The 72089-nt window shown below is 34.5% G+C and overlaps 3 protein-coding genes across 7 annotated transcripts in view; 2 read left to right on the top strand and 1 right to left on the bottom strand.

Annotated features, from left to right (window-relative positions):
- Positions 1-10542: 10542 nt before the first annotated feature.
- On the bottom strand, positions 10543-13011 carry LOC7484757 (protein NRT1/ PTR FAMILY 2.11). The gene is made up of 4 exons (XM_002317957.4): positions 12828-13011; positions 12534-12751; positions 11773-12338; positions 10543-11680 (listed from the first exon to the last, which is right to left on the bottom strand). The coding sequence occupies exons 1-4, from the start codon at positions 12895-12897 to the stop codon at positions 10783-10785; spliced, it is 1752 nt and encodes a 583-aa protein (XP_002317993.3). The 5' UTR covers positions 12898-13011; the 3' UTR covers positions 10543-10782.
- Positions 13012-24293: 11282 nt separating this feature from the next.
- LOC7484756 (ent-kaurenoic acid oxidase 1) lies at positions 24294-54685 on the top strand. Of its 4 annotated transcripts, none has more exons than XM_052445798.1 (9): positions 24294-24599; positions 24853-25177; positions 25634-25783; positions 25971-26228; positions 26312-26395; positions 26502-26580; positions 53973-54079; positions 54167-54285; positions 54489-54685. In XM_052445798.1, the coding sequence occupies exons 1-9, from the start codon at positions 24355-24357 to the stop codon at positions 54577-54579; spliced, it is 1458 nt and encodes a 485-aa protein (XP_052301758.1). In that variant the 5' UTR covers positions 24294-24354; the 3' UTR covers positions 54580-54685. The 4 variants fall into 4 exon arrangements, 3 of the variants coding, with proteins under 3 accessions (XP_052301758.1, XP_024437985.1, XP_006376822.2); XM_024582217.2 differs by lacking the exons at positions 53973-54079; positions 54167-54285 and adding exons at positions 26685-26791; positions 26879-26997; XM_006376760.3 differs by lacking the exons at positions 53973-54079; positions 54167-54285; positions 54489-54685 and adding exons at positions 26685-26791; positions 26879-26997; positions 27201-27366.
- A 17150-nt stretch (positions 54686-71835) lies between these two features.
- The window catches only part of LOC7484755 (LRR receptor-like serine/threonine-protein kinase FEI 2), a 7191-nt gene continuing 6937 nt past the window's right edge, over positions 71836-72089 (top strand). Inside the window, exon 1 of one of the 2 annotated variants that reach the window (XM_024581953.2) lies at positions 71836-71989. The gene's annotated coding sequence lies outside the window, so the exon portion shown is untranslated. Of the gene's footprint in view, positions 71990-72020 lie in introns of those variants that run through there. The other variant, XM_024581954.2, reaches the window with a different exon arrangement.

Below are 72089 nucleotides of genomic sequence, written 5' to 3'. Positions count from 1 at the left end.
AAAACAAGTAAAATGAGATAAATGAAGAATGAATTAAAATTTGGGTTAAGGGCAACATGATTAGAAGTTTTGGGGTTTAATTAAACTTTGAAATTAATCTAATTAAGCTTGGAATTAATTTAATTAATCCAATTAAAGGTTTAATTGGAGAATTGATAAGTTTTGAGACTTAATTGAGCTTGGAATTAATTTAATTAATCCAATCAAGGGTTTAATTGGAGAATTGATAAATTTTTAGACTTAATTAAGCTTGGATTAATTTAATTAATCCAATTAGGGGCTTAATTGGAGAATTGATAAGTTTTAGACTTAATTGGACTTTGGATTTAATTAAATTAATGAAATCAGGGACTTAATTGAAGAAATAGCAAAGTTTGGGGTTAATTGGGGACACGATTGCAGCAGATTAAAAACCAAGGACCAATGTGTAAATGGCGCTGAGATGCAGGGGTTCAATTACAATTTATCCAAGGACTGGACTGCAAAAATTCAAAATGTGAAGGATCAAAACACAAAAAAAGGGTGCCGTTTCTCAACACTGTTCATCTTCTTGGGCGCCTCAGCTGCCCACCGCCACCATTACTCCTGCAATAACAGTTGATTTATTACCTGGTAACGGTGGAATTCTGTGGCTATAAAGCCAGAGAAAACAAAGAACGCGGGGGAGAAAAGGAAGAAAAACTGGAAAAAAAAGGGGAAAGAAAAACTGGGGGGACAGGAGGAAAAAGGAAGACCCGAACCGACAGACGCAAGGGCAACCAAGGGAACACAGAGAAGAGGAGATAATAAAAAAGCAAGAACAGAGAGACTATAGGGACCAGAGCTTTTCTTTCTTTCTTTGAGAACAGAGGCAGAGAGGAGGAACGAAACAGAAGTCACCCTCATCACAATCATCTTCGGAAACCAGTGACGAGCGAACAGAGGAAAGAACCAGAGAAGATGGAGGAGAGCAAGAGCTAGGGTGCTATGCTTCATCTTCGTCCCTAGAGTGCAAGCAAATAAAAACAGAGGAGCTGCTGGCGTTGATCAGTTCAGCCGCTCGTCTCCAGCTTCACCACACCAAGTCAGTAGCAGCCAAAGAAGCAAGGCCAGAAGAACAGAAGGGAAGTTTGAAACGGGTCCTTTGCTAAGTACCGCCCAATCACTCAGGAGGAACATCCCCATCGTCTTCATCGCCTCCAGCAACGTCTGCGGATCAAGTAAGTTTGTTTTTGTTCCTTTTACTGTGCAGCTTGGATTTAATTAACTTTGGCACGCACGCATGGTGCGTGCCTTTGCCCAGCCGGGTCACTGGCTTGGGCCAGTGACCAGGCTGGGCCGGCTGGGTCCAGCCCAGCCCATGTGGGCTGAGCTGGACCCAGCCCCAAAAATAATAAAAAATAGAAAAAATATAAAAGGCAAAAAAAATATAGAAAAAATAAAAAACAGAAAAATAAAAAAAGGGTAGAAAAAATAAAAAATGTGTATGCATGAATAAAAATAATGTAAATTTATTGGTTTATTCACTGACGCCAGAGTCGGGAATAAAAATACCGGTTTAAATTTATATTATTTTTATTCGTTGTATTTTATTTTATTTAGCTAGAAAAAATAAAAAATATGTGCATGCGTAAAAATAAATTTATTTTATTTGTTTATTCATTGACGCCAGAGTTAGAAATAAAAATATTGATCCAAATTTATTTTATAGCTACGTAATATTTACCAACGCCAGAGTTGGAATTATTCGTAGTTGAATATTCACTGGCGCCAGAGTCAGGAATATTGCAAGTAAACCATCAGAGCACAAACCAATAAATATTTAGCAATTTAACACAAAACCAACAATGCAGTCTGCCTCAGGCAGAACGTTTAAGGGGTGATAATATCTTCCCTTTTACGTAACCAATCCCGAGTCATAGAATCTTTGTTGACCAGTTAAGGTTTCTAGTGACCATAATACTAGGTGACGACTCCTCAAACAAGACCTTTTCCCCTAAAAGAACAAGATACCAGAAATCTGTTTTTTTTTCCCATAATTCAAGATATTTTTTAGGGCCGCCGCGATGTCGGGTGCGACAGGATGGCGACTCCGCTGGGGACCTTAGGATTAAGCTTTGTCTTTTGTCTTATAATTGCTATTTTATTTGTTGTGTTTATTTGTTTATTTTTCCTGCATTTACTGCTTTAGCATGCATCCTTATTTATGTTGTCATGCATTACCTTGCAAGCACACACTTTACATCCTAAGATAAGTGGGGGAGTAACGGTACCCCAATGGCTTTAGCCTGGGTAAGATTCGTGAAACCATCCAACTCTCGCTTGGTTGTTTACTTGGAAGTGGTTGATATGCCAAACTGATATTACTCAGGGCCTCTATTTTCACACTACTTGTAAGCCTCATATTGACCTTTCATGGACGATCACTGAGCATGCGAGAGACCCTTTGAAACTAGATAATGACCAACCCCTTGATGCACTCAACAATTAGGATCTTCCTACTAGGTTGTCACCCCATGAAGGGTAAGTTTGCATTTCATACACATTTTTTTATTATCATTTTTTTTGCATAAATTGCATGATTTACATTTAGCAGGTTGAAATATAGGTTCCCCATTGAAACCCATCTATAACACTCGTTCGAGAAAAAGACAAATCTTAAAGAAGAAGTCGCAAGGCTTACTAGTCTACTCGAGCAGGGCTTGAAAGATAAATCCAAAAAAGCAACACTTATAGCTCACCCTGAAGATATGCATGTAACTCATTTCGATCCACAGAATCTGGGGGCAAATAGGGTGTCATCTGAATTTCAACAAGCTATGCATTTCCAGCCAGCATACCCCATGAGAATGCCGTTTACCATTGATTCTACCAAGAAAGAATCTCAAAAGGGCAAGATAGTGAAAGAAGAGGGTTTGGAAAAATGGATTGCCTTAGAAGAGAGGATAAGGGCAGTTGAAGGAAACCATTTGTGTGACCTAGTGAAAGCTGTCAATATGTGTTTGTTACCTAACATAGTTATTCCTAAGAAGTTTAGGGTGCCAGAATTCATTAAATATACAGGAACCCAATGCCCTATAACTCATCTCAAGGCATACTGCAACAAAATGGCTGAGGTGGTTGGCGATGATAAATTATTGATTCATTTCTTTCAAGACAGCTTAAGTGGCGCTGCCCTTACTTGGTATATGCGGTTGGACAATACCAAGGTTAAAAAATGGAAGGATTTAGTTAATGCCTTCATGAGGCAATATAAGTTCAATATAGACGTGGGCCCTGATCGGTTAAGCTTGCAAGCTATGGAGAAGGACAACAAGGAGTCTATAAGGGAATACGCTAGAAGATGGAGTGAGGTAGCTACGCAAAATTAACCCTCCCATGTTGGAAAAAGAGATGATCAGTTTATTTTCCAACACCTTTAAAGCTCCATACTTTGAATACATGGTTAGAAGCTCTGCACAACATTTCACTTACCTAGTTGTTATAGCTGAAAGGATTGAACAAGCCATTGGGTTAGGTAAAATTGCTGATCCGACTGAAAAGAACAGCTTCACCGAAAAAAGAAAGGACACTGAAGGGGGTTGCCAAGGCACTTACCATTCCTATAGTTAATTTCTTCGCACCGACTCCCAGATATCAACTGTTTTGGAGATAAAACTATGGTGATAGTAGGTCGAGAATGGTTTGCATGTGACTGCAACTAAGTGTTGAAAAGATGCCTTTATCGAGGAGAATGAATGATTGAAAGATTTCAAAAATTCCAATGAATGATCATTAAATGTTTAGCCCTTTCTGTGTTATCATGTCAGTATTCATGTTGGCATAAGTTCTTTGTTGTTAAACTTCTTTTCTAAAGTTTCAATGAAATAATGAGTTTCTCATTCAATCGTGTTTACGACCAAGCATTATTCATCTTCTTAAGAGAGTTTTCTTATAAGAACTCACGAATACACCTTTGAAGCCTCGCGTGATCTCATAGATGCAATTCATCTCTTGTACCAAAATCCATTTCCCTATTGGAGTTCTGAAAAATTGATCTGGCATTTTGATTTCAAAAATAATTTGATGTTCATTCAAAAATGATATTTTTGACATTCTACTTGTAGAATGACAAGTGAATCAAGTAACTCCATCATTGAGGTGACTAAATTATGGATAAAAAAAAAGAAGAAAAAAGAAAAAAAAGAAATGAATAAACACCCTTACCCCATGACTCTCGAATCATTTGTTTTTAAATGTATGAATAATGGTATGTAGTGAACTCGTTGCTCATGATCCATGAAATGCATCTTTGCAAAGAGCAAACCATCATATTGGATAAGGTCAAAGTTTATTGATCTTAACTGCTTGCACTTGAAATGAGGAAAGGCCATATTTGTTATTCCTTTCACGTTCTGAAATAAGTACATCCATTGAGATCCCTTTTTGAGCCTGAATAATTTTTCTTTCATGAAAAAAAAATCCCGACTAGGATCACACCCCACACCGGGGGGCAAGTGAAATTTCAATGATCAAGAAAGATGATAAAGCCGTGAGAAAGCCAAAAGGCAAAAGAGCCCAAGAAACTCAAATGCTAGGGGGCATGCCCAAATCACAAGAAAAAAGTGATAACCAAGATAAAGTGAGTATGCTCTAGCAAAGCAATGAAAAAGAAAAAAAGAAAAGAAAAAAGGGCAAATCAAAGAAGAGCGGCAAAAGAAAATATGAATGACGTCAAGAGTCAAACTGTTGATCGTGATCTTCAGTCTTTAAAACCCTGAAACACTCTTTGAGCTTTATGAATCCTTTTCTTTCATAGCCAAAAACCACAGCCTACGTTACGTGCCTGTAGAAGTCTTTTCTAATCAAGCAAGCAAGCAACCTAGAACAATAAACAATGCTCTCAAAATGCAAAGAATACTTTTTTCATAAGATTCATGACATCAAGAATAAACTACTCATTATTATTCATGCTGATAAAAATGAATGTTCAAAAAGAGACAAGTTTTTCTCAAAACCTCGAGCTTTTTCTCGAGCCCTTCACTTTGAAACAAAAGGTCATCTCATGATGTATTTTCATCGAAGACCTCATTGCCAAACACAAGAGCAAAAATCTCTTTTCCAAGAAATAAAATAACCAAGGAGTTGCAAGATTTCAAAAGCAAATTGTTTTAGGATCACATCGAAACAATTTTTGTTTTCAAAATGCAAGATCAAGATTTCAAGCTTTATTCTCGACCCATATCCTTCACCAAACTGAAAAGGAGAGAAATGAGAGAAGAGCCTCTTAAAACCATTATTTTTCTAAGTAGCTGACAGAGCATACTTGGGGGTAATGACCAGTATAAGGGGGCAATATTGTGTTTAGAAGAAGAATCGATCCCTTCTAGGAAAAAGAGAGGAGCATTTCCTACAACAAGACAAGGGGGTATCTTGGTTTACAAAAGACAGCTTGATCCTTTCAGCAAGTGACACCGAATGTTTCCAGCAGTGAAACGAGGAGTAATGAGTGGTCCCCTCAAATTATTTGACGAGTCAGAAAATCTTTAGCAAGCAAGTGGGTCATGATGGGCACCACAAAAGCTGAGTTGTGCAAACAAATCTGAAAATAGACTTACATGGGCCAACTCGAGTGGGCTAGAAGCCAAATGACAAAGATGACCCAAATCAGAGGTAGCAAGTCCTCATCAGTCAAGCAACAAGAAGACTAAGAAGAAATGGGGGCCTATATTTCAAATCAGGTAAAGATGCATGCATATCATCTAAACTTTAAGACATTGGACTATGAGTTTTGCAAATTTCAGATGAGAAAATTCCAACGGAATCCATCAAGTGGAAGGCCAACTTGAAATGGCCAAAGATCGAAATTGCTGTTGAAAATTTTTCATTTTTGAGAATTTTTTTAATCTGGGCAGGCCGCCCCCGAGAATTAGGCCATCTGAAAAATCTCTATGTTTTTCCACCTCCTTAAAATGCGCCTTCGAGCCTTTGATCATCATTTTTAGGGTGCTTTCAAGTCCTTATCTCCTTTCAAGTGCGCCTTCGAGCCCTTGACCATCCAAGGTATTGCGTTTCTTAACCCTACCTCACTTTTCGAGAACACCTTCGAGCCTTACCTCCCTTCAAATGCGCCCTCGAGCCTTTGATCATCATTTTTCGGACTTTCAAGCCCTCATTTCCTCTTCGAGCACCTTTGAGCCCTTGGTTTCCTCTTCGAGCACCTTTGAGCCCTCGCTTCCCTTCGAGCGTGCCTTTGAGCCCTTGCTTTCTCCCTTTGAGCGTGCCTTTGAGCCCTCGCTTTCCTCTTCGAGTGCCTTTGAGCACTTGCTTTCCTCTTCGAGTGCCTTTGAGCACTTCCTTTTCTCTTCGAGCGCACCTTTGAGCCCTCGCTTCCCTTCGAACGCGCCTTTGAGCCCTCGCTTTCTCCTTTTGAGCGCGCCTTTGAGCCCTCGCTTTCTCTTCGAACGCGCCTTTGAGCCCTCGCTTCTCTTTGAGCGCGTCTTTGAGCCCTCGCTTTCCTCTTCGAGCGCGCCTTTGAGCCCTCGCTTTTCCCTTCGAGCGCTCCTTTGAGCCCTCGCTTTCCTCTTCAAGTGCCTTTGAGCACTTGCTTTCCTCTTCAAGCGCGCCTTTGAGCCCTCGCTTTCCTCTTCGAGTGCCTTTGAGCACTTGCTTTCCTCTTTGAGTGCCTTTGAGCACTTCCCTTTCTCCTCGAGCGCGCCTTTGAGCCCTCGCTTCCCTTCGAGCGCGCCTTTGAGCCCTCGCTTTCTCCCTTCGAGCGCGCCTTTGAGCCCTCGCTTCCCTTCGAGCGCGCCTTTGAGCCCTCGCTTTCTCCCTTCGAGCGCGCCTTTGAGCCCTCGCTTCCCTTCGAGCGTGCCTTTGAGCCCTCGCTTTCTTCCTCGAGCGTCTTTGAGCCCTTGCTTCCTCTTCGAGCGCCTTTGAGCCCTCCCTTTCTTCTTCGAGCGCCTTTGAGCCCTTACATTCTTTCGAGCGCGCCTTCGAGCCCTCATTTTCGTTTCCTTTTTTACTTGGGTAGGTCACCCATCACAATGAGACCACTTCTAAAAAGAAAACAAAAAAAAAAGTGGGTCGTCTTCCAAATGCCTTGTTTCTTGATTTCTACATCTCTCTGTAAAGGTCGTGTGTTAACCTACTATTTTCAAAGTTTTCAAGGCTAAAAAAAAAACAACAAACAAAAAAAGTGGGTCGTCTTCCAAATGACTTGTTTCTTGATTTCTACATCTCTCTGTAAAGGTCGTGTGTCAATCTACTGTTTTCAAAGTTTTCAAGACTAAAAAAAAAAGATGTTCTTTCTGTATCTACTTTTCTTTATAAATTTACTACACAAAGCTTAATTAAGTCTAAAAATTTATCATTATTCACTGACGCTAATGATGTTAGCCAAGTTGGTTAACAATGGCATGACCAGTACATGAGAGGAGGAATATAGAACTTGATTAAATATTCAGGTTCAGAATAGTTAATGATATCGGTGGGTGATGTCGATATCGACAAAATTTATGGGACTTGATTAGCTAATGATGTCAAGAATCCTTGACATCGGCATACCCGAGGACCTCTCAAGGTAACATGGAATATTGATTAACTATTTCAGCCTAAAAATAGTTAATGATACCAACGATCGCGTTAGTGTCAGCATTTTCATGAATTTGATTAGTTGACCCCATGACAGGCAATTAAAGACACTAATGAGGGTCATTAGTGTCGACAGTAGTCTTCCCAATGTGGGAAGAAGTGGCAGGGTGGATACACTCGATCAGAGCTTGGATTACAAAAAAAAAGGGATATAGTTAAAGGAAACAAATTTGCGAATCCTTAAAAGGGGCTAGTTGTGGTGTATAGAACTGCATATGACTTAAGTAGGTAGATGTGTTGTATGATTTTTCTTCCATGAAATTGTTTGTATTTTATTTTATTTTTAATTGTATGAAAAATTTATGTTTTGTAGGTCCCTCCCATTCACGTCAGGAATAGAATTTTAGTTCTTTTGATATCTTTTTGTATAACTTAGGAACTTAGAGATTATTTATGTAATTATGTTATGTAGTAAACATGTAACCTGAATATAATAGTATACTCCTTGTATTATTTTGTGTTTGGAATATTAAATGTATCAATATGTGCTTGGGATATTTTAATGTACTAGCTTATGTTTAGAATGATAAACTGTGTTGTGTTTATATATGAAATTTTAGTGCTTGGATGGTTCTTTTAATTACTAATTTATGCATGTGATATGAGATGGAGATTGAGTATGAAGATTTGTCCTGAGTATATTCTCGAATGAATTAAATGGTTGAATGGGACCAATTATGGATGTGTTTATGGGTTGGATGCGATTATAAATGCATGCAGGGTAAATTGTCGATAACTTGGGACTTCTCGGTATAGGGGAGACTCTGCCAAAATTTCGTTAGGAATTTTGGCGAACTCAATGTAAAGATAAAAAATTATGCTCCATTTACCCTTTATGTGGAAGTTAAATGGATAAACTAATCTAACTATCGGGTTGTTACACCCCCTCTCATTTTGAATTGAAAAGAGGTAAAATAAATCTTAAATGGATTAAAGAGACATTTACCGTACCACCAGAAAATGTTAACAACGAGGTCTTGTGAAGGTATCCATTAAATTGTTATTGAATATGTTGATTATTTGTTAAGTATATATGAATTAGTATGTTAATTTTAATGTGTTATATAGATATTCCAGAGCAAATAAACTGCATCTGTTTGACGGTGTATTATTCATAGATCTCATGAGGAGATATGCGCCTTTAATTTATATGATGCTTTTGAATGATTTTGATGTCATCCTCATATATAGCTGGGGATATGCTGTATTGGCATGCCTGTACAGACATTTATGTCTTGCATGCATGAAGATCGCCGAACATTTTAGAAGATGATTGCTACTTTTATATGTATGAATAAAAGAATTTTAAAATAATATTTACATTTTAAATGTTTGTTGTTAACACAAAATCAAAAAACATGTTTTTTATTTATTTAATAACAATTATGGTATTGGGAACATCTTCATGTAGGTCAGCTTCAAATGCCTAAATTGCCGATTATAACTGTCCAAACTGTGAGGGTTACACTTCAGCTTCCACTAGGATACATGTATTGCAATGATATTTTGCAATTATATTCATTTATATTTTCTGATTTTAGCTTTTAAAATATAATTAAATTGACATATTTGTAATGCTAGGTGATGTGCTAGTAGAATATTTGATAATAATCCAACACATGTGTTGTCATTTTATTAGAGCGAGCTAGATATGTAGTAGCCTATCCAAGTAATTTTTGAACTATTTGTCAAAGAAAAAAATTTAACTTCACCAAATTACTGTTGTTTAATATTTCAGAAGCTTATCTTATACATGTCATGTGGATGTCTTATGAGGATGAAATATTGACAGTTGCTATGGTTATTTGCACCAATGGGATAAATATGTGAACATTAGTGGTCATGTTGATATTTTTTAAGATGGTTGAGCTATATTGTCTGAATTGGGTAATGCAATAATTTGACTACAAATAACACATTTCAATCAACACGATACGAGTGATGCATTGCATGCCATAAATTATTAGGGTAAAAATGATGATTATAACTAGTTAAGCTGACATAGAGCTTATGTATCAAATGCGATTTATAGAAGAATGAGATATTTACAGAGTATATCCTGTTGTTATAGAGTAAGAGTATATCACATGTCGAGTCATTACACTAGATCCAAAGCAAGTTCCTCCACCTACATACATGCAATATAAGCAAGCCTAATTGATTCAAAATACCATATGTAATCAAATTTTTTTAGAGTTAATATATGTTAATGAATGCATTTTATTTATCGTTATGTTATGTTAATTTAACATTAATATTTTATTAATATTAGGTTGGCTTGTTGCTACGAAAGGCCGCAACTGTGCTTAGTAATATTAACGAAGAACACGAAGGATGCACCTATGTGTCTCAGTGGTTCAATGTTTGCTACAATAGACTTAATAACTTTGGAGAGAAGTTAACTTTTAAGGATGCAATAGCAAAGAATGACGCCAGTTATGCAGGAGTAGAAGCAAGATGTAGTCGTGCTATTGATGAGTCCGGATTATCCAATATACGATGTAGACATAGCTAGATAGATAGATAGATTATGTTGATATATTTTGGGATTTCAACTTGCATTCTTGAGGCTATTTGTGATTATAAAATGTGAGATTTTGTTGTGTTTGCTTATTGTAATTTTTTGCAGGTATTTTTAAACGAGATGAAATTTTGGATATAGTTCCTAGATAGAAAAAACTCTACCCAATTTTTTTTAAAATTGAAATTTTTTTTACTCTCTAAAATCATTAGCTAAATTAAATGGAAGATTAAAAAAATAAATAATAAATCTCATAAGAACCATTTTTGTTAGATTTTAGATGTAGGAGAATTTTGTTACAGGATTTTTGTGAAATTGTTGCTGAATTTTCATGAAATAATTGGGAGGCTACTAAAATTTAATTGATGTCATAATATATTAATTAATAATAATGATTTAGAAACACAATATCAATTAAATATTGCAGTTTAAAAACAGTTAAATTGCATAATATGTCTCGTAAACCTGTTCAATTGTTTCAGTAGAGTAGTAGTAAGTTATTCGCCTCTGGCTAAAAATCAAAACATACCTAATTTCTATCAAAACAACAGGGCACCTAATTATTATTTTTTCTTATTACAAAGAAGATGCTCAAATACGAGACTTTTTGAGAGGAGCTACTACGAGTTGATCTTCATGGTCATTGGGAACTAATTTCTTTTAAACATGAGGTTTTCGCCAATTTCAAGAGTATTGCTAGTACCATCATTTCCTTTGTACTTGTACCACTTTGCACAAACTATAAAGTAGCCCATATTTATGACTCCGAGAGCAGCAACCAGGTAATAGAAGAGGTCCAATCTTCCCTTGTTAAGATCTTCAGGCAACCAATCCCCACAAGCACTCTTTTTAGTTATTTGGTGAACCATGGATATCAAGAATGCACTGAGGTAACTAGATACTGCAACACCAACAAACGATAAAGACCCACCGATGCTTCTCATGTTTTCTGGGAATTGCTTGTAATACAACTCGATTTGTGCTATAATTGTAAATGCCTCAGAAATTCCTATGAGTATCAGCTGAGGTGCCAACCACAATGCTGACAGAGAGGATACATTGACATTACTTCTCGAGTCTACCCCTATCGGGCTACTGATTGCCAAAGCTCTTCTTCTCTCTTCCACTATGCCAGATATAAGCATTGTGACTATGCCTAGAGCCATGCCAACACCCATCTTTTGGAGGATTGTGATCCCACCTTCTTTCTTGGTGTGCTTGGCGAGCCATGGAACTATTAGGCGATCGTATATAGGTATCCAAATGGTTAGACCAAGCATGGAGAAGATAGCATACGAAGCTGCTGGAATCTTGAAATTAGTATTGCCAAGGCCTCTATTGGATTGAAGGGCCTGGAAGACTACATAGGTTTGCTGCTGAATTAGACCAATATAATATAAGAGAGCTGAAGCCCATATGGGAATCACTCGCAACAAGCATTTTACTTCCTCTACTTGTTGCAAGCTGCAAAGTCTCCATGGAGTGGCTGTTGACCCATTTGGCATAATTTGGTCTTCAGTGGTCAAGATTGCAGCTTTGTCGAGAAATCTGACAAGCATACATCATCATTTTGCTATAGTAACAATAAAGAGTTATTAATTAGATAGCATATAGAAATCAATATTTTGTTAATTAATTACCTGAATTGATCAGTATAGGGAAGGTTGGAGTTGATGGAACGGGCTGGGATATGGTTAAAAAGGGAGAGCCATGGTTGCTCCGGTAGCTCGAGTTTCCTCTTCTTGATTGCAGCCACTATTACCTGCACCACGCTTGTTAAGGGGCTTCCATCTGGTTTAACTTTGACATAAATCCTTGAACCAGCGAAGAAGAGCACACATGAAAAGAACATCAAAAATGCAGGGATTGCTAGCCCCCAAGCCCAGTTGATATCTGACTGTACATACACTACGATTGTCAAGGATATCATCATGGCAAAAGTGAAGGTGAAGTAGTACCAATTAAAAAAGCTGGTGATTCCCTTCCTTCCTGATTCGGTTTGGGGATTAAATTGGTCGGCACCAAAAGCCAAGTTACATGGCCTAATGCCGCCACCTCCAATTACAAGTAGTCCCAGGCCACTTAATAGAAAAGTCATTTGCCATGGCGTTAGTGCAGGGCATGCAGCAGTATCTTGTGTTCCACTTGCACATTGGGGTGGGTGTAGCTTTGAGATTGCAGCTGTTAGTGTTATTACCACCATCCCCTTCAAAATACAACAGAAAAACTTTGATCTCTATCAAACTAGTTGCACAAGAATGAGATTAAGACTAACACCATCGATGCTTTATGCTCTTACTTTGTAAATAAACTCTATCAAATGTCATATGAATGTATGCTTGATTCTATATGTTTGAGAAGCTCCTCAATAACAATAATAGTAGTGTTAATTGATTTATACCAGAAAAGAGGCTATGGAAGCAAATGCCAGTGTCTTGTAACGACCAAAGTAAGTGTCACAGAGGAAGGCTCCTAATAATGTAGCAATATTGGTGGTACCATTGAAGATATTTATAAGAGTTGTAGCTGTAATGCTTTTCATGTGGAAAACGGTAGTAAGATAGACCAGTAAGTTGGACAAGGTTCCTGTACTCCCCAGCTTCTCAAATGTCTCATTTCCTGCATTTGTTATATGTTACTCCATCTAGGTGAAAAATCCAACTAAGAAATGAAGAAAAACACCCCTAGGACTTACCTATAACAAAAGGCATGGCTTTTACCCCTCTGTAGTTCTCACGATGCTCTTCTGCAGGCTGCTCCATCATGCTATCCGTCCTTGATCCACTGGATTTTCTCTCCTTACCGTGTTTATAATACTAGCTATCTAGCAGAAGATACGTGGAGAGTTGCTTTTCTTTTGGTAAATAATTGTGGGGTGCTTAATGTGATGATATTATTGATTTCCAATTTGCAAAGGGCCAGCAATGTTGACCAAATTTGCACAGACAAACAAGGTGTCAACATCTTCACTTAATGCATGTTCCAGATGTGTGACTGCAAATTAAACAAAAGAATAAATAAGCAAATAATTTTCTTTATGAGTTGTAAAGAGTCTCGAGGTGCAGAATAACGATGTTAATTCTTTATTATTATAATTCAATGGAAGAAATTGCCGTTAAACTTCATTTATGTAAAGAAAATATACAAACTTTAGACTAAACTACTTGTCTAAGGAATAAATAATCGATCATATCACTCTCTGATATCACTGAGACTGCTGTGTTTTTCAACGAGGAAAATATCAGAATGGTTGAAGTTACAAGGTATGCATGTTTCAATAAAAAAAATGAATGGTCGGAGATTCGAAAATTTTGCTTCTATAAATATCTTGGAAAGGCGGGAGGATTTGAGGACATCACTACTGTCTTTTTTTTTTTTTTTAATTCGAAGATACATCTCTCATGTTTAATACTAGTACACCAAGAGCATATTTGGTATTGTGATAGTAGTTGTTTTTCAAAATACTTTATTTGAAAATGCATCTAAATAATATATTTTTTATTTTTTTTTAAAATTCATTTTTGATATCAACACATCAAAATGATCAAAAAACATACAAAAATTAATTAATTTAAAGCAAAAAAAATCAAAAAATTTTGGAAACGGGCGGTCAGTCGCGTTCCCAAACACGTTCTAACATAGAGACAACTAGTAAGTCGGTCGCGGAGAAAGTTTTTGGTAATGATATTTGTTCCTACCTATTTTAACCAAAAATAAAGGGAAAAAAAAGTAAAAATATATAAAAAAATATACATGAAGTAAGCCTAAAAAGAATTGCTCAAGTTTAATGCTAGAAGACTTAAACACCAAGTGAAAGCTGATAGAAAAAAATGTCCAAATTAGCAACCCAAGATCTTGATTGACAAAAGGGTCCATTAGTAAAAATGCTTCAGTCATCATGCTGTTTGAGTAGACACTTTTAAACTTTTGAATGTGGAGTTACAGACCTTCAAATCAAATAAGAATGGATCTAATTGAAAGATATGCACCCTTTCTACCAAATCCAGGTGGTCTCAGGCAACATTGATGTCGGAGTTGCTTCGATGAAGCCATGAAAGTGACCAACCCAGTCAGCCTTGACAAAGACACCTATTTGGAGAAAACCATCGAATTTTTTCGTGTGCTCCAATTTAAAAACCCCCAGAAGGTTCCTATCAAGGGTTTAAAACCTTTCTCTCTATATCTAAAGGCAGGAAACACCTCACTTTGGTCTCCAAGTTTCCTACAAAATCACCTAAACCCAAAACCATTGGTTCTATGGCAAAACCAGCTAGGTTTTAGTCCGTTAGAACCCTAACAAACCCATCTAGAAGACCTGAATCCGCCTATAAAAAGAAGGGATCCAGGAGCAGAAAAGAGGAGGGAAAAAAGGAAGGGAAAAAGGAGCAAAAGAGAGAAGAAAAGAGGAACTTTGGCTAAAAGGAAAGTAATTCGATCCAGAAGAACTTGGAAGCTGCAACCTTGTCTGGGGATGTCTGAAGATAAAGAAGGAGGGCAATATCAAAAAAATCAATTCAGGTTTGAAGTTTCTAAACTAAAAGGGTATATACTTTCAAACCTTGAAGGTGGCATGAGGCCTACTGGATTGATCTTTTGTATTCAATGCAAAGTTTTGAATATTTTGATATGTTATTGATTGGTTTTACATATTTTATTATATGTTTGTTTTGATTTTATGAATGCCAAAATGGCAGCAAAGAGGATGCTCATTTTCTGTTGATAGAGAGTTGGTTGTGTTTTTCTGGGTTGCTTGTTATGTCCTTAGAGATGAAAAAGATGGATTTTGAAGCTCGGATTGTTTAAGCATGCCTTTTGCTTTGAGTTGACACTTTTTAGGATTGAAAATCAATGTATTTTTTAGTTTTGTTTATGTTCTTGTTTTTTTTTCTCTCACAAATATATTCATTATTAATAATGTGGTCTATGGGAATAAGGGAGGCATGCTTTAGAAGCTTAAAATGGCCATTCTGGGTTTGCTTTAGTTTTCTGGGTTTTCTGGTCTGTTAGTGTAGAGAGAGAAATTCATCATTGACGACGATTCCAACCATAAAAATAAACAATTTTGATGTCAAGGAGTTCCATTTCATGAGAGGAGTATAACCTAGGTGTTTTTTTTTCCTTCCCCTTACCTAAGAATGTAGATATGGCCATAAGAATAATTCTGATTTTAGGTTAATTTTGGTTTTTTGAGCTGTTTTTTGGGTTTTTTTTTAATGGTCATGATAGGTTTATTAAGGTGTTTTGAGTAAACAATGGGTTGGAAATAGGTTTTAAATTGAAAAAAACTAAACCCCCAATTTTATGGTGACCCCTGGATGCTGGAATCTACAGAATGTCGACGACATGTCGTTCACTATGTTTTTTTTTTAAAAAAGAAATGGGGCGGATGACCTTTAAGAAAAGAAAAGAAAAGACAGACCAAGGGCTTGGCTGGAAGGCTTAAGCGCCTAGGCTGTTTTTTTTTTAATGTCCGAGCCCACGTTAGGCTGTTTTTTTATTCTTCCTATTTTATATTTGGTTTTAAAAAAATGATAAAACAAATCATTGAACTCAATTGAGTCCATTATTATGGTAGCAGGTTTAATGAGTTAATTCATGATATTTGAGCTATTATTTGTTTTTTTTAATGCTTTTTCTGTCCTTTAATTTTTTTTAAATACAATTTTCTCCTTTATTATCGATGATCTATTTCCTTATTTAACTCAAACCTAAAAGAATATAATTTCACCATTTGTTGTCAACGATCTACCTTTGTTATCTCGAACCCACATGCTTATCACAATATTTTTACTTTTAAAAAATATGTTGTTTTATACAAAACAAATATCATGCGCTTTATTGTTGTATAAGTAAATGAGAAATAATCTTTGGGATAAAAACATTATTGAATCATATGACGTGCGTAAATTTCATTGTGAATTTGCTTGGTTGACTCGAGTTCACTCAATTTTTTTAATCAAATGCTGGTTTTCACCGATTTCATCCTTCAACATTAAGTTAGTTCAAGATTGAGCTTTCCAATTTGTTTTTTTTTCAAGATTATCTTTACAAGTTGTACAAGTCACCCAATTTAATCCAAGTGGATCAAATTTTTTTTTCATTTTATTCTTAGATCGAAATATCTTTCAATTCAATGTTAAAATCTATTTTTTAAAGACACGTTACCAATGACTAGATATTATTTTTTGAGCTCAAAATGTTTTTTACTACGATCCACGATGTAGCGCGACCCGATGTGCTAGTAGTTACTATAACATGTATCCAATAATAAAAGTAAAGAAAAAAAATGCATACTTTATAAACCCAAATTTAAAAGGCCCAAAAAAAACCTCCCAAAAGACCCCAAAAAAATCATCATAGGCTCGGGCAACCATGCCCAAGCCATTTTGTTTTCAAAGGGATGGGCCCAGGCTGTTTGCTTGGGCCCTGGCCCATACTAGGTGTACGCCAGCCCAAGTTGCATGGGCTCGGGCGTGGTAGTCCAGAACCCAAATAAGCTCAAGCTACCACACTCGTTGAGCCCAACGTGCTGGGGTCTGGCAACGTGTGTTGACTCATTTTTCACCTCTAATGGGATCATGCACCTTGCAAGAGCCCAACACTTCCTTGAAAATTTTCAAGACCGCATACGAGTCCTTTAATATTTTATATTGATTCAATACATATTATTTTAAGTAGAATACCACTTAAAATATCACAAGGGTAAAATTACACTTCGGCTCCTTCTCTTCACATAACGACAATACTCATATACCATGAATCCTTCGAACTCTAGGTGGATAATCTCTTCATTCTCAATATTTTTTTGCATATTTTCAAAATCTATCTCTAAAATATCTTTGCACTTTATTTTCATAAAAATATACTTACTTGAGCATCCGAGAGTCTCCAAATCTACAAAATAGGACCTAGGTATCAACCACTTTGACTGGAGAAAATGAATCAAATTGATAGAACTAAGAAATTAACCGATTATCCAACACATAAACCTTGATCCTAAAATACTTAAATTTTTTTCTCGACCCCTAGCAACACAACAGTAGCGTGAAATTGATCATCGTGGTTCGAAATTTTGAAATATAGGTAGAAACAACTTGTAGAGTGAAATAAATAAATAAATAAATAAATAAAATAGTAGAAAAACATACACAAATTTCATTGGTAAGGAACGTTTTAGTTAATGATCTTAATCCTATAAATTAAAAACATAAATCTCCACCATCAATCATTCGAACTCTAGGTGGATAGTCTCTTCATTCTTAATAGTTTTTGCATATTTTTAGAGTCTATCTTTCTAAAATATCTTTGCACTGACAATCTCTTCATTCTCAATATTTTTAGTATATTTTCATAGTTCATCTCTCTAAAATATCATTGCACTTTATCTCAATAAAAAGATATTTACTTAAGCACTTGGGAGTCTTCAAATCTACAAAATGGGACCTAGGCGTTAACCACTTTGACTAGAGAAAAAAAATTAGATTTGATAGAACTAAGAGATTAGCTGATTATTCAACACATAAACATTACTCCTAGTTGAATTTTTTTTCTCATCAATACCTTTTTTTTTTCAATAGAATCCGTAGCACCAAAAGCAATTCTTAGAAAAGCTATGTTTTGTCTGCAAGTTGAGAATAATAGAATGTGTTAGGTTGTGCCTTAGCCAACCTTCCTATTTATATATATGCGGCAGAACACTGCAGTAACTGTAGAGATTACAACATTGAAATAATCCTATATTAATTTCCTATTCTGATATATACATGTTATACATTCTATAATATGCCCCCTCAAGCTGAGGGTGGGGGATTAACCCGAAGCTTGAACCGAAAAGCAGTAAAGGATGCAACAGGAAGCGGTTTAGTGAAGACATCGGCAAGTTGATCCCGAGAGGGAACAAAATGAATCTGAATCTCTTTCTTGGCAACGCGGTCATGGAAAAAGTGATAATCCACTTCAACATGCTTAGTACGAGCATGGAAGATAGGATTGGCTGAGAGATAGGTAGCACCAAGATTATCACACCAAATGGTAGGAGCAGAGACTAAGGGAACCTGCAAATCTGTTAACAAGTATTGAAGCCAAATGACTTCAGCGGTACCATCAGCAAGGGCTTTATATTCAGCCTCAGTAGAGGAGCGAGCAACTGTGTGTTGCTTGCCAGATTTCCAAGAAATCAATGTCTGACCAAAAAAGACAAGATAGCCACCCGTAGACTTGCGATCATCAATACTACCAGCCTAATCTGCATCTGTAAAGCCATGTAGAGCAAAAGAGGAGCCTCGAGTGATATGAAAACCATAAGATGTCGTACCTTTAAGATAACGTAGAATACGCTTAACAGCGGCCCAATGAGAATCTGTAGGAGCATGCATAAACTGACAGACTCTGTTAACAGCAAAACATATATCTGGACGAGTGAAGGTAAGATATTGAAGAGCCCCCATGATTTGATGAAATCGTGTAGGATTAGAGAATGAGTGATCCGGTAATAAAGTGACTTTCGAGGGGGAGATTGGAGTATCAATGGGTTTGCAGGAAGTCATACCAGCTCGGGTGAGGATGTCAAGAATATATTTATGTTGACATAGAATTAAACCCATACCGGTAGACGGAACTTCAATACCCAAAAAGTAGTGAACAACACCTAAGTCACGAAGCTTGAACTCAGAGCTGAGTAACTGTATAAGGTGATGAAGCATAGCAGAGTTGCTACCCGTAAGTAGAATATCATCAACATACACCAGGAGATAAAAGATATTAGTACCATCAGATAATATAAACAGGGAGGTGTCAACCTTGGAAGCTCGGAAACCGATGGAGAGCAAAAAATCACTTAGACGAGTGTACCATGCTCTCGGTGCCTGTTTCAAACCATACAATGATTTGTGCAATCTGCACACATGAGATGGAAGAGAAGAGTCAACGAAACCTGGAGGCTGTTTCATGTAGACCTCTTCAGTAAGAACACCATTGAGAAAGGCATTATGAATATCAAGCTAATGAATCTTCCAATTTTGCGAAACCGCGATAGAGAAAACCAATCGGACAATGGCCTGCTTAATAACTGGACTGAATGTTTCAGAATAATCAATACCTTCCTGCTGGGTAAAACCTCTAGCAACAAGGCGCGCTTTATAGCGCTCAATACTACCATCAACACGATGTTTGATCCGATATACCCATCTATTGCCAACAACGTTCATCGAAGGATGAAATGGAACCAAAGACCAAGTGCGATTTGTGCGCAAAGCGGCGATCTCATCACACATAGCATTATGCCAAACTGCATACCAGTCAGCATCAGAAAATGCAAAAGGCTCAGAAAAGGGAGAATGCAGTACCCGTGTGGAGGTAGAGGTGGCGGCAGCGGAAACAACCAAATTTGCTGTCTTCGGCTGCTGCGGTCTAAGAGTCATAGGATGTCTGCTGCGTGCTGGTGGAGACGCAGGGGAAGATGGTGGCAATGAGGAGACATGTGGCAGCTAATAAGAAGATAAATCAACCATAAGTTGCAGACTTGCGGGAAAGGATGATGAAGAAGCAGCCTCAAACACAAGGCTGTCAGTAGAGGAGGGGCTGTAGGCAGAGACCGAATCTGCAGGAATTCTTGCCATGGTGGGCGAAGTAGAGGAGGGACTAGAGAGCGCCCCAAGGCCATGAGGAGATGAGACCAATTGACGAACTAAACCTGCATCATAAAGGTTAAATAAACAAGCAAGGGATGATGGCCAAGGGATGGTTGGGGGCTGTGGTCGGGTGGCTGTTTGGAGTGGCAGAGCTGAGTGCTGTGGGCTGTTTGGGTGGCTGGTGGAAGTGGGTGGTGGTGGGTGGTTTAACAAAACTGGGAAGGTGACAGTAGCGGGTGGGATGGGGGTTGTGGTGGAGACCTTTGCAATCTGTTCAGAATTATCAAATGGAAACACATGTTCATGGAAGCGGACATGACGAGAAATATAAATACGGTGAGATGCAATGTCAAGGCATCGATAACCAAGATGCGAGGAACTATATCCAAAAAACACACATGGAGAGGAATGAAAATTCAATTTATGATTATTATATGGACGCAGAAAAGGAAAACAGAGACACCCAAAAGTACGCAAAAAATGATAATTAGGAGACCGTTGAAATAAACAATCAAACGGAGAGCGATGGGCAAGAACAGGAGTAGGCATGCAATTTATAAGATAAACAAAGGTTTCAAAAGAATAATTCCAAAATCAAAAAGGTGCTTTACATTGCCCTAAAAGAGTAAGACCTGTTTCCACAATATGCCTATGACGACGCTCTACTGTGCCATTTTGTTCATGAGTGTGGGGACAAATCAGACGATGATGAATACCAATGGTCTGAAAAAATGTCGATAATTTTTGGTATTCACCGCCCCAATCAGTTTGAACAGATTTTATTTTTAATGAAAATTGACGTTCAACGAGAGTCTGAAATTGATGAAAAACAGAGTAAACATCAGACTTGGCAACGAGAGGATAATACCATACATATTTAGTATAAGCATCAACAAAAATAACAAAATAACGATAGCCATCAGAAGAAAAGAGAGGAGCAGGGCCCCATACATCACTAAAAAGTAATTCAAGCGGAGCAGAAGTTTTGTGACCCGTAGGTCCTAAAGACAAACACGATGATTTTCCTAAAGGACAACTTTGACATTGAAAATTAAGACGTTTGTTATTACAAATGATCTTATTTTTCGAGATTAACAATTGAAAAATACGTGAAGTAGGATGACCTAGTCGACGATGCCATAAATCGGCAGAGGCAGAAGTGCAGGGAGACCAATAGGCTTGAGAAACTAACGTGACGGAAGACTTGGTCAGGGCAAAGAGACCATCTTTACTCTGACCTGAGAGAAGGACTTCATAGGTGTTGAGATCCTTGACATAAAACACATGAGGGTGAAATTCAAAATAAACATTATTATCAAGACAAAATTTCTGAACAGAGAGCAGAGGTTTCGTGATTGCAGGAACATGAAGAACATTAGATAAGGTGAAAGAACGATTTGGTGTATATATTTTTGTATGACTGAGATGAGATATAGGGAGGCCCTTACCATCACCAACATGCAAATTACCATTACCAAGATATGGTTCTGAAGCAGTCAAGGTGGCAAGATCAGGTGTGACATGTTGATTTGCACCGGTATCCAGAAACCAATCAACAGAGCCGGTTGAGGAGAGATTGCGCTGCACCAGATTGGCAGTAGGCTGTTGGCCATAACCTCGCTGCTGAAATTGAGGGCAGTGGGGAGCTGTATGGCTGAAATTCTGACACAGTTGGCAGCGTGGATTCTACCCCCTATTGCGCTGCCAAGAGCCCTGCCATGAGCCCTGCCGACTGTCACCGAAGGAGGAGGTTTGGAAGCTGCAGTGATCAGGTCTGGAGCCAGCAAACCGGTTGCCTCTGCTGCTGGACTGGTTGGGATGCCAGCCACCATTAAAGCGGCCCCTGCTGCGGCCAGAATTGCCAAAGGTCTGGCGCTGCACAACAAGGGCAGATGATGGAGTGCTAGGTGTGGGCAGCAGAGGAGCATGTATGGCAGCTGAAGATTTGTGAAGAAATTCATGCGTGAGGAGATGATTGTGAAGATCTGCATATGATAAAGGTTCGGCCTTGATAATAAGACTTGTAACTAAGTCTTTAAACTTTCCCCGAAGACCACGAAACACATATAAATTGAAATCTTCAAGCGAAACTGGCCGACCAGCAGCGGCCAATTCATCAAATAAGGCCTTAGCTTTTTGCATAAATTGAGTTACTGATTCATCACCCTGTCGAAGATCCTGAAGAGAGCTGTGAAGTTGCATAATACGAGAGTTGGAGGTGGAAGAGAGAGCTCGCTCAAGAGTGCGCCAAGCTGAAAAAAAACTTTGACAACCAACAACAAGATGCAAAACCTCCATAGATAGGGAGGAAAAAAAAGCACTCAGAATAAGTTGGTTCTGTTGTTTCCAGTGAAGAAAGAGCGGATTTACCTGAAGAGAGATACCGCCTCTGACAAGAAAATGTGAAGATGGACATGTGTTGGAGCCATCAACAAAACCAAAAACTCGGCCTAGGAGATACAGCAGCATCTGCATACGCTAATATAAATAATTGGTGTTTGTTAATTTGAGGGAGATGACTTGATGAGTGTGAGAGAGGGAGATAATGTTTGCGGCAGCAGAGACAACAGCTGCATCAGACGTGGGCTGCAAGAGGAGGCGTTCACCAGCCATGGCAGAGGAGAAACCAGGCGGTGAGGCAGCAGAGGAGAGCAGAGGAGGTGCTGTAGGAGAAGAAGGCTGGACTGCTGGTGCTGCAGAAGAAGAAGATGTATGTGGCGGCTGTTCCATTGAAGAAGGGGGGGCTGTGAGAAAAGTAGGTTAATTATTTTTAGGGTTTTGCGGCTCTGATACCAAGTTGAGAATAATAGAATGTGTTAGGTTGTGCCTTAGCCAACCTTCCTATTTATATATATGCGGCAGAACACTGCAGTAACTGTAGGGATTACAACATTGGAATAATCCTATATGAATTTCCTATTCTGATATATACATGCTATACATTCTATAATACTGCACGATGACTCGACCCCCTGACAACGTGGTTTGTAATTTTGAAATATAGGTTGAAACAACTTGGAGAGCGAAATAAATAAAATAGTAGGAAAACAGACACCAATTGAACTCACTCTGTTTGTTTTTGCGTTTCAAACGCGTTTTTTAAAAAAATTAATTTTTATTTTATTTTTTTCTTTACTTCAAATTAATATTTTTTGTGCGTTTTCAAATAATTTTGATGCGTTGATATCAAAAATAATTTTTAAAAAATAAAAAAAATTATTATTTTGATATATTTCTAAGTAAAAAATACTTTAAAAAATAACCACAATCATTCTTTCACATTCACGATTGCTGCCTCTTCTCTCAGTGTAGTTGTGCTGTTTTGTCTGGAAGTGGGATTGGTTACCACAGAATCATCCTCGAGGAATCTTTCCATTCCAGAAAGAGGTATAATTAAGTGTATAAATAGGGTATTAGAGTTAGGTCATACTTATTCAAGAAGATATATAGCTGTTGCATGTTTTAAAATGGAAATTACAAAAGGTGTATTATTAGCCTGCGTTATTGGATCCCTGCCGTTGTTGGGTTTACTAACGTGGTGGTGGAACGAGATATGTTACGTTCTCCCTCTGAAATTTCAACTTTCCGGTACTGCTACAAAGTTACCACCTGGCCACCTGGGATTTCCCTTTGTTGGTGAGATGCTTACCTACAAAATATGCTTTCCCCGCACGATGACTCGACCCTTAGAAACACAGCAGTATCGTGAAATTGATCTTCGTGGTTCGTAATTTTAAAATATAAGTAGAAACAACTTGTAGAGTGAAATAAACAAATAAATAAAATAGTAGAAAAACATACACTAATTTCATTGATAAGGAACTTTTTAGTTAATGATCTTAATTCTATAAATTAAAAACATAAATCTTCATCATGAATCCTTCAAACTCTAAGTGGTCAGTCTTTTTATTTTTAATATTTTTTATATATTTTCAGAATTTATCTCTATAAAATATCATTGCAATGACAATCTCTTCATTCTTAATAGGTTTAGTATATTTTCAGAGTCTATCTATTTAAAATATCATTACACTTTATCTTTATAAAAAGATATTTACTTAAACACTTGAGAGTTTTCAAATCTACAAAATAGAATCTAGGTATTAACTACTTTGACTAAAAAAAAAAGAATTACATTTAATAAAATTAAGAGATTAATCAATTATTCAATACATAAACATTGCTACTAAATTAATTGAATTTTTTATTCTAATCAATACTTTTTTTTTTTTTTAAATAGAATCCGTAGCACCAAAAGCAGTTAGTAGAAAAGCTATGTTTTGTCTGCACGATCGATGACTTGACCCCTGAGAACGTGGTTTGTAATTTTGAAATATAGGTCGGAACAACTTAGAGAGCGAAATAAATAAAATAGTAGAAAAAGTTACACCAACTGAACTCATCTATATCACGCTTGCTGCCTCTTCACTCACGGTAGTGTTTCTGTTTTGTCTGGAAGTGGGATTGGTTACCACAGAATCATCCTCCAGGAATCTTTCCATCCCAGCAATAGGTATAATTAAGGGTATAAATAGGGTATTAGAGTTAGGTCATACTTATTCAAGAAGATATATAGCTGTTGCATGTTTTAAAATGGAAATTACAATAGGTGTATTATTAGCCTGCATTATTGGATCCCTGCCGTTGTTGGGTTTACTAACGTGGTGGTGTAACGAGATATGGTACGTTCTCCCTCTGAAATTTCAACTTTCCGGTACTGCTACGAAGTTACCACCTGGCCACCTGGGATTTCCCTTTGTTGGCGAGATGCTTACCTTCCTCTGGTACTTCAAAATTCTTGGCCGCCCAGATGATTTCATCAATTCCAAGAGACGCCGGTAAGATCATGATGTCATTCTTCCGCATTTTTTTTTTGTTTGTTTCTTGAAGCGTAAGAGTTTCGCACCATTCATTTTAATAAATAAAACTAATTTTTTTTAGTGTTACTGTAAAGGAAGGATGGAGTCGTAAGAGTATGGTATTACTGATTTAGTTTTCTAATATTCATATGGATTGAAATATATAATCAGTATCCAATTCCAAAGCAGCCTCCATGCATGGCCTACTTAACATATTTTTTAATATGATCAGGTACGGCGACGGAGTAGGACTGTACAGAACCCACCTTTTTGGAACACCGTCAATTGTAGCATGTTTCCCAGCAGTCAGTAAATTCATTTTCCAATCAAATGACATATTTATTTTGAAGTGGCCAAGCGTGGATATTTTAGGCCAGAAGTCTTTGGTAGTAGCTCAGGGAGAGGTCCATAAAAGACTTAGAAACCACGTTACTAATGCTATCACTCGGCCAGATGCTCTTTGCCGCATAGCTGTTCTCGTACAGCCGAGGTTGGTAGCTGCCCTCCAGTCATGGGTCGATAAGCGTAGAATCAATACTTACAAGGAGATTAAAAAGGTGAGATCCATTTTTATAGAAAGAAAAAACTAAAAAGTTCTATTAAATTTTAGGACCCACAAAAGTTTACTTTTATGATTTTCTTCCGTCAAAATTCACATTTGATTTACTACGTACTCATATTATCTTTTTAATCACATAGAGTGGTTTCTTTTCTCTTTTTATGTTTCTTTACTCAAAAGATATTTCATGATATTATTTGTAAAATTATATTTATATCCCAAGTAACTAATTCTACTATCCGACTTATCATAGATTATTGGAAAATTAACTCAAAAATAGTGAGCAAAAATTATGCTTTACGAGAATTAATGATTCTAGTTGCGCCCTTAATTAGTTGTTATATATATATATATATTGGTTTACGAGGGAGTAGCCTATTTATTGCAAATTAAGCCAAAGATCCTTGAAATATATATTGATTTTGTGCCCTTAATTATAACAATTAATTAACAGGTAACCTTCGAGAACATTGGGAAATTATTCGTAGGCTTGCAACCGGGACAGCAGTTGGATGCCATAGATGAGTTGTTTAAGGGGTTGCTCCGTGGAATTAGAGCTTACCCATTGAACATTCCTGGAACTGCCTATCGCCATGCTATGCAGGTTTAAACCCGTACAATAAACTAGTTCTCTTTTAACCTGGCCTTACCTGTTTAAGAGGTCAATTTCCTGCTTATGTGACTCACTCTCCAAATATCTGTGAAGGCTTAGATTTGTCATAAGGTGGATAAATTATGGAATATTGTAATATAATCTATCATATATCTATCTATGGTGTTAACTGTGACAGTGCAAGAAGAAGCTTGACGCAATATTCAGAGGGGAACTTGAGAAGAAGAAAAGGCAACACGAGTCTGAGAAGACAAATGATCTAATGGATGGACTGATGCAAATTGAAGACGATGAAGGAAGTCAATATTTAAGTGATCAAGAGGTGCTAGACAACATTGTTGGCCTTGTTGTTGCTGGGTATGAGTCTACGTCCGTTGCTTCAACGTGGGCTATTTACTATCTTGCTAAGTATCCTCATGTCCTTGCAAAGCTACGGGTATGATTTGTACAAGAAGAAATAGCTAGATTCTCGCAAACAAAATTGCGGTTTTCTTCGATTGACATTTTCTTTTTTTATAGGAGGAGAACACTGCTCTATGCAAGAACAATAAAGGAGATTTCATTACACTCGAAGATGTTGCTAAACTCAAGTACACAAACAAGGTATGGATACATTAAGTAGCTAGGTTTGGTACACCGTTCCCTGTCTTTAACTGTTAATAACTATCATTTTACTAATCCAAGCTCTTGCTCTATATTCTTCAAGCAGGTGGTGGAAGAAACTATAAGAATGGCCAACATTGCAGCGTTTATTTTTAGAATGGCCACCAGAGAAGTTGAGTATAAAGGTACCTCTGATCATTAGCTTTTTGGTCTCCTTTTCTCCTGGTAAGTTCTGGAGGATAGTTGAATTGATCGAATAGATGATAAATATCAATGGCTATGCACATAGGTTATAAGATACCGAAGAATTGGAAAGTGATTGTCTGGGCTCGATACTTCCATACAAATCCTGAAAATTTTGAGGATCCTATGTGCTTCAACCCAGACAGATGGAATGTAAGTTCAAAATTGCAAATCATATCGGTTACATGAGAAAGCTGAATATTATGCCTGGCTTATCATTATAACAATTTTCTTACATAGGAACCGGCAAGGCCAGGAACGTATCAAGTTTTTGGTAATGGATCTAGAATCTGTCCAGGAAACAAGCTTGCTCGCCTACAACTGGCACTTTTTTTACATCATTTGTCTATAGGATACAAGTAAGCATCCAAATCTTTTTTCACTAGTCACATGCTTTGTTAAACGCAATGAATATTGTTTGTAGAAACAATTAACTGTATTGTTATTATGTTCGTAGTTTTGTTATGTACGATGATGCAAACCTACCTTAATGACATGTATTCTTCTCACCTTGCTATAACATGAACACCCTCTCTCTAATGTTATTGTGATGAAATTTCAGGTGGGAACTACTTAATCCTGACGCTGACATGATTTATCTTTCACATCCATTGCCAATTGATGGGGTTGAGATTGTATTCGACAAGATTTAGTAATTTCTTTCTTATTATTTGTAATGTATAATATTATTGCATAATAATAATAAATCATGAGATGAAAAAAGTCAATTTACTGGTTGTGAGACAGCTAAAAAGGATTTATCGGTGTAGCAGATTAAGGAAGCCTACGTCTATGTACTGTCTTCTAATATTATGCGTACTCACAATACATACCACCAAAAAAGTAAATGTTTGTTATTCATTACCTTCAAAATATAATTTCAACTTAATTATCACTAGCAAAATAAATTTGTTGTATGATCGTGAAAATCAGGTCAAATCCAAAATTTTTTTGTTAATATTCCTACAATATACTGAAATAAAAAAGAACGGGGGATTTGAATGAAAAATTAAAGAAACAATAATTCTAAAAATAATAAATTGATATGTCGTTAACTCAGTTCAAGGGTCCACACATCTATTCCTATAAATTTGTTGATTAAAATAAATATTATTTCACGTCAAGCAAATACATTCAATATCCCTTAAAGCTAAGGGAAATCGATGAGATTACAAGTAAATTAATTAGACAAAACTCTCTAATCAATTTCTTTTCTTACCATCAAGAGAATTTATCATTGAAAGCAATTGTCATTCACTCGGCAGTAGTTTTTGGAGTAAAGTCTGTGCATTTATTTTAAGCAAACGATCAAAAGCTTGACAATTTAACTAAGTTTATTCTTTCTTATTATGGAATGTGTTAGAATAGGAAATATTGTATTATTAATGTATTGACTTATCATGTGTAGTATGCTACACCGTAACAAATGTACTGCCCGAATCATATAAAATAGTAGAGGTGGCTATCTTATTAAGTCAAGCCTCTAAATTATCACAAACCTTGTTTAAACTTGGTATCAGAGCCGATTTATCTTAACAGATTTGTGCCTCCCTCTCCGTTACACTCTTCTTCAAACGGTAGCCCCTCTGATTGTTTTCTATTGCTACTGCTTCTCTTTCGTTTTCCTCCATCAGCAACGATTTCTGATTGCTACTTCTTCTCTGCAATGCTGATTCTCTCCTTCACGATCAGTATGTTATTGTTGATTTCTAATTGTTATTTCTGCCTTACGATCAACGTGTTATTACTTGCTTAATTGTGCTATTGTTTCTGTGTTTTTCTGTTGTTTCTTTGCTACTGCTCCAGAGTCAGCTTCTGTTTTCTACTCACCTTCTGCAATATAGATCCTTCGGTTTTTGCTGCAGCTGACACCATTATCAGCCCTTCTTCTCCCAATATCAATGCAGTCATGCTTCCCTCTACTGCTACAACAACTGTTATTCCCCTCTCGAATACACAGCAGGTCATCAACCTCAAACTCACCAATTCCAATTATCTATTTTGGCGTATGCAGATGAAGCCATATCTTATTGGCCAAGGGGTGTTCTCGTTTGTTGATGGCTCGCATTCCTGCCCTTCTACGCATGATCTATCCAGTCACTCTACTGCCGCCTCTGCTAACATTAATTATGTCCCTTCCTAAGTGTTTCTCACATGGAAACAACAAGATCAACTAATACTTAATGCTTTACTCTTATCCTTCTTTATTGATGTTCTTCACCTTATGGTGGACTGCCCAACTTCGGCAAGTGTTTGGAGCACTCTAGAACGTGCCCTTGCCTCTCTATCCAACTCTAAGATTATGCAATTACATGGCTCTCTCCAGGATCTTCTTCAAGGTGATGATATTGTCACTCTCTACCTACAGAAAGCTAAGGGATTATTTGACGAACTAGCTGCAGCGGGCAGAACTATCTCCCTCACTAGCGGAATTTAATGGAATTCGCGACCCCAAGATCAATCTAATCCAAGTTTGTTGAGATTTGAATGAGCTTATCACAATGGAAGACTTGCTCCAAGGCAACAAGACTATAAACCAACTCAATCACAACGCCTACACCTAGAGACGAGCAAAGAAAGTATAAATTCACAACAAAGAATGGTCAATTCTTTGAAGAGTTGAAAGTTCAATCAAGAACCAAGATTGAGCAACCAAAAAGTCGGCTACAATGCTGAAAATATAATCAAAAGTCTCCCTAAAATTATTCCTAAAAAGTATCTAAACTCCAAGTCAAAACCCTAGTTTCCCTAATGGATCTCACATAAGCCCAATTTAAATAATAATCAACCCAAGCTAAAACTAGTCCAAACTAATTAAAATAAACAAATTAAACAAGTCTAAAACCCAAAAAAAAAATGTCTCCTCTCAAAATAAATAAAGTTTGATAGCCCAATTAATTAAATAACACAAGTTCGTTGTTTCCGTATTTTGTTTGGCAACAACAAAAGCCCAACTTAAAATGAATGGTTCTCTCTCGTGTTAATGAATTAGAAAACGTGCCATATACCATTGGAAAGATATGGAAGTCTAGTTTCCATCCCAACTAGAATCACATCACAATTCGATCTGTAGATCTAGTTATGACTAAAAGAGTATCAAAATGTCAAACTATCCGAATCTAGTCTTCTTCTCCCAATCCTTGTGTAATGGTCTTGGTTCCACCAACAAGCCCCTCTTGAACATGAATCAAATTAATCAAGGCTTGCTATTTATTATTACAAATCCTCTTGAAGTCCACCTTAACCCATGTATCTTGAAGAAGTCCATTGAAAGTTTCTTTGAACTTCTTAGCCCTAAGCCTAGTAACTAGATGGAACCTTCAATGGATCCTTTGATGGTTGGATCGCATCAGGAGCTCTCTTCAATCCATTCCAGCTACTGCACCGCTGCTGCCTACACCTTCACACCCTCCCTCTGCATATGCTACACATCATGCCTTCATTGGATTTAATGGCAATAACTCCTCTTCTCATCGGGGCAAAGGAAGAAGAGGAGGCTGGAGAGGTAACTCTCACAGAAATTATAAACAGTATCATGGTTAGCCTTACCATGGAAATAATGGGAGCTCTTCCTGGTAGAACACCAGGAACTACGACAGCAATTGGCAGCAGCAGAAACAAGAAGGGCAAAACCAGTGGCCTCAGTAGATTAGATGCCAACTTTGCAGCAACATCGGACACTCTGCACAACAATACTCTCAACTTGTTCATTATGGGAATCAAGCCTTGGCCAACCTCTCTTTTAGTGATTCAGCATCAAATCCTGTCACTTGGTTCCCCCATACAGGTGCGAATCAACATGTTACTCCAGACATTGCCAGTACGACACATGGAGAACCTTATCTTGGTAATGATCAATTGTATATTGGTGATGGTAAGGGACTTATTATATCTAATACAGCTCATAAAATTTTGCATACTCCAAAACGAACCTTTTACTCTATCTAATAATCTACATGTTCCATAAATTAAGAAAAGACTCTTATTTGTTCAATAATTTTGTCGTGAAAATTGTGTCTTTTTTTAGTTTCACTCTTCTTTTTTCTATGTCCAGGATCTCATAACCAAGACAGTTTTTATTTTCGGACATAATAAAGATAATCCCTATATCCTTTCCGAGTCCTCTGTCACGTGTCTTCCCCAAGCTTTTCTGTCCACTTCTGCCGATGTTTGGCATCGTCGTCTCGGTCATCCCAGCTCTTGTGTTTTGAGTCTCTTAGCGTCAAATAAAAAGGTTGCATGTACTTCTCGTCATTTAAATTTTCAATGTCAAGCGTGTCCATTAGAAAATCAACTCATCTGTCTTTAGGACCTACGGGTCATAAAACGTCTCCTCCTTTTGAACTTGTTTTTAGTGATGTGTGGGGTCCTGCTCCTAAGTTATCTTTGGATGGTTTTCATTATTTTGTTAATTTTACGGACGCGCATACAAAATTTATCTTGTTTTATCCTCTTGTCATCAAATCTGATGTATTCAATGTGTTTCATCAATTTCAGGTCTTCGTCGAATGACAATTCTCTCAAAAAATTAAATATGTTAAAACTGACTAGAGTGGTGAATATCGTAAATTAAATTCATTTTTTAAAACCATTGGTATTCATCATCACCTCATATGCCCACATACATATGAATAAAATGGTACTGTTGAGCATCGTCATCGTTATATTGTTGAAACTGGTCTTACTTTTCTTGGTCATTGTGAGACACCTTTAAAATTTTGGACTTATGCCTTTGAAACCTCTGCTTACCTCATTAATCGTATGTCTACACATGTTTTACGCAAAAAATCTCCTTTTGAATGTCTGTTTCGCCAACCACCTAATTATGCTTTTTTATGTACTTTCGGATGCCTATGTTTTCCCTTCCTTCGACCTTATAATACTCATAAGTTAGACTATCTATCAATCTACTCCATCTGTGTTCTTAGGCTATAGTTTATCTCATCTAGGATATCATTGTCTTGACTTATCGTGTAAGTGAATCTATATCTCCCGTCATGTTTGATTTTATGAACAAGTGTTTCCGTTTCTTGAGTCTACCCATATCCTTATATCCACCAGCTATACCCATCCATTTACCACTGTCACACACCTTCCCTCGCTCACCATCTTTCTGTCTGCCACACCATCAACCACACCACCCACATCCTTTAACCCCGTTGTCCCCTTATCACCATCTGCCTCCATATCTATTGATCATTTTACAGGTACAAGGTCTGCAACGCCGGAGTTGTCTGTCTCTTCCAGCTGCTGTCTCTCCAGCATAGTCATCCAGCTCTTCCTCTCCATTCAGATCATCTTTCATGTCTTCACCTAGTATGGACCTCTATGTTGATCTGTCCAATTATAATCTTTCACGACTACCATCCCCTGTTCAGACCCCTGCTCCTCCAGTACAGTGACAACACCTCATGGTGCTGCGTCCCAAACATAACAGGATTGCCAACATCATTTCAGTCATTGCTTCTTCCTCACAGCCTCTAGTCTCACGGGTAATGTCTCCCTCCACTTTCAGACCTCTTACTTTTAAGGAGGTCGACCGTTTTATATGCTGGCATACTGCCATGAAGTCTGAAATTATAGCTTTACATGCCAATGGTACTTGATCCTTGGTACCTTTTGATCCCTCAATGAATATGGTTGGTTGTCGATGGGTGTACAAAATAAAGCGTCGATCTGATGGTGCTATTGACTGCTATTAAGCTCGCCTGGTTGCACGTGGGTTTACTCAACAGGAAGGCATTAATTACTCAGAAACCTTCAGTCCTGTTGTTAAACCGACTATTGTTCAGTTAGTTCTCACTATTTTCGTGTAAAAAGGATGACATATTCGACAACTTGATGTCCATAATGCCTTCCTCAATGGTTCACTTCGAGAGGTTTTTTACATGGCATAACCTACAGGTTTTGTAGACTCTACTTTGTCAAATCATGTATGTCTTCTTCACAGGTCTCTGTATGGTCTAAACCAAGCCCCTCGGGCTTGGTACACCCGCCTGAGTGACTTTCTTCAGACTATTGGTTTTCGGGCTTCCAAAGTTGATACCTCTCTCTTTGTTCTGACAAGGAATCATGATATTTGCTATCTACTTGTCCATTTTGATGACATTTTACTTATTGGTAACAACTCTACCTTAATTTATCGCCTGATTACCTTACTGAGTTTAGAATTTAAGCTCCGTGACTCGGGTAATGCTCATTATTTTTTTAGGGTTGAGGTCACTGCTACCAATATGGGACTCATGCTGAGTCAGCATAAATATGTTCTTGATATTCTCTGTCATGTTGGTATGTCATCCTATAAACCTGTTGATACACTAGCCTCTATTTCCAAGATTGATCTATAGTCTAATGTGTTATTCTCAAATCCTACTCCTTTTCGACAAATTATTGGTACTCTTCAGTATCTCACATTTACTAGACTGGACATTTGTTATGCTGTAAACAAGGTCTGTCAGTTTATGCATGCTCTTATTGAAAGTCATTGGGCTGCTATTAAACGTATACTGTGCTACTTGAAAGGTACATCCTCTTATGACCTCCACCTTACTCGTGGCTCCTCTTTATCACTTCATGGGTTAACTGATGCTGATTGGACGAGGAGTGTTAATGATCAAAAATCTACCGGTGGATATATTGTTTTTCTTGGTATCACCCCTGTTTCATGGAAATCTGGGAAGCAACGCACTGTTGCTCCCTCCTCTACTAAAGCAGAGTATAAAGCTTTGGCTGATGGTACTGCTAAGGTTTTTTAGTTACGCTATCTTCTAACAAATCTGTGTTTTTTCGCTAGTTTTGTTACTACTATCTGGTGTGATAATTTGGGTGCTACTTATTTGTCTGCTAATCCGATTTTTCATGCTTGAACAAAACATGTTGAAGTTGATTATTGATTAGTACTTAAAAGTGCATTTTTATCAAGGTTTTATATCATCATTTTGCAATTAAAGCATCAATAACTCCTTAACTAAAGCATGCTTTATAATAACAAGTCTGATACTATAAGATACCTTTAATTTATGGTAAATATTCATCTTAAATGCAGGCCTATCACATAAATCAAAGGATTGATTGATGAATTTAACTACTGAAATTGAGAAGACAAAGAGAGGGTTAAGCTTAGAAAAGAGATGCTGGTTTAGTCCAAACTGGAACACTGTTCAGTCATTGGGTCATGTCTGAAGCTGTAGATCTTGGATTTCAATTTGGTTTATATGGCTAGAAAGCTAAGACATAGGCCTAAAACATTCATGAGGAGTAAAACACTCAATTCTGCTGTGTGGAAGTCCAAATCTTAGCAATAACGGAGTAGTCGGAATATGTCCCGCAGCCTAGATAATGTTCAGTGTTCAGTCCATATCTCAAGTTCTAGAAATCCAAATGCACTAATTCTTTTTTTGTTGGAAGGTTGAGACAATTTTCTAGAACTTTCATGCGGACAATATGTTCAAATTCTGACGTTAGCAATGACGTTTTGTTCAGACAAGAAGATAAGGATTGTCACCAAGTCAAGATGTGGCCACCCACTCAACAATTAGTCATCAAATCAATAGTTTCAAATTTTAGCCTATAAAAGGAGGCATTTCCCATGCATTTAGGCATCTTGGTTTTCAGATCAAGATCATGTTCTTGCTCTCTCTCTTTATATTTTTGTAATGCTTAAGTTTTGTTTATATTAATCTCTTATTTATGCTTTTCATTTCCTTTCCTTTACTTAGTTAGCTTATATCTTATTTATGTTCTTATCTTGTTTATCTATGTTTCTCTTCTTCATTATGTTTAGCTAAGTTTATTATGTCAAGGTGAAAAGGTTACACTAATGCTGTAAGAATAAGTATAGTATAAACTCAACATGGACTTTAATGTTTGATCCTAACATGTTTTGTATTTGTTATCTTATTCACTCTTAATACTTTGCTTGTTAAATGGTTAATCTAGATTTATGTTGTATAACCTTGGTACAACAAATACTTGGCACTTGCATAGCCCAATCCGTATGGTATAACCGACACCTATGCTATGAAAGGAACTTGATTTGTTGTTAACATAAGTTATAATCATAAATACCTGACAACATTTACAAGTATTAGCATTATTCGAATAAGATAACTAATGTAATCATGTTAACAATTTATAATCCGATTGGAACCTCCTTTGTATGTGGTTTCCAGTTGAGTAATAAGAGTTTATACTATAATTGTTTGAAATACCATTAGTGGATCCTCTAACCTTGATAATTGTTTTTATCATTATTTAATCCTTATATCAATATCACATCTCAAAGCTCTCTTCAACTTATTATTATTATTATTATTATTATTATTATTATTATTTATAATTTATATAGTTAACCTCCATATGGTTCGACCCTGGTCTTGCCGGGTTATTTATTACTTCGACACTCCTACACTTGGGAGAAGATATCAATCTTTTGGTTGTGTCAATTATCGCTTTCTTCATGATTTAGTGGCTAAAAAGGAGACTCAAATTCGCTTTATCTCCTCCAAAGATCAATTAGCAGATGTTCTTACTAAGCCACTCTCTCACTCTACATTTGCTCTTTTACGTTCCTAGCTTCATGTGGATAACCCACCTTTAGCTTGAGGGGGTGTATTATGGAATGTGTTAGAATAAGAAATATTGTATAATTAATGTTTTGACTTATCGCGTGTAGTATGTTACACTATAACACATGTACTGCCCTAATCATATAAATAGCAGATGTGGCTATCTTATTAAGTTAAGCCTCTCAATTATCACAAACCTTGTTTCAACTTTCCTTAACAAATCAATATGAGAGTTGTAGCAATCAAATTAATTCTTTTGTTTCTTACTTTAGTCCCTAACAACAATTACATATTGAAAAAAATTAGAAAGCATACATGCCTTATCAAAACAATTCAATAAGCTTGAATAACAATCAATATCATACTTCTGAACAAGAAAAAATAAATACTTAAATCTGAAAGAATTACAATTATAACATTACTTCTCACAACTTGCTAATGAAGATGGTGTGTATTCCTCTTAAACCGAAATTAGGAATTAGTTCATAGTTCCTGGAAAATTAACAAAAGCAGAGAAGAAAAGAATGTTGCAGAGCTCCTGTTTCAGTTGTGTTATGCTCTATTTATTCTCTCTTGGCTGCCGAATTTCTTCAGAATTCTTAGGCTAATTAGGAGTCTTTATACTACTTAACTCCTTCCTTCTTTATCTGGTGTTTAATGTTGGTTAAATCCCTCAGAATTTGTGTTGAAAACGGACTTTGCTATTATCACAACTCTACTGTAATTCCAACTCTACTGCAACTTAGACTTTGTTTCTTATTTGGTTTCTTGCAATATCCGACCATCCCAGCTAGGGGTGTTCAAAAAAACCGACCAACCGATTAAACCGAAAAAACCGAGAAAAAATTAACAGAAAAAACCGAACCGATAAAAAAAACCGAATAAACCGATTAAAAAATAAAAAAACCACCCGGTCCGGTTCGATTCCGGTTTAAAACAGCTTAAACCGATTGAACCGGACCAAACCGAACCGGTTTTAAAAAAAGGTATAAAAACAACATTTCCTAACCCTAATATCACTTTTCTCCTTTCCAGCCGCCACCCCCCCTCTCCCTTTCCAGCCCTCCCTTCCTTTTCCCTTCCCCTTCCCAGCTTTCCCCTTCCCCCTTCCCCCTTCCCCCTTCTCAGCTGCCCCACGCCCTTCCCTTTCCCCCTTCCCCTTTTCCCCTTCACCCTTCTCAGCCGCCCCAGCCCCTTCCCCCTTCCCAACCTTCCCCTTCCCCTTTCCCCCTTTTCCCTTCTCAGCCGCCCCTTCCCCTTCCCCTTTCCCTAAAAGCAAGTGAACAATGGTTATCCAAGCTCTCCCTGCAGATCGTAAGACATCCCTTTTGGCTAATTTATCTTGTTTCTCCTTGTATCTTGTTTTCAGGGAACATGGGTTTCCATGGGAGTATATTCTAATGGATCTTATGGGATTCAACATGGCCTTGTATACTCTTTCCCGGTTATCTGCGAGAAGGGCAAATGGTCCATTGTGCAGGGTAATCTCTACTTCCTTTTACTTTCTCATTAGAGACTGAGTCCTCTGGTCATGACAATGTCAGGACTCAAGATTGACGAGTTCTTGAGGGCGAAGATGGATGCAACAGCAAAAGAGCTTGTGGAGGAGAAATTGTTGGCCTATTCAGGGCTTCTAGAAGTTATTTTCTTTTGGGAGTTATTTTATTATGTCAAAATTGTATAGTTTGATTATTAATATACAGATATTTCTTAACATCATCTGAAAGGGGAAGGGGAAGCGAGTGAACAATGGTTATCACTGTTACCATAGAATAGTCCGGTTTTTCTGGGTTTTTTTGCTAAAAAACCGACCCGAACCGAACAAAACTGGTTCGGTTTGAACCGGTTCTCGGTTCGGTCCGGGTTGTATTAATAAAAAATATTATTTTCTGGTTTGGTTGTATTTTTTGGTTAAAACCGGACCGAACCGGACCGTGAACACCCCTAATCCCAGCTGTATTATTTCATTTATGGCATGTTAGAGGATTGATCTGCATCTTTATTGGGTCCTAAGACCCGCCGTTTCCATGTCAGACTCACAACCATAGTAGGATGCTCGACACTGCTAGTTTCCTTATCAGATCAAGAGACCAATCTCATCCTTCAGATTGCGTCCGGATTTGCACCTTCAAAATAACTTTATTTTTCCTTCAAATTTCTACCCATAATACCTTTCTGAAAAGCTTGATATGTGCACTTTAACTTTGATTCAGCCCACGTTCACATTCAGAAATTATAACTCGGTAAAAAACATGTCATAAAAAGCAAGATCCAAAACATAAAATGAAGATATTCTTATATTTTAGCAATTAATTCACAAAGTCTTCTAGGCATGCCAAACTCATAAAAATAACATCCAATAAGTTCAGATAAGCTCAAAATACATTAAAAAAAACATAGTGTAAAAGGAATAAAAACATATGTATATTTTGCACTTATCAATAAACAATATATAATAAGTCCAACGTTGATTGACTAAAACCTATAATCCATTTAAAAAAAAACCCACGTTATTCTATAATTTATAATTAATCAATTTTATTGTTTCACTAGCATGAGTATTAATGTTTTTTTTTCTTAGATTATTTATTATATTAGCTTGGTTTGCTTAAAAGAACACAAATTATGTCCTCTTATTTTCTCCTCTCTTTTTTTCATGTATAAATTCTTGATTTTTCGGTTTGCATTTTACATCCATCAAATTTGGACAGGCAACCTGCCATCTTTTACAATCTTAGTTTTTGCAACCTCATAGTTCATGAGTTGGAGAAACCTTTCCCAATGGAACTAATAATATAGTCGTGAATAAGCCACAAAGGTTTAGAAAATAAAGCAGCAACTGCTATCTTCACCATTCCAGAAAACTATAGTATTACTCCATCCACCAAACACGCAGTCTTCATGAAGGGAAGAACTATGCGCTTATATTAGGGTTGAGATCCTCATAGCTGGAAGCTCAAGCACCACTTGTAATGGCTTAGGACCCTTCTAGATTTTACTTCATGTCTTTGCATGTTTCCTTCTCTCACTCGTTATCTGCCTCATCCTTTGATTTCTAATGGTCATCCTAAAAGGATCTTACTAGTTCCCTTAGCATATGTGATAATTAGGGATCAAAGATAAGCGATTTTCTCAATAATTTGAAAATGACTGTAATATATAGAGAGGTCATGTCTGCTTTGTCATTCCTTCCTAATGTTAGTATCTCCCAATTTGCATCTTAGAAAGTTATTCTAGTTGATAAGATTGATGGTTAAATATACCTTGAGATAGGAGTTTTAGTGCAACTTTTGATCGATGAATAGACTAATTAGCAAGAGCTTGCATTGAAAAATATTATTGTGGCCTCAAAGCTTATTATTTGATCATATAGTTGACCTTTAAAGCTAATTATTTTGGCATCCCAAAACAGATTATTTAGCCTTTTAGTTGACCAATAATCTTAAGTAAAGTTTAAAACATACTCTTAGAGTTTAAAGGGTATGTAGATGAAACCAAAGCTGACATGGATGGATAGAAATTCATAAATAAATTCATATGGTAGAACTGATTTCTTACCTTTATATTATTGTGCTCACCAAGTGTGACAATTTGTATATTACTAATTAAATTTTAGGGTAAATTACTTTGATCATCCTATGGTTTGATTATTTTTTCATTTTACAACCAAGTTTTTCAATATTGCACTTTGCAACCTTGATCAAAGTATATTTTGAAAATCAACGAAAAGGCAATAATACCTCTATATATATATATATATATATATATATATATATATATATTAAAGAATGTAAGGTAACAATTACCACACAACTCATTATCTCACTTCATGTTAACCTTCTCTCCTCTCTCACCTCTCTCTGTAAAAAATCACAGCTCTTCTTCTAAAAAATTACTCTCATACTCACAATCAACCAACCTCATCTTTCTTCAAACCCGCAGCCCGTGAAAACAGTCATTCTCTCTTATAATAGCAGACCCACCCACCACCCATCAAAACCTTCGATCTTTAGAGCCATCACAAGTCCCCACCAGAAATATCACCAAAAGTCACCCAAAAATTCAAGCTTTTCTTTAAAATCTTTATCACATAAAAAAAATAACTAGCTTTAGAGTCGAAGGAAAAGGCTAAAATCCATACTGAAGATGCAACAAAAATTACAGTCTCTACTGAACTTTCTAAGCCTAACATATGTGTAGAAACAAAAATTTTCTACTAATCAAAATTTCCAAGACCCCATACGAGTCCCTCAATACTTTATATTGATTCAATATATATTATTTTAAGTAGAATACCAATTAAAATATCACAAGGATAAAATAACTAGCTTTAGAGTCGAAGGAAAAGGCTAAAATCAATACTGAAGATGCAACAAAAATTACAGTCTCTACTGAACTTTCTAAGCCTAACATATGTGTAACAAAAATTTTCTACTAATCAAAATTTCCAAGACCCCATACGAGCCCCTCAATACTTTATATTGATTCAATATATATTATTTTAAGTAGAATATCACTTAAAATATCACAAGGATAAAATAACTAGCTTTAGAGTCGAAGGAAAAGGCTAAAATCAATACTGAAGATGCAACAAAAATTACAGTCTCTATTGAACTTTCTAAGCCTAACATATGTGTAGAAACAAAAATTTTCTACTAATCAAAATTTCCAAGACCCCATACGAGTCCCTCAATACTTTATATTGATTCAATATATATTATTTTAAGTAGAATACCACTTAAAATATCACAAGGATAAAATTACACTTCGGCTCTTTCTCTCCACATAAGGACAATACTCATACACCATGAATCCTTCGAACTTTAGGTGGATAATATATTCATTCTCAACATTGTTTTGAGTATTTTCAGAGTCTATATCTATAAAATATCTTTGCACTTTATCTCTATAAAAAGATACTTACTTGAGCATCCTAGAGTCTCTAAATCTATAAATAGGACCTAGGTATCAACCACTTTGGTGGGAGAAAATGGATCAATTGATAGAACTAAGAGATTAACCAATTATCTAACACGTAAACCTTGATCCTAAACTACTTGATTTTTGTTTACCTCATCAATAATTTTTTTCCAATAGAATTTGTAGCACCAAAAGTAGTTCATAGAAAAGCTATGCTTTCCCCGCATGATGACTCGACCCCTAAAACCACAGCAGTATCGTGAAATTGATCATCATGGTTCGTAATTTTAAAATATAAGTAGAAACAACTTGTAGAGTGAAATAAATAAATAAATAAAATAGTAGAAAAACATACACCAATTTCATTGATAAGTAACTTTTTAGTTAATGATCTTAATCCTATAAATTAAAAACATAAATCTCCATCATGAATCCTTCAAACTCTAAGTGGCCAGTCTCTTTACTCTTAATATTTTTTGTATATTTTTAGAGTCTATCTCTCTAAAATATCATTGCAATGACAATCTTTTCATTCTTAATATTTTTAGTATATTTTCAGAGTCTATCTCTCTAAAATATCATTGCACTGATAATCTCTTCATTCTTAATATTTTTAGTATATTTTCAGAGTTCATCTCTTTAAAATATCATTGCACTTTATCTTTATAAAACGATATTTACTTAAACACTTGGGAGTCTTCAAATCTACAAAATAGAACCTAGATATTAACTACTTTGACTAGAGAAAATGAATTATATTTAATAGAATTAAGAGATTAATCGATTATTCAATACATAAACATTGCTCCTAAACTAATTGGATTTTTTTTTCTAATCAATACTTTTTTTTTCTTCAATAGAATCCGTAGAACCAAAAGCAGTTCGTAGAAAAGCTATGTTTTGTCTGCACGATCGATGACTCGACCCCTGAGAATGTGGTTCGCAATTTTGAAATATAGGTTGAAACAATTTAGAAAGCGAAAAAAATAAAATAGTAGAAAAAGATACACCAATTGAACTCATCTATAAACGCTTGCTGCCTCTTAATCGCAAGGGAAATCAATTTTCGGGAGTCAATTTTGATATCAATTGAAACAAATAAAGTTTAGGGACTAAAATTGGATTTTGAAAAGTTTAATTAGTCAAATCAGGGGCTTAATTGCATAAAATTCAAAGTTTGGTAAGCAAATAGGGACTTGATCGAACAATTTATGAACCAATAACGAACTTGCAAAATGCGTGCGCCTTCAGGGATTGGAATCAAGTGAAATCAGGGGTCAAATCAAAGAAAATTGAAAGTTTGATGGTCATCTAGGGGTCTAATTGAACAAATCAGAGATCAAGGATCAACTTGTAAAAGATGCTCAAAATTAGAGTTGACAAATGAATCTGGCAGGGATGCAATTGCATGAAATTAGAAAGTTAGAGGGTAAATTACGGGTAAAATCAAATGAAATCAGAAAAATAGGGATCAAATTAAAACATGCCAGGTCCCAAATAAAAAAAACCCTAATCTATAGGGATTAGCTAAAATAGTGCCGTTCAAGGTACTGTGGATCTTCTTCTTTAGTTTGTGGTTGATCAGGTAGACACTTTCAGATGAATGAATGTGATGTTTCTGACCACTCCAAACGCTGCAACCATCACCATTCAAATGAAAAACACCTTTTTTACAACCCCATATGTATGAGGACTTACTAGTTGGTTAAAATAGGTTGCTGCGAAACACCCTTTTCCATGCGTCGTAACAAAAATATTTGAGGACTTACTAGTAAGTCGATAATAACACCCCTTTTTAACCAAAAATATTTGTTGTTACACATTATTTTATTTTTGAAAACTAACAAATTGAAAATACGGGAAGTAGGATGACCCAATCGACGATGCCACAAATCATCAGTGGTGGAGATGCAAGGAGATCAATAAGCTTGAGGAATGGTGGTGGCAGAGGACTCAAAGAGAACATAGAGACCATCATTGCTATGACCGAAAAGGAGCACTGGTTTGATGGTGAGATCCTTTACATAAAACACAGAGGCATGAAATTCAAAATAAACATTATTATCACGACAAAATTTCTGAATAGATAGCAATGGTTTGGTAATGTGAGGAACATGGAGAACGTTAGATAATATAAAGGTGTGTTTAGAGGAACGTAACATGGTATGTCCAATATGGGATATGGATATACCCTTATCGTCACCAACATGGAAGTGATCATTACCAAGATAGGGTGCAGAATCGGTCAGAGTCACAAGATCAAGCGTAATGTGTTTGTTCGCATCAGTGTCCGGGAACCAAGTAGGGGAAGAAACCGGACCAATAGCAAGATGAGTAGAGGACTGGTGACCACTACTACGAAAATGAGCACATTGTGGGGCTGCGTCGCCGAAAGAGAAGCATAGTTGACACTTGACGTTCTATTTAAAGGACCGATGAGGGGACCACTGCCCACCAGCAGCAGGCCGTCTGGGCTGCTACCAATGACCTTGGTTCTAGTCCGTGGGAGCAGAGGAATGAGAACCATGAAAATCAAACCTGTCATGGTTGCTATACCTATTACTGTTGGAGCACTAGTTACCACGGGAATGACCTCTATTATGGCCAAAACTGAAGTTGTGTTGCTGTTGGGTAAGATGAGCAGAGGGTAACAGAGGTGGATTTGCAGCCAAGGATGGAAGAGAAGTCTTATGTAGAAACTCATGAGGAAGAAGATGGCTGTGAAGGTCCGCGTATGACAGCAGGTCTGCCTTTGTCACGAGACTAGTTACCAAGTCTTTAAACTCACCACGAAGACCATGAAATATATAGAGGTTGAAGTTTTTAAGAGAGAAGGGTTGGCCAGCAATAACCAATTCATCATATAATGACTTGACATGTTGCATGTATGTAGTAACCGAAGCATCTCCTTGCTGAAGATCTTGAAAAGACCCATGGAGTTGTATAATACGAGAATTTGACGGAGAAGCGAGTGTTTTCTCAATAGTACACCAAACACAAGAAGAAGTTTGACAATATACCATAAGATGTAGGACGTCCATGGAGAGAGAGGAGAGTAATGCATTTAAAATAAGCTAATCTTGTTGCTTCCAACAGAGAAAAGAGGGTTGATTGCCAAAGAAGAGCCATCAGAACAGTTAGAAATATGAGAGGAAGGACACGACACTGAGCCTTCAACAAAGTGGAAAACACATTGACCAAGAAGATATGGCTTCATCTGCATTCGCCAATAAAGATAGTTGGTGGTCATAAGCTTCAATGAGACCACTTGATGAGTGTTGGACAACGCAATGATAGAAGGAGTTATTGTCCCCATGATGTGGAGGTATGACAGAAACATGGGAGAAGGAACCATGGTTCTGCTCTGCAGGTTGGGGCTGCTGCTAGTGGGAGAAAGAACTAGCGGCAGCAGCTTCTGAGAGGCTGGTTGGCTGGGCTGCACCGCCGGTTTGGTGGGGGGAGAAGGCGGCAACAACAACAAAGTCCATTTAGGAGAGGGAGAGAGGAGGCTGACTATAGGAGGAGAGGGAGAGAAGAGTTCTGACGGCAGAAGTCTCTGATACCAAGTTGAGAATATTTGGGAGGCTTAACCTATTGGTTAGTCAACCTTCTCTATATATTGTGTAAGGCAATATATAATAGTAATGGTGGAGGTTACAACACAAGAGTATGATTACAATATTTCCTCTATAGTATACCTATAATATTTCCTATATAGATACATTCTATAATAATATATAAGAAAATACACATGAAGTAAGCATGAAAAGGATTGCTCAAGTATAATGGTGAAAGACTAAAACACTAAGTGAAAGTTGATATATCAAAATGTCCAAAATGGTAACCCAAGATCTTGATTGACAAAGGGGCTCATTAGTAAAAATGTTTTTTTTGGTGTTTAAGGACTCAATTGGAATTTTGAAAGGTTTAATTAAATTTATTGAAGGCTTAATCGCAAGGGAAATCAACTTTTAGGAGTCAATTTTGATATCAATTGAAAGAAATAAAGTTTAGGGACTAAAATTGGATTTTGAAAAGTTTAATTGGTCAAATTAGGGACTTAATTACACAAAATTCAAAGTCTGGTGAGCAAATAGGGACTTAATTGAATAATTTATAAACCAATGACCAACTTGCAAAATGCGCATGACTTTAGGAATTGGAATGAAGTGAAATCAGGGGTCAAATCAAAGAAAATGGGAAGTTTGATGGTCATCTGAGGGTCTAATTGAACAAATCAGAGACCAATGATCAACTCGTAAAAGACGCTTAAAATTAGGGCTGACAAATGAATCTAACAAGGACGCAATTGCATGAAATTAGAAAGTTAAGGGGTTAATTATGGGTAAAATCAAATGAAATCGGAAGAATAGGGATAAAATTGAAAAATACTAGGTCCCAAATAAAACCCCTAATTTGTAGATATTAGCCAAAATAATGTCGTTAGATGTACTAGTTTTAGAAGGGGAATAAGGGAGGCATGCTTTAGAAGCTTAAAATGGCCATTCTAGGTTTGCTTTAGTTTTATTGGTTTTCTGGTCTGTTGGGTTTTCATTTCTGCAAATTCATCCGATGAATCTTGCATTGGGTATTGATTTTAGAGTTCATTTTAATTAAATTCCAGTTATGACTTAAAAAACTAGAGTTTACTCATCGTAGCAATCTCATCATAGATATACTTGTAGAAATAAAAACATCTTTAAACCATAGCAACCACAAATAAAGAAAAACAATGTAACCTACTTTAGGTAGGAGTGTAATAGGAGTATTACTATTTTTTTTATACAATTAATTTCTAGTTTAGAATCTCTAAAAATTAATTAGAATTCTTAATAATCATGATAATAATAAACGAGTAACTTTTTATCTAAACAAAGATCTCTAAAAGAACTCCACAATGTCGCGTTCTCGTGCAGGGTAGAATATATAGTATGCTACATGTCGATTAAATAATACACAGTGTGTTAAGTAAATGGAGAGTCTCGTTAATATCAAGGGGCTCACGCTTGCGCTTCTAACCCAGCCTCTGTGTCTTTAGATTATATATGCACTAGCTTTATTTCTGTCTATTGGACGGGTAGAATATAGTTTATGAAATTTATATTAACTTATGTGTTATAATAATAATAAAAATGATAATTTAACTCCACATGATAGAGAGATGGTGTTTTATACTTATGTATGGTAGATAAAAGATTTATATAGTTAATGACATTTTGTAATATTTAGGACTAATATACATATATCAATTTAAATTGAAGCTCATGCATATAGTATACGACATGCCGAATAGTGAAGAGACTACATTAATCTTAGATATGACGTCTTCATCTTGATCCTTGTCCTTAGCTTATATATAGTTGATACAAATGGTAATTTACTTTCCTTTAATATACCTAATTAAATAATATTATTTGGGAAATCGTAATATCAATTTAGTAATTTAATAAATTATATTATATTATCACCTTAATTTCAATGAGGACATCATCCCCTAAATACTTTAAAAAAAATGAGGAATATATAGGCAAAACAATATTGTAACTTCTTTATTTTATTGAACTATGGCATCCCTAAACAGTGCCTATATCAAAAGAAATTCGAATATTGATACAAGTTCAATTTGTCCACGCATATACTAACAATGAACAATCCAATACACCTCAGCTGGAAGGAATTTTTTTTGGATGACCATTGTACACAAATGTATTCCATCAGCAAGGATGGAATAATATCTTCTAGTTGTGGTTCATTCGCTGATATAGAGATAATTAATATGGTCATATGGATCATCTTAAAAACATGCAAAACATTAAGTATTAATATCAAGTGTCCATTAGTTCACTTAATTTGATGTGGAAATCCAGAAAATACAATAAAATGTTGGAAATTTAGTTTAATAACATGGTTAATGGTAACATTTATGATCAAATTAAAAATGGGGTACATTTATTTTTTGGGTTGGAACTTGGAATTTAATCTCTAATATAAATTCTTTAACATGATTTAAATAAATTATGGATGGAAAAAAAATTTATCTTAAAGAACCATTGGTTGACATGTTTTGATAAAACTCAAAACCATCTGAAAGAATTCCACATAGAAAAGGAAAAAAAATCTTCGTATTTATAAAATGAAAAGTTAAAATGGGGCTTAAAGAATACCAAAGCTTTCAGAGGGGAGAAGTCCTCAATCAAGTAAACTTTAGTCTTAAACATTATTTTAAGGTTGGTTAATTCTGCATTGTTTTGATATAATTTGACACTCTTCTTCACCTTATTCTTTAACATTATTTTCTATTTTTTAAATCTTAGTTTTTACTTCCAAAATTTCTCTTAATCTAGAGTTTAGGTTCAGTCCACGTAGAGAGATTGTTAAGCAATATTCCATTGGTTCATTGAACCTTGTTTATGAGTGTACCTAAATAAGATGGTGTTGTTCAAAATTTAAGAGGCCTATTGAAGAAAGTCTTATTGTACCAAGTGATGAGTAATAAAGGCTTAAAAGTAAAGAATTGATCCTTAACAACAACAAAGCTTAATCAATTTTAAAATGCTCCAACAAGTAAATTTTTTTTATTTAATCATATATATTAGCATGCATGCTAGAATTGTAATTATATTTTTTATACAATATTATATACATTTTTAGTAGCATACTAGTCTTTTTATTATGATTGCAAGTAGCCATATATTTATTATATTGCATATTTATAAACTAAACATTTATTAGTTTTTTACTTTTCTAATTTTATTTGCTAATCTTAGACTACAAAAAAATTAGCAGATCATAAAACAATCCTACGCTTGTCATCCTCCTAAAAAATAAAAAGAATCCTAATTTCAAAATAGATCATTGACTTAAAATATAAATATGGCCAAGTGAATGTAAGACATGCTTTAAATATCGATATCATAATAAAAAATTACACCTCCTAGAGTCTAATATTTTCTAATTAAGATCTAAAAACTAATATAATATAAACCCTTATACAATTTTTAATTTTTCTTCCCTTTGATGCTTCTATATTTATAAAACTTAGCTTGGAAATAAATTATACAGAGTTATTACTATAGCAATCTAAAGTGAAAACCCTACCTTAACATTATTTGCACAAGTGTTTTGTTTTTTTTTCAATCAATATTTTATTTTTATTTTATCATTTAATATTATATTTATTTTTTATTGGGTTATCCCACTCTCATGACATGAATCGCGGGTTCGATAGGTTAACTCGGCTGGCTCGAATTGTTTTTTCTTGATTAACTTTTTTTCTCAATTTCATCATTTAATATTGTGTTAATTGGAAATTAGACTTCATAATTTATTTTGTTTGCTTTTTATTAGGTTATTTCGACCCCATGACCCGTGAATAGTTGTTTAACGGGTTAACCTGAGATAACTCAGGTTGTTTTTTTGTTTTTTTAATTGATTTTTTTTTTCAATTTGATCATTCAATATTGAGTCGGTTTGGAATTGAGTTTTATAATCTGTTTTGATTTATTTTCTATGGGAATATCATGGTCTCATGTCTAGGGATGCGAGTTTTATCATTTTAACCCTAATTAAATTGGGTTGTTTTTTTTTCATCGCTCAATACTACCATTCATATGACGCTTTATCTTGTACATCCACCGACTACCAACAACATTTATCGAATGATGAAAGGGAACCAATGACCAGGTGTTATTGGAGCGTAGGGCCTGAATTTTATCACGCATAACACCATACCACGCCTCATACCTGTTAACATCAGATAAGGCAATGGGCTTAGAGGTAGAAGAGGACATTACCTGAGAGATAAGTGCAGTAAAGGAGGTTGCAGACGCTGTGAGAAGTGCAATTTTCGGCAGCCATAGGCCAAGAACCATCGGATGCTGATGGGCGGCAGACCGAAGAGGAGAAGACTCTGAACTGGGAAGCTGCTGAAGCGAATAAGAGGAGAGATCAACAAAGAGTTGTAGACCTACAGAGGGATCTGCCAAAGAACCTGTGTTCGGAGCAATAGATGAAGGAGAGCCTGCCGTAGAATCTGTACTGGCGGTAGTAACAGACTTGTAAAAATGCAATTATGAAGGAGGAGAAGCTGAGCCTGCATAATGATCATCGGAAAAAACATGCAAATGGTGACATAAGGGCAAGGTTGTATGACGGTGGTATGGTGGCAAATAAGGGTGGGGAACGGGGTGGCTGTTTTTATGGGGCAGGAGGTGCGACAGAGCTGCTGGGTGAAAACGGGGGAGGTAATCAAGGTGGGTAAGTGTGTAGGCTAGGTAGAGGTGGATATGGGTGGAGCTATCTGTTCAGATTTTGCAAGCGGAAACACATTTTCATGAAAACGAACATGACGGGAGACGTATATACATTGAGACGCTAAATCAAGACAACGATAACCAAGATAAGAGGAACTATACCCTAAGAACACATATGGAGTTGAACAGAAATCTAACTTATGAGCATGGTATGGATGCAAAAAAGGAAAAGAGAGACCTAAAAGTACGTAGAAAATCATAATCAAGAGTACGATTAAACAAACATTCAAAAGAAGACTGATTTTAGAGGACAAGAGTGGGCATGCGATTGATGAGATATACCGATGATTCAAATGCATAATTTCAAAATTATAACGGGGCACTACATTGTCCTAGGAGGCTAAGACCTGTTTCAACAATATGACGATGGCGACGTTCAACGCTGTCATTTTGCTCATGTGTATGAGAACAAATTAATCTGTGATGAATACCAATAGTTTGAAAGAAACTATTTAACTTGCGATATTCACCACCCCAATTAGTTTGAAAAGATTTAATTTTGCGGGAAAACTGACGCTCAACAAGCAGTTAGAAACGTTGAAATATAGAAAACACATCTGATTTGGCAACAAGAGGATAATACCATAGATATTTTGTATGCGCATCGATAAAGATAACAAAGTAATAAAAACTATCAGAGAAAAATATAGGAGCAGGGCCCAAACATCATTAAATACTAAATCAAGTAAAGTAGAAGTTTTATGACTCGTAGGTCGCAAAGACAAATGCGAAGACTTGTCAAGCGGACAAGCTTGACATTGAATAAGAGAGTGCCTAAAAGTACATATTATTTTATTTTTAGAAACTAACAAATTGAAAATACGGGAAGTAGGATGACCCAATCGATGATGCCATAGATCAACAGTTGCAGAGACGCAAGGAGACCAATACGCTTGAGGAATAGTGGTGACAGAAGACTTAGAAAGAATATAGAGACCATCATTGCTCTGACCAGAAAGGAACACTGCTTTGGTGATGAGATCTTTTACATAAAACACAAAGGCGTGAAATTCAAAATAAACATTATTATCACGATAAAATTTTTGAACAGATAACAATGGTTTGGTAATATGAGGAACATGAAGAACGTTAGATAACATAAATATGCGTTTAGGGGAACGTAACATGGTATGCCCAATAGAGGATATGAGAAGACCCTTACTGCCACCAATATGCAAGTGATCATTACCAAGATAGGGAGCAGAATCGGTCAGAGTTGCAAGATCAGGAGTAACATATTGGTTTGCACCAGTATCCGAGAACCAACTACCTGCAGAAACTGAACCAACAGTAAAATGAGCAGAAGGTTGGTGGCTCCTACTGCGAAACTGAGCACATTAGGGGGTGATGTGGCCGAAAGAGAAGCAGAGTGGATACTTGATAGTCAGCTCAAAAGGCTAGTGAGGAGGCCACTTCGCAGAACTAGTAGACCATCTGGTCTGCTGCCAGTTACTCTGTTTCCAGTCTGCAGAGACAGAAGAATAAACACCATGAAAATCAGACCTGTGTTGGCTATTATACCGATTGTTGTTGGGGTGCCAGTAGCCGCGTGAATGTCCTCTGTTACGGCTAAAATCAGACCGGTGTTGATGTTGGGCAAGGTGAGCAGAGGGCAACAGAGAAGGTGTGGGTAGCAGAGGCGAATTTGCAGCCATGGTTGGAAGAGAAGACTTGTGCAGAAACTCATAAGTAAGAAGATGGTTGTGAAGGTCAACGTATGACAACAATTTTGCCTTGGTTACAAGACTAGTGACCAAGTCTTTAAACTCACTGTGAAGACCATGAAATATATAGAGGGTGATGTCTTCAAGAGAAAGAGGTTGGCCAGCAGTAGTCAATTCATCAAATAATGACTTGGCGTGCTGCATGTATGTAGTAATCGAAGCATCTCCTTACCAAAGATCTTGAAAAGATCCATGGAGTTGCATAATGCGAGAATTCAACAGAGAAGCAAGCGTTTTCTCAAGAGTGCGCCAAACATAAGAAGAAGTCTGACAATCTACCACAAGATGCAGGACGTCCATGAAGAGAGTAATATGCTTAAAATAAGCTAATCCTGTTGCTTCCAACGAAGAAAAGAGGGGTTGATTGCCGAAGAAGAACCATCAAAACTGTCAGAAATATGAGAGGGAGGAAACGGCATTGAGCCATCAATAAAGTGGAAAACACCATGACCAAGAAGATATGGGTTCATCTGCATTCATCAATAGAGATAGTTGGTGGTTATAAGCTTCAAATAGACCACTTGATGAGTGTTGGACAACGCAACTATAGAAGGAGTTATTGTCCCCATGATGTGAAGAGGGACGACAAAAATATAAGAGAAGGAACCATGGTTCTACTCTGTAGGTTGGGGTTGCTGCTGGTGGGAGAAAGAACCATCAGCAACGGCTGCTGAATGGCTGGCCGGCTGGGCTGCACCACCAGTGGTGGGGGAGAAGTCGGCGGCAGCAGCAGCAGAGTCCATTTAGGAGAGGGAGAGATGAGGCCGACTGCAGGGGGAGAGGGAGAGAAGAGTTCTGATGGTAGAAGGCTCTGATACCAAGTTGAGAATAATTTGGAGGCTTAACCTACTGGTTAGCCAACATTTTCTATACATATGTGTAGGGTAATATACAATAGTAATGGTGGAGATTACAACACAAGAGTATGACTATAATATTTTTTATATAGTATACATTCTATAATAATCCCAAACTACTTGAATTTTTTTTTACCTTACCAATATTTTTTTTCCAATAGAATCTGTAGCACCAAAAGAAGTCCGTAGAAAGCTATGCTTTCCCTGCACGATGACTCAACCCCTGGCAACACAGCAGTAGCGTGAAATTGATCATTGTGGTTGACAATCTCTATAAAATATAATTGCACTGACAATCTCTTCATTCTCAATATTTTTAGTATATTTTCAAAGTCTATTTTTTTAAAATATCATTGCACTTTATCTTTATAAAAAGATATTTACATAAGCACTTGAGAGTCTTCAAATCTACGAATTGGGACCTAAGTTAATCACTTTGACTAGAAAAAATGAATTAGATTTGATAGAATTAAAAGATTAACCAATTATCTAACACATAAATATTACTACTACTTGAATTTTGTTTTCTAATCAATACATTTTTTTTCTTCAATAGAATCCGTTGCACCAGAAGCAGTTCGTAGAAAAGCTTTGTTTTGTCTGCACGATCGATGACTCGACCCTTAAGAACGTGGTTCGTAATTTTGAAATATAGATTGAAACACCTTCGAGAGTGAAATAAATAAAATAGTAGAAAAAGATACACCAAATGAACTCATCTATATCACGCTTGCTGCCTCTTCACTCACGGAAGTGTTGCTGTTTTGTCTGGAAATGGGATTGGTTACCACAGCATCATCCTCAAGGAATCTTTCCATCCCAGAAATAGGTATAATTAAGGGTACAAATAGGCTATTAGAGTTAGGTCATACTTATTCAAGATAATATATAGCGGTTGCATGTTTTAAAATGGAAATTACAATAGGTGTATTATTAGCCTGCATTATTGGATCCCTGCCGTTGTTGGGTTTACTAACGTGGTGGTGGAACGAGATATGGTACGTTCTCCCTCTGAAATTTCAACTTTCCGGTACTGCTACAAAGTTACCACCTGGCCACCTGGGATTTCCCTTTGTTGGCGAGATGCTTACCTTCCTCTGGTACTTCAAAATTCTTGGCCGCCCAGATGATTTCATCAATTCTAAGAGAAGCTGGTAAGATCATGATGTCATTCTGCGGCTTTTTTTTTTTTTTCTTGAAGCATAAGAGTTTCGCACCATTCATTTTAATATATAAAACTAATTTTTTTTTAGTGTTACTGTTAAGGAAGGATGGAGTCTTAAGAATATGGAATTCCTGATTTAGTTTTCTAATATTCATATGGATTGAAATATATAATCAGTATCCAATTTCTACTACACTCTCGGTCGGCACTACCAAAGCCGCCTCCATGCATGGACTACTTAACATGATTTTAAAATGATCAGGTACGGCGACGGAGTAGGATTGTACAGAACCCACCTTTTTGGATCACCGTCAATCATAGCATGTTTCCCAGCAGTCAGTAAATTCATTTTCCAATCAAATGACATATTTATTTTGAAGTGGCCAAGCGTGGATATTTTAGGCCAGAATTCTTTGGTAGTAGTTCAGGGAGAGGCCCATAAAAGACTTAGAAACCACGTGACTAATGCTATCACTCGGCCAGATGCTCTTTGCCGCATAGCTGCTCTCGTACAGCCGAGGATGGTGGCTGCCCTCCAATCATGGGTCGATAAGCGTAGAATCAATACTTACAAGGAGATTAAAAAGGTGAGATCCATTTTTATAGAAAGAAAAAACTAAAAAGTTCTGTTAAGTTTTAGGACCCACAAGTTTACTTTTATGATTTTCTTCCGTCAAAATTCACATTTGATATAATACTCATATTATCCTTAATTAGCTGTCTCTGTGTGTGTGTGTGTGTGTGTGTGTTGGTTTACGAGGGAGTAGCCTATTTATTGCAAATTAAGCCAAAGATCCTTGAAATATATATTGATTTGTGCACTTAATTATAACAATTAATTAACAGGTAACCTTCGAGAACATTGGGAAATTATTCGTAGGCTTGCAACCGGGACAGCAGTTGGATGCCATAGATGAGTTGTTTAGGGGGTTGGTCCGTGGAGTTAGAGCTTACCCATTGAACATTCCTGGAACTGCCTATCGCCATGCTCTGCAGGTTTAAACTCGTACAATAAACTAGTTCTCTTTTAACCTGGCCTACTATCATATATCTATCTATGGTGTTAACTGTGACAGTGCAAGAAGAAGCTTGACGCAATATTCAGAGGGGAACTTGAGAAGAAGAAAAGGCAACATGAGTCTGAGAAGACAAATGATCTAATGGATGGACTGAGGCAAATTGAAGACGATGAAGGAAGTCAATTAAGTGATCAAGAGGTGCTAGACAACATAGTTGGCCTTGTTATTGCTGGGTATGAGTCTACGTCCATTGCTTCAACGTGGGCTATTTACTATCTTGCCAAGTATCCTCATGTCCTTGCAAAGCTACGGGTATGATTTGTACAAGAAGAAATAGCTAGATTCTCGCAAACAAAATTGCGGTTTTCTTCGTTTGACATTTTCTTTTTTATAGGAGGAGAACACTGCTCTATGCAAGAACAAAAAGCGAGATTTCATTACAAGTGAAGATGTTGCTAAACTCAAGTACACAAACAAGGTATGGATACATTAAGTAGCTAGGTTTGGTACACCGTTCCCTGTCTTTAACTGTTAATAACTATCATTTTACTAATCCAAGTTCCTGCTCTATATTCTTCAAGCAGGTGGTGGAAGAAACTATAAGAATGGCCAACATTGCAGCGGTTATTTTAGAATGGCCACCAGAGAAGTTGAGTATAAAGGTACCTCTGATCATTAGCTTTTTGGTCTCTTTTTCTCCTGGTAAGTACTGGAGGATAGTTGAATTGATCGAATAGATGATAAATATCAATGGCTCTACACATATATAGGTTATAAGATACCGAAGAATTGGAAAGTGATTATCTGGGCTCGATACTTCCATACAAATCCTGAAAATTTTGAGGATCCTATGTGCTTCAACCCAGACAGATGGAATGTAAGTTCAAAATTGCAAATCATATCGGTTACATGAGAAAGCTGAATATTATGCCTGGCTTATCATTACAACAATTTTCCTACACAGGAACCGGCAAGGCCTGGAACGTATCAAGTTTTTGGTAATGGATCGAGAATCTGTCCAGGAAACATGCTTGCTCGCCTACAACTGGCACTTTTTTTACATCATTTGTGTGTAGGATACAAGTAAGCATCGAAATCTTTTTTCACTAGTCACATGCTTTGTTAAACGCAATGAATATTGTTTGTAGAAACAATTAACTGTACTGTTATTATGTTCTTAGTTCTGTTATGTACGATGACGCGAACCTACCTTAATGACATGTATTCTTCTCACCTTGCCATAACATGAACACCCTCTCTCTAATGTTATTGTGATGAAATTTCAGGTGGGAACTACTTAATCCTGATGCTGACATGGTTTATCTTTCACATCAAATGCCAGTTGATGGGGTTGAGATTGTATTCGACAAGATTTAGTAATTTCTTTCTTGTTAATTACTTGTAATGTATAATATGATTGAATAATAATAATAAATTATCAGATAAAAAGAGTCAATTTACTGGTTGTGAGACTGGCTAAAAAGGATTTATCGGTGTAGCAGATTAAGGAAGCCTACGTCTACTCTCTTTTAGTATTATGCGTGCTCACGATACATACCACCAAAAACATAAATGTTTGTTATTTGTAACCTTCAAAATATAATTCTATTTAATTATTATAAGTAAAATAAATTTATAGTATAATCGTGAAAACCAGGTCAAACCTAAAAAAAATTTTGTTTAATCTTCCTACAATATATTAAAATAAAAAAGAACGGGGGATTTGAATGAAAAATTAAAGAAACAATAATTCTTATAAAAATAATAAATTGATATGTTGTTAACTCAGTTTAAGGATCCAAATATTTATTCCTATAAATTTATTGATCATTGAAGTAAAATAAATATTTTTTACGTCAAGCAAATACATTCAATATTCCTTAAAACTAAGGGAAATCAATGAGTTTACAAGTAAATTAATAAGACAAAGCTCTCTAATCAATTTCTTACCATCAAGCGAATTTATCATTGAAAGCAATTCTCATTCACTCAGCAGTAGTTTTAGGAGTAAAGTCTGTGCATTTATTCTAAGCAAGCATTCAAAAGCTTGATAATTTAACTTAGTTTATTCTTCCTTAATAAATCAAGATGAGAGTTGCAGCAATTAAATTAATTATTTTGGTTCTTACTCCAGTCCTTAACAATAATTACGGATTGAAAAAAACTAGAAAGCATACATGCGATCTCAAAACAATTCAATAAGCTTGAATAATAATCAATAGCATAATTCTGAACAAGAATAAATAAATGCTTGAATCTGAAAGAATTACAATGTTAACATTACTTCTCACAACTTGCTAATGGAGATGGTGTGTATTCCTCTTGAACTGAAATTAGAAATTAGTTCATAGTTGCTGGAAAATTGACAAAAGTAGAGGAGAAAAGAATGTTGCAGAGCCCTTGTTTCAGCTGTGTTCTGCTCTATTTATTGTCTTCCTTGGCTGCTGAATTTCTTCAAGATTTCTTAGGCTAATTAGAAGTTCTTATGCTACTTAACTTCTTCTTTCTTTATCTAGTCCTTAAGGTTGGTTAAATCCTTCAGAATTTGTGTTGAAAACGGACTTATTGCTATCACAACTCTGTTCTAATTCCAACTTTACTACAACTTAGACTTTGTTTTCGACTTGGTTTCTTGCAATATCCGACCATCGCAACTGTATTATTTCATTTATGGCATGTTAGAGGCTTGATTTGCATCTTTCTTAGGTCCTAAGACCTACCGTTTCTACGTTAGACTCTCAATCGTAGTGGGATGCTCAATACCGTTAGTTTTCTCATCAGATCCAAGAGACCAATCTCGTCTTTCATATTGCGTCCAAATTTGCGCCTTCAAAACGCCTTTATCTATCCTTCATATTTATGCCCATAATACCTTCCTGGAAAGCTTGATATGTGCACTTTAACTTTGATTCAGCCCACGTTCACATTCGGAAATTATAACTTGGTGAAAAACCTATCACAAGAAGCAAGGTCCAAAACATAAAACGCAGAAATTCTTATCTTTTAGCAATTAATTCACAATGTCTTCTAGGCGTGCCAAACTCATAAAAATAACTTCCAATAAGATCAGATAAGCTCAAAATACATTAAAAAAACATAGTTTAAAAGGAATAAAAACATAAGTATATTTTGCACTTATTAATAAACAATGTATGATCATAAATCCATCGTTGATTGACTAAAACCCATAATTCATACATATAATCCATTTTAAAAAAACCCATGTTATTCTATAATTTATAATTAATCAATTTTATTATTTCACTAGCATGAGTATGAATTTTTTTTCTTAGATTATTTATTATGTCAGATTGGTTTCCTTAAAAGAACACAAATTGTGTCCTCTTTTTTTATCCTCTTTTTTTTCATGTATAAATTCTTGAACATCTTTCGATTTCCTTTTTACATCCATCTAATTTGGACAAGCAACCTGCCATCTTTTCCAACCTTATAGTTCATGAGTTGGAGAAACCTTTCCTAATGGAACTAATAATAGAGTCGTGAATAAGCCACAAAGGTTTAGAAAATAAAGCAGCAGCTCCTATCTTCACCATTCCAGAAAACTATAGTGATTACTCCATCCACCAAACACGCATTCTTCATAAAGGGAAGAGTTGTGCTCTTATATTAAGGTTGAGATCCTCATAGTCGGAAGCTCAAACACCACTTGTAAGGGCTTAGGACCCTTCTAAATTTTACTTCATGTCTCATGTTTCCTTCTCTCACTCATTATCTGCCTCATCCTTTGATTTCTAATGGTCATCTTAAAAGGATTTTACTAGTTACCTTAGCATATAAAGCTCTTCAATAACCTCAAACATGATAATAAAACTTTTTTTTTATCCTAAACATCTAAGTTGAATTTCAATCATATGCCTCTTATATAATACATCTGTCGGAGTATATAATTTACCACTTTTATTTTAGAAGACCTTGAAACTTTTTGTGAATGATCTCACAAACAAGTTTTAATCTCATCCCTCCATAAATATTGAAGGTCATGTTATACCTTAATCCATGTAAAGCTAAGTCATTCACTTTTATAGTGTTTCCTCTAAAAAAATAATAATAATAATAAGATCATAAAAAACCTTTTAATAAGGTTTGTGGCCATAGTATGGTATAAAGTTAGATTTGGGTGTTCACATTTATATTCTTTAAATAATTGGTTGATAATAAATAGTAAATCCTTTGTCATTATGACTGATTATGCTCTTAACTCTAAGATTATCTCTAAGCCTATGATTAATGCCTTATATTCAGGTTGACTGTTTATGCAATTAAAATCAAACAAAAAATATAAGGTCATTTTATAACCTATTAGGGATATTATAACCACCCTTACACTAGCTTTGTTTTTTTTTTTTCTTGGATCCATTAAACCATAATTTCCATTGAATAGGTTATGCCATAATAATATTGATATCATATTCCAATTCATGGTCTATAGTAATGCAAGGATGATAAACTAAGAAATTAGTCAAAAGTTGTCTTTAATTTCTTTTTATGGCATGTAATTCAAATTAAACTCAAATAATATTAATGTCCATTTATCAATAAGACCTCTTAAACAAGGTGTTGACATCAAATATTTAAGTTAATTTGTTTTATATATTACATAAACATCTACTAGTGTAATTTAACATAAGCAAAATAAAAAAGACTAAAATAATTTCCAATCAATGTATTTCCTCAACATATATAAATACAAAATTAAGATAATACACAATCTATTCATGGACAAAGTTATTTTTTGTGCTAGCATGCTGCTAATTGATCCTTCTATTAGTGAAATGGACAACTTTAAAGGCTTTTAAGGCCTTAGTGGGGCCAATACTAGGGATTTGGCTACATCAATTAGCATATTAGCAGTTGGAATATGACATTCATCTTTTAGAGTTGCAGGATTTATATTTATGAAATTTATACATACCTTTAATTTGTCATGCTTTATCAACACCAAAACTATGTTGGATATTAACTCAACATATCTTACTCGCCTAATATACTAAGAGTCATTTGATCTCTTCCTTCACATGATTAACCATTTATCTATGTGACTTAAACCCAGGTTTGATTAGTAGAGGATGTTTAACTAAACTTTTATCTAAACCATTTATTTTTCTTAATCCTAGGCAAACACTCTTTATAAATATATAATAATGCTACTAATTTTTTTTAAGGTTCTATTGTCATACTTGCACTTTTAAAGGTTGGTTTAGGCTCATTTTCACTTAACTTCAATTAGCGTGTCTTGAACTTCATCCTATTAATCATCCATCTTTGGTGATTTTAGATAAAGACTTGTCATATCATGTACGAAAATTCATTATCTTAATTTGGTTCTATTGAACAAATTTTGTTATGATACTTAATGTGCCTATAAGCTTCATCAAAAGCTTTGAAACATGTTATTAAGTAATAATGACTCATTTAATCTTATGTTTCATATTTTAGTCTCTTTTTTTTTTAATATTGTAGATCATTTGGCCTAACAATATCTGTTATGAGTCGCTCTATACATGTTGTCTTTTTGCTAACATAAAAGTTAATAGGGTGACCCATGTTATCAATACCCATGAATTGGACTAAACATTCATCATTGATATATAACCAAATGTTTTCTATTCTTGAATTAACCATGAATAGTTTATCGTTTTCTTTGATTGTTTCAGTTGATCCATCTAGTAACCAAAACATCAAAACCAGATATAAAAATGATGAGATACATAAGTTAACATGTATCCAATCTCATTCAAATAAGACATAATTTGTCCTTACTTCTGATATAAAGAAAGTTATGTTGAAGGTATAAACCCAACAATTAAGGCTATTTCTAGTACCCTTATAATATCTTTTAAGGTTGTTATAAAATCTAAAATGACCACTTTTGATGTGATCATATCATTCTTATGACAAACAACTTTTATAATCAAATACTAGAGTATAATATTGAGCGAGACGCCATTATCAAAGATGATCCTTTATATTGGTACACCATTAAAATTAATTATGATGTACAAAGATTTTAAATATTACTTATAACCAATATTGGCTTAGAGAATGTGAGTCTTGTGTATTATTCAACCATTAGCTCTGACTAGTTCACTTCAATAATTTTTGTTTTTTGTCTTCACAATCACTATTCAAATAAAGCATTTGGCCAGATTTGGCTTCAAAAGCATCAACCATGGTGGTTGATGTTTGTAAACCCCATGTTAAAATTTTTAGAAAATAGGAGTAAAATATATATTAAGCGAGATTAAATGAATAAATAATAATATAAATTAGGGATAAGGTAATTCCCAAAGGTTAGTAGAGAAATACGAATAAATTTGTTCCAATTTAGTATAAAATTTTATCAAAAACTCGGAGAATTACCCGGAACTAATTAAAAGATAAAGAGTCAAGGGCAAAACTATAATTATGAGGAAAATTCCAGCTCCCCTCCCTTATAGACAACCCGCCAAGTAAGGAAGAAAGGAGGAGAGTTTCTTTATATTTTCTTCCTTTTTTTCTCAATAATCTTTTTTTAAGGTTACATGATATTGATACATTAATGAAGGTTTTTATTGATCAAATAGTTGGTTAGGAAATTGTAAAATTAGAAATGGATGGAAATATTAATTGAAGAAATAGTTTTTAAACGAATTAATGATGGTAACTCCTTTTTATTAAGAAAGACACCAGTGGCAGGACCCTCGTAGAAGAAGCTAAATTGATGGGAGGAGTAAGTAGGTGTTTTTCACCTTCGCTAATTATACAAAATTTATAGAGTTGTAAAATCATAATTTCTTTAAATGCATATTGTTCAATTATTAATTGTGATATGGATAACAAGAAGATGAATTTTATTAGACTAGCTCACCAAAAAGGGACTAGTAGCATCTGTGTTTAGATAACTAGAATAATTTATTAGACTAGTTGATTGAAAATGAGCTAGTGACATGTGTTCAGATGACCGAGAAAAATTTATTAGACTAGTTGACCAAAGAGGCTAGTGGAAATAGTTTGTTTGATTACCAAGATATTAAATTTATCTTAGAGTTAAGAATATACGTATGAATTATATGCGGATTGAAAATGGTAGAGTTAAAAATTATTCATAGTGTTAGTTAATTGAGTTCATTAGTTAGATTAATATGTATATGCATACACGTGTTTATTTATAAAGTTATTGTATTGTAATCCAATATCATGAAATGATGTAATTGTCAGGTTCATCTCATTCCAAAGTCAATCAATATATTCCTATAGTGCCACCTTTTGTTATAGAAATAGACTTATAATTTTGAAGATGTCAAATTGATATGTATTATAATTTTGGGCATTTTATTTTGTACTTGATATTATGCTTTTTTTAAAAATATGCATTTAATATCTTGTAGTCCTTTGTTAATGTTGTGTATCAATATCAAAATTTATGTTAATTAAGATAAAATCTTAAAGATAACCGCATTTTAGATTTTAACGTTATTTAATCATTTCACAAAGTATGCTAAATAAAATTATGTGTTAATTATTTCTTGGTTACAATGTTCCTATTTCATTAAAACTAAATGTATGTTATCCTTGAGTTGTGTTGATGAGAAAAAGGTCCAAGATTATTGGACCTTTAACTGTAATATTGACTTGTGATATAAAAGGAGGTTAATGATAACTTGGTGTGTTCCTAGTATAAGGGAAACTCTACCGAAATTCTGGTAGGGTGCATGTAAAAACAAAATCACCCTTGGTTTTCTGCATTACATGAAAGACAATATTATGGAAAATATGTTTTAAAAGTTAGGTATGTTACAATGTTACTCTTTCATGACCACTCTTTTATATTTTAAAAGTGTTTTTTCAGCTTCTTTTTCTTTAATGCACTTTGTTCACCTATGTATTGTATTAGGAATGAGACATATAGTTATATTTCCTTCTAATGTTATATGTTGTCATTGAAAAGGGTTTCTAATACTTCATCCATCATGTCAACATCTAAAAACTCATCTATATAAAAACAAAATCATGTTGTTTTCATCATCTATTTGGTCTTTTGTTTGAATAAAAATATTTGTTGCAGTTTACTAGCTCATTTGAGGTTTGAACACTTTTGTTGCACTTGAATGCTATTAATGTTTTGTTATACAACATATGCTTGTTTTTTCTTTATTATGACAACTTTTTTATATCATTTTTTTTTTTTTTTTGCTTAAGAGCTATTGCTATTTTTTGCTTTTATTATACAATAAATAATGATTTAGGATAATGTTGTGGTACTTGTATCCTTTTTTAAACTCTTGTATAGTTGACCTAACACTTTGGACAACTTAATGGCTTTGTATATTTTTCTAAATATTTCTTCTATTATTTATCTCATTAGTATATATTGGTCTATTACAACCTCTTGAGATAGGGGTGGTGTTAAAGACAAAACCCTTTACACTTTAATTTCTAAGAATTATGGATGTTTGGTGATTCTATTCTTAACAAAGATCAATATTTAATCAATATTATTATTTTTCATAAGAGTAAGTGAGATCATGTTGAGTATTAATCCATTTAGTTTACCTTTTATAAGCAATTTAACTGGTGCTTAAAGTTATTTTCTTTCAACTAATTTGCTAGTCTATGTAATATGAAAGCCTTATTTATTAGGTAAGGTGTATGCTTGAGAATCCTTTTCCCTTACCAAAATGTTTAGGCATTGCATTCTTCTAAATTGAGCTTTATACAATTGCTCTTATTTTCATCTCTTTTAAAAATCTAAAAGATATTGTTGATGACTAACAAGATCATCATCTTCCTCATCACTAGTCTTTGATGACTTTTGATGTGGCTAATATATGTGCCAATCATTATTAATTACACCATCGCCATATTGATTAGTGAATTTAGCGATGTGTTCCCTTACAAATTGGTTATCCTACTTGAGAAAATGTTTGAAATTAGCAATTTTTGTTTCTCAATGAATCATGTACAGTCTATCAATCCATTCATAGCATGGGTAATTGTAAGTGAATCTTGTTGTTCATCCTACTTCTAGCTTCATCTCTCTTAAGTGTTGTGCTACTTCTATGTTATCTATCCTCCTTTTATTATTGATTGATGGTAGGGAATTGTTGTGTAATGGGAATGAGGTTCCCATGTTGTAAAATAGCCTATATAGTATAGAATTACCAATAGCAAGTTGTGTTGTGGGATAAAAGCTTTATAGATCCAAGAAGTTGGCCTATGGCTATTTGTATACATGAGGTGTGGCTGGCGTGTTAGGATTTATCATGCCTAGATTGGGTTAAGTTTGTTGTTATTCCTAAAATATTAGGAAATACCCTCTTATAAGAGGCATACTCATTCCAAACATTCTTACTAAAGTGCTTGTTGTTACAGAATTCTCTTGGACTTACCCTTGGGTATGTATGACCATATGTTATCAGTGTTTATTCTAACGAACTTCATTTTATATTCAACTAATCAAATATGGCCTGCATGATTCGGTTGTGAAGTGGATCAACCCATAAAAACCAAAGACCCATTACATGTTCCAAATGGGCCAATCATAAGATCCAAAGTGAAGGCATTGAAAAAAGCATTAAATGAGTTAGTTGTGCAAGTTTCGACTAATACTGAACTTGAGGATCCTGTGGAGCATCAAGAAAAGGCCTTAATACATTTAATTTATGTGGAAAAGGGGCTCAATCCATCCTTATTTGGGCTATGAAGTTTCGACAACAAGGTTGCCAATTTTGTATCAGTTTCGGCTAGCATTATTTTATAATATTTCCATGTATTTTGTGGATTCCTAACTAGTTTTAGATTTCCTATTATGTGTGGGAACATTAATTATTTCCTTTAAATATTATGATTTATTATTTTATTTCCTTGTCACGTAAAGAGAAAACACAATAAAGAAAACAAAAGAATCCAATGTGACTTATAAAACACATGTGGCGGCAAAGTTTCTTGTTATGCAAGCAGAATAATTCAACAACTTAATTGTGTTTCCTAATATCTGAAGGATACTAAGAGATGGCAAAGATTAGCATTAAATGTAGCAATCTTTTTCCTTTCAAAAGAAGGATTGATACAAGGCTGAGATAAGAATCATATTTTAACTTGGAAATCAAAGGGGCGATAACTTCTCTTTTAGTTCCTAGGATTATTGAGTAGCATTAAAGGCTATAAATAAATCTTGTATCAGACTTGCAATGTTTTCTTTTCTTCTTCTCTTCTCACAGCAGAACAAGACTTAGACTTATGAGCTTTATTTTTATTTTGTTAGCTGTAACCAAAGCCTTGTTTGAGCTTAATTAATACTTTGTTTTTAACTAAGATCCAAGATTTGTTTGAATCAAGGTTTGGGCTTACTAATAAAGATTTTGGGTCATTTTTTGTAAGTGGCTCAATTCAGCCCATAAGGGTAGATCCATTAGGGTTAATTTATCAAAACTATTTAAACACATGTAAGTCTAAATTTTGGGACTTTTGATCAATAATACTTCTGAACTTTTTAGTTTAACATGTGAGAGAGATTCTTGTATTCTTTGGTTCTTGAACGAACTGAATCTAACTTATCAAAGATTAACTGGCTTCGTGGCATCATTCGACTTCATTTCAATAGTGTTTGTGTCTTGGAACATGTTCTCATTGTGTCACACTCCTATCAGACCTCTTTTGGCTTTTTAAGATCAGATCTTAATAATATTACCCCAATATACCTGCTTATGATTGGTGGTAATGACCCCATCGAAATCTATGGGAACTTAAGAGACTATACTAAGACATATGGAGTGTGCCCAGAAGTAATTTGTCGCGAGGAAAACTTGATGATCTAATTAATTTGAAAATGGTAAAAAAAAATCACCACCTAATTTTATGGTAACTAAGAACCCTAACTCGTTTATAGAGATTTTTAGGTAAAGGGCTGGTCATGCTAAAAAGAAGATGAAAATTACCCCAAAACATCTTACCTAAGGTAAGTTGTATTGTTGTTTGATTTTAATGATAAAAATATCAATTATGCTTACATACTAATATTTTGCCTAAACTAAATACATATGTTTATTAGAGATAAAAACTTCTAGTATAGTGATTTGGGATCTAAGCGTGACAATAAAGCTCTCACTTCTTAGATTATTGGATAGGATTTAAGACAATGGTGAACGAAGATTAGAGTTTTGACTTGTTTCTTTCCTATGCACAATTTAAATTAATCCACTATAAATAATCACTAATATTACAGCAATTCGATTAATATAAATGAACATAATAAAAAAGAAAAAGAAAAACCATGAATTAATCCAAAATAACATACTCGTCAACAACATTTGCAATTCATAAATTAATAAAACAAATCACAAAATTATTCGAACAATAAATAGATCACATATGGGGATAAAAATTAACCTTTACAAGTCATGAAAGTTGGCCGGAATGTGAAGAAAATTGCTAAAAAACTACATGCACAAACTAACAAGTTAGATTGTGAAGCTTTATTGCTCATGCTATGAAGGTAAGATGGTGCATGTGGACCACTTTATGGGGTGCCCAACTCACTCTTCTTCTTATTGGTGTGGGAGGTGTCGACCATTTTCACTGGAGATGGGAGATCGAAGGTTGAAAATATGGATGTTGTTGCTTGACAAATTGAACTCTGTTATTTTTTCTTCTTTTTCCCTTGTGTTAGGGGTTTTTGTTCTTTTTTTTTTTGTCTTATTTTTACTAGGTCTTTTGTTTGGCTAGACTTTGAAAGAGTCTCTCTTTTCAATCTTTTTATATGTCAATCCCTTGAAATTGTATGAGTGTCTCCTACTTGAAATTGTATGACTTTGAAAGAGTCTCTCCTTTCAATCTTTTTAAGTGTCTCTTATTTATATTGCTTGGAATTCTCTGCAAAACAGGAGAAACTAAACTAGAAAAATAATATTAGGCAATTTATATTGTTTCATTCTTGATTATGGATTTCTAATTAATTAAATCTCATATTCTTAATGTGCAGGGTCTCTTTCAATAATTTTTCAATTTTGCTTGATTTTCTATTATTTCTGTTATCCTATTTTGCATAATCTCCCATTATTATTTTTACTTCCTAATAACATCAATTTCCTTTTCTTTGTTTCTTTCTTTCTCTTTATGTTACTCCCTAAATTCTTTTTTTTTTCTCTCTTTTTTATTATTTATATTATCATCATAAAAATATAATTAAATAGAAAAATTAAGGGTAAAAAATAGGTTAGGACAATTATGTGTTGTACCATTGAGTTAGACAATGATGACTCATCTTTGGGCATGTCTATCACTGGTTGATCAATCAAAATTTAGAGAAATTAGTGGATTTTCAGGCTCTTTGCAGCCATGAAGTTGACATAACTCCATTGCTTATACTGACTACTCGTCTAGCGTAGCAAGAATGAGTTTACCTATATTAAAAAAATCTGGTTGGGGTTTACACAAAACTCTCTAAGAAAAAAGAAAAATAAAATTCTAGAAATTGAGTTTATGGGATTGACCATCATTTATAGTTGAATGTGGCCCTATTTAAATTGTTATAGAGCTTGAATCTTATATGCATAGATAATTATAAACGTATACAAATATTAGTATAAGATATAAAGGTTTATTGAATTATAATACAAGCTAAAGTTCTTTTACATTAACACACGCGGATCATAGTAATTTAATTTCTTACTTCTACTTAGTTATTCTGTTAAGAACTCTTGATTTGAATAAGTTCTTATAAGGATTTTATTGAACATTTACTAGATTATTTTATGTGCATTAAAAAGACTCGCAGCCCTATGTTAAACGCACGCACATGCATGTACATTAATTAGATATATTTATCAAATAATATGAAACGAAGGTGATAATAATATGAGAAAATTCACTTATCATTCATACTATAAAAATATTACTGTCTATGTGGAGGCATATCGCATGGAGTATTTGCTTTGTCACATCTTTGAATTGTTCTTTGCACCGTTCATCATATATTTGAAGCCACAGACCGCACCATTGAAAGCAACCACCAGCTTGGTTGCTTGAAGTGCAAACTTGCATCGAATAAAGATTGTCATCATGTTCGAAACATAGCAAGTAATCATTTGGCCATTGGCTTTCAACAGAGTCTATGAATACATCATCTTTACACTTTTGACCCCAACGGCTCCTTTTAATGAAGGTCGAGCATGCATGATTCAGCATGATAATCATTGTTAGTGAGCTTTCTCCTGCTTAATCCGGTTTGGGAAAGCGTATTCAAATCGTGTTATTTTAAAATTTGAATTTTTTATATTTAAAATTATTATTTTTATGTTTTCAGATCGTTTTGAGGTGCTAGTGTCAAAAATAATTTTAAAAAAATTTGTAATTTTTAAAAACATTTTAAACTACAACTGCTATCACGTTTTTAAAAACACCAAACCTTGAGTTCAGGATGAACATTACATTGTAGAGGATTTAATGAAATCTTTTACCCTTAAATTATTGAGATTGTAGTAATATAAGACCTCAATTACTGTTTTTGATTTTGATTAAGAATATGTGTCGTCAAATTTGATGGACAAGACTAACATCTCTTACTTACCCTTGTTACGAACAATGTTGTTTTCAAGCAATTTTATTTTTTTTATTAGTAAAAAAATCAAGAATTGTTTTAAAACGACGACGTCGTGTACACTCAGACTAACGGTTAAAGCTGGATCAAATTTGACTGAATGCCTTAATTTGTTTAATAAAAATAATATGAGGATATGATAGAACAAATCGATAATTTAAGTCTTGTTTTAGAACAATCCTAATAGTTTATGGGTAAAATATACTATTAAACCCATCTTGGAGCATGGACCAACCTGATTGATATTATTGCAAGCAAGCATCATGCAATTGCTGAATTAAAATTAGTTGATTAACTAATTCCTAATAACATTATCACAAATAATGAAGTCGAAGAACACAATTTTAGTACGTGCATTGATTTAATAAATAGTTTTGGTGGAGAAAATTGTATTCTATTCGGTTGTTCTTACTGATCACAGCAACTCATTAGGAAACAAGTACCAGAAAACATTAATTATACCGTCTCTATAATGAATTTGAGTATGTTTATTTTTGTAATTTTGAAAAAAATTATTTTTTATTTTATGTTTTTTTTCTTTAAGTTAATAAGTTTTGATGTTTTCAGATTATTTTAATGTACTGATATTAAAAATATATTTTTAAAAAAATATATTATTTTAATATATTTTCAAGTAAAAAAAAATATTTTGAAAAACAATCGCTATTATACTTTCAATATATCCTTTATATCTATTTCAAAGTGTTGTTTTGGTTTATGATATATTTTTTTAAAACGATGAAGTTTAAACTTTGAAGTACACTTTTTCTTGTTAGTCAAGCTTTCTACATAAAAAGGTGATGCGAGAACATATTCTCTTATCTAAACTTTTGCAGGGAATGATCCAGTTTATTGGCGTACTTAGAGCCTATTAAAAGTGTGATTAAGGTTGTTTTTCAATGTATTTTTTATTCAGAAATATATCAAGATAATATTTTTTTATTTTTTTAAAAGTTATTTTTGATATCAGTGCATTAAAATGATTTAAAAATACTAAAACAATATTAATTTTTAAAAAAAACTAGCATTGATAGTTTTGATTGGTGATAGTTTTTATTTTATTTTTATTGACGTGTCTTAGGAGAGAGTTATATATCAGATATTGGTGATAGTTTTTATTTTATTTTTATTTTTTACTTTACAAGACTAGCATTGATCATTTCGGTCGGTCATCAGTTGACCGGCAGATAGTTTGGCATTTCTTTTGTTTTGAAAGTACCCAATTACCATGTTTCTCGTTTCTTGAATTAAACTTCTTTTTTATTTTTAATTAGAAATCTAGTTATTTTTAAAAACTAGAATGTGTATTCACTTCACATGCTACTTAACTTGATATGATATATTCATCAAAATTTGAAGGGAATTATCATATTTATGATTAGAAATCTAGTTATTTTAAAAAACCTCTTAACCAATTAATCTAAATTGTTTGAAATTCATAATTTTAATTGGATTATAAGTTAATATTTCATATCTCATAACTAAAAGCGTGCTTAAGAATATGATTGTAGTTGTTTTTTAAAGTATTTTTTTCATTCAAAAATATATTAAAATAATATATTTTTAAAAAAAATCATTTTCACATCAGCACATCAAAATGATTTGAAAACACTAAAAAAATATTAATTTAAAACTAAAATAAAAATAAAAAATTTAATTTTTTTCAAAAATATTTTTAAAATATAAAAACAAATATACTCTAAATATTATTCACAAGAGCCGAATCTAAAGGGTAGGCTGTGGCGACCCTGGCCTCAAGGCAAAAACAATTTTGCCTATCACCTTGTATGTTTAGTTCTTTTTGTTCATAAACTCTCAATTAATTCTAATTGGAATTTTAATATTTTTCATTAAAATATATATTTTTTAAATTTAACCATCCAAAAGTGGAAACTAGCTCTCATCTTAAAAGATGATGAATTTGATCTGATTTCTTCAAAAAAAAAAAAAATAATAATAATCTCAATCCTCAAAAACAAAATGCTGTTATTTTTATTCAAAAAGAAATATGTTTGAAAATATATAATTACTTTCCCTCTATTTTCTTATAGAAAAAAAAAAAAGAAAGAATAAGCTGTTTGATAGTTTGTTCGGAAAGTGTTTCTAACAAAATTTTAAATTTTTTTTATTTTAAATTAATATATTTTTGATATTTTTAAATTATTTTAATGTATTAACCTTAAAAATAATTTTTAAAAAATAAAAAAATATTATTAATATATTTTTTTAAATAAAAAATATTTTTAAAAACAACCACAACAACATTATAAACACTAAATTACAGTGGTTATTAAGATTCTTTAAACATGAAATTTGAAAATCAAGTAATGGAAAATAATTTACAAGAGATTTGAATATGGACGTAAGGACACAAGTATCTTTAAATCTCTGAGCGAATCAGACATCTTTCAAAGCAGCATCAGTCACAGACCGGTTTCCAAGTCCACTCGCATGTGCACGTTCAGTATGCATACTCTCTACCTCATGCTTAACATGCTTAGAATTAACGTGCTTTTCTACTCTCTTTTCTAGTAGTTTGGTGGTCGAAAATTGTTTTTTTTTTTTTTTTTAAGAATGTGAACTCCACGAAAAATGAATTCTAATAAAATGTATTACTTTTCTACATTTGATAATATTACAGAGAAAGCTACTATTTAAAAACACGGTATTATTTTAAAAAAATTTAAATTTTTTTATTTTGAATTGTAAATTTTTTTAATTAAAAATTATTTTATTTTATTTTAAATTGATGTACTGATATCAAAAATAATTTTAAAAAAATAAAAAAAATTATTTTAATATATTTCAGCACAAAAAATATTTTAAAAAGCAACCGCAACCACACTCAAAAAATCATAATAATATTTGATTTTATAGCAGAAAATAGGTTGAAAAACAATAATTATTTGTTATTAATTTATAGATAATATAATTCTTGAGTTACCAACCCTTTATCAGCCTTACTTAGTATTTATTCATTTAAAAACAAATTCTTTTGCTATGATTGGTTATGTTATGTCCATTGATTTGGAAAATAATTTTAATGTTTAAAATATGCTAAAAATCAATTATAAAATTTAAATTGCACCATGAAAATGGAAATTGTTTTCTATAATTTGAATAGAATATTTTAATATAAATAAATATATCACTTGAATGAATGTAACTTATTATTATTATTATTTATTTTACAGTCAAGGATTCTTAAGAATATATATATAAAAAATGAAAACTAGGGTGAGAAGTATAATGAAAAAGGATATAATTTTTTTTGTATTATTAAGAAATAATGAACAATAAACTTCAAAATAGTTTAGTTGAGAAATCACTTACATTCTAGCTGTTAACAAGTACCATGTAAAAAAATCTTTTTTTTTGAAATATATATTAAATTTTAATTGTCTTGCTATGGAGAGCCAAGAAGGACTTTTGTCATTTGAAACCGGAAAAACAACTCCTTGATGATGACGATAATAATGAAGAAGGTGATATTGTATATGTTATTTACATTGAACGGTCTAAAACAATATAAAATCTTATGAGTTATTCTATTTTTTATGATAATTCAATTTCTTCATCACCCACTTCCTTCTCATCTTTCATCGGTAATCAAAGCATCATCATTCATTTACGAAGGTTAAATGGATATTCACTTTTTGAAATCTTTACCTCTTTCTCTCATGTTATATGAAGGATGTGTTGATTTCAGATTAAGGTTGCAGTTGTTTTTTAAAGTATTTTTTACTTGAAAATATATTAAAATAATTTTTTTATATTTTTTAAAAATTATTTTTGACATCAGCGCATCAAAATGATCTAAAAACATCAAAAATATTAATTTGAAGATTTGTTTTTTAATTTTTAAAAAATACTTTTAAAAAATAAAATCAAACGGGGCTGATTATAATGAAAAAACCATCAACTATACTGGATTTGTACAACAAGGAACATGTGAATGCAACCCAATCATTACATGACATGTCTTGTTGTTTTTTTTAGTTTAACGTGGGTGTCTGGGTCAGCTTGCGCGCACCTCGACTAATCCCACAGGCCCTGAAGTTAACGACCATGTAAGCCTCCAGTGGTCATCATATGAGCAACCACAGGGCTCAAACCTGAGACCATAAAGAGAGCAAATCTCTTGGTCCCAAGCTCTTACCACTGAACCACCACCTAAATGGTTGACATGTCTTGTTGTTTCAAGCTTGGTTTCATGGCTGCAAATCTTGCCATCATTGTGGCCATGAGAGAGATTGAGAGATGAATAGTTGCGACGATGGCGTTCATGTTGTTGATTTTGATATTAGTCAAGGAGGGTAATACACGAACCTTTTTTATGTCCTTTTCGGGCCTTAAAATTTAAATCCAACCATTTTTTTTTCCGAACTTACCAGATAAATTAGAGAAATAAATTTGAGTGTGTTTGTTTACAAATTGCGAGTGTGTTTTATAAAAAAAATTAAAATTATTTTATTCAGATTATTTTTTAATGTTTTTTTAATTATTTTAATGTATTGATGATAAAAATAAATCTAAAAAAATAAAAATAAAATATTATTTTAATGTATTTTTAAATAAAAAATATTTTAAAAAATAACCATTATTACAATATTAAACACTATCAAAAGAAAAAAAGTAGCATTCAAGGAAAAATATTTCAATAATTAGGTCAGGTAATTTTATATTTCTAATACTTTTTAAAGGGTTTTTTTAATTATTAATTAGAATATAATGATAAAACAATCTATTTTTTGTTTTGCATATAAAGTTATAAACTGGAATTTTTAAAAGAATAAAAATAAAGTAAAAAGAATTAAGAGATGTTATAATTTTCCCTTTAATTTTATTAAAAGTACAAAAAGAGTAATGTCGGGATCCATACATGTGGTGGTAATATGTAGCGAGTTTAGAGGTTTGACAATAGCCGTGAGAGTATGGTTGGGATACTCCTCTCCTGCTATCATGTTATGTTTGAATTTGTTTGGACAAACGGCTACTACTGCTACTTTTTGGCGCACAACTTTCTATACCCTACCCACTTTCGAAAAGTCTGTCTTTCACTCTGCTCATAAAATATACATACCAGAGAATTTTTGAGGGAGAGAGAGGGCCTAAAACCCCCTTTTTCTCACTAGTTTTAAAATGATTACTTATCTCCACTAGTTTTATCTCTGTAATTGCAGATCTCAAGTAAGCAGCACTCTGGCTTTAGCTTACCCGCATCTATTTCTCAGTTTCTTTATCTTTTCCACATTCAAAAAAGTTCTTCTTTCTCCTTCTTTTTTTTCTT

Source organism: Populus trichocarpa, chromosome 12 (assembly GCF_000002775.5).
Source record: "Populus trichocarpa isolate Nisqually-1 chromosome 12, P.trichocarpa_v4.1, whole genome shotgun sequence".
NCBI lineage: Eukaryota > Viridiplantae > Streptophyta > Magnoliopsida > Malpighiales > Salicaceae > Populus > Populus trichocarpa.
Note: the sequence above shows the minus strand (reverse complement) of the source record. Positions and strands in the feature narration are given on the sequence as shown.

What these genes read in the sequence shown, in the direction of transcription:
- LOC7484757 (XM_002317957.4), bottom strand. Translation starts at nt 12,897, where the DNA reads ATGATGGAGCAGCCTGCAGAAGAGCATCGTGAGAACTACAGAGGGGTA. An exon ending in AGCCATGCCTTTTGTTATAG is followed by an intron (nt 12,752 to 12,827) that starts GTAAGTCCTAGG and finishes TAACAAATGCAG; the next exon opens with GAAATGAGACATTTGAGAAG. An exon ending in CCCTATACTGATCAATTCAG is followed by an intron (nt 11,681 to 11,772) that starts GTAATTAATTAA and finishes TATGCTTGTCAG; the next exon opens with ATTTCTCGACAAAGCTGCAA.
- LOC7484756 (XM_052445798.1), top strand. Translation starts at nt 24,355, where the DNA reads ATGGAAATTACAATAGGTGTATTATTAGCCTGCATTATTGGATCCCTG. An exon ending in ATGTCCTTGCAAAGCTACGG is followed by an intron (nt 26,229 to 26,311) that starts GTATGATTTGTA and finishes CTTTTTTTATAG; the next exon opens with GAGGAGAACACTGCTCTATG. An exon ending in CATTTGTGTGTAGGATACAA is followed by an intron (nt 54,286 to 54,488) that starts GTAAGCATCGAA and finishes ATGAAATTTCAG; the next exon opens with GTGGGAACTACTTAATCCTG.